This window comes from Lathyrus oleraceus, chromosome 1 (assembly GCF_024323335.1).
Source record: "Lathyrus oleraceus cultivar Zhongwan6 chromosome 1, CAAS_Psat_ZW6_1.0, whole genome shotgun sequence".
In the NCBI taxonomy this organism is placed as follows: domain Eukaryota; kingdom Viridiplantae; phylum Streptophyta; class Magnoliopsida; order Fabales; family Fabaceae; genus Lathyrus; species Lathyrus oleraceus.
In genome coordinates, this window is record NC_066579.1 from 16361385 (window position 1) to 16433473 (window position 72089).

Consider the following 72089-nt stretch of genomic DNA (forward strand, 5'->3'; position numbering starts at 1 on the left):
GGGGATGCAGAACATGAAAGCCTCATATGGGGAAGATGAATTACAAAGGGGACCAATCATCAACTTAAAAGGGGATAATAGGTTGCTTGGGGAGAAACTAATCAACCATGCTGAGGATGAATGACAAACTGTTGGAGAGGAGAAAGTTTATCAAACCAACTGCTTGGGGAAGACAATAATGCTTCACACCTCAAGACTTACCTGTTCTTAGATTGTTGTTGACATTCCTTACTGAAATTGATTATTCTTAGAGTGAATGTTTTATTATTTTAAGAAAAATAATTATTCATTGATTTATTTCAAAATTATCACCATAAAAGTTTAATTTTAAAACAGAAACAAATAATAATAGAAATAATTGGATAAAAGCTTAACTTTATTTAATAGAATGGTAGTCTGCCAATGGCGGGACTCCATGGATCTTTACAAAGTTTGAGAAATGGTAATTTACATGGAAAATGGCTACATTGAATATAATGATCACCACTCTCCCTACCAACTTCAAAATCCACTGTGCTTGTCTTCAGTTGAGAATGATGAATCAAAACCAAATGACTGCTCAAAACTGCTTCAAAGATCAGGACCAACCGGATGCAGTTACTTTCCATAATCCCTAGTTTTTGCCTAGATTGCCCCAAGGTGGGGTACTCAACCTATCGAGATGAATTTCTGTTTTATGTCTCTAATTTTTGCATGGATCTCCCTTTCGGGTTTTCAATCCACCGAGACGCTTATTTTTACCTAAGCCTCCCTTTAGGGTTTTCAACTTAGCGAGTTGTTCTTTTCTTTTTTAGGAAAAGTATTTCTTGACTACATCCGTGTTTATAGGACGAGTGAACTCTTCACCATCCATATTTGTAAGGATCACAACACCGCCTCAAAAGGCTCTCTTCACAACATACGAGCCTTCATAATTAGGAGTCCATTTGCCCCTAGTATCAGGTTTGAAAGATAGAATCTTCTTGAGCATGAGGTCAGCTTCTCTAAACACACGAGGCTTGACTTCTTATCAAATGCTTTCTTCATTCTCTGCTGATACAACTAACCATGACACAAGGCAGTCAATCTTTTCTCTTTAATCAAATTCGAATGATCATATCTGGCCTGACACCATTCAGCTTCAGTTAACTTGGCTTCCATCAAGACACGTAATAATGGGATCTTAACCTCCACGGGGAGCACAACTTCCATTCCATAGACGATAAAGAAAGGGGTTTCCCCTATTGAAGTATGTATGGATGTACGGTACCCATGCAAAGCATATGGGAGTATCTCATGCCAATCTTGGTACGTCACAACCATCTTCTGAATGATCTTCTTAATGTTCTTATTTGCAACTTCAACAACCCCGTTCATTTTAGGTATGTAGGGAGAAGAATTATGATGTGCAATCTTGAAGTCTTTACAAAGAGCTTCCATCATATTTTTGTTCAATTTTGATCCATTATCAATAATGATCTTACTTGGCACACCATAGCGGCATATAATCGGATTCTTGATAAACCTTACAACAACTTGCTTGGTCACATTTGCGTATGATGTCGCTTCTACCCACTTTGTGAAGTAGTCAATAGCCACCAGAATGAAACGATGTCCGTTCGAAACTTTTGGCTCAATCATGCCAAGCATATCAATTCCCCACATGGAGAAGGGCCATGGAGAGGAAAAGACATTCAACAACGTCGGAGGAACATGAATCTTATCTACATAAATTTGACACTTATGGCATTTCTTCACAAACTTGCAACAATCAGATTCCATTGTCAGCCAATAGTAATCTGCTCTTAACATTTTCTTAGCCATAACATTTCCATTGGAATGAGTACCAAAGGAACCTTCATGGACTTCAGTCTCAACAGATCTGCTTCGTGTCTATCCACGCATTTGAGCAAAACCATATCGAAATTTCTCTTATAAAGCACATCACCATTCAGGTAGAAGTTGCCATCTAATCTTCTCAAAGTCTTCTTATCTTTCAAAGATGCCCCAGACGGGTAAATCTGACTTTGGAGGAAACATTTGATATCAAAATACCAAGGCTTTTCATCTTTGACTTTTTCAACAGCAAACACATGAGTTGGCCTATCAAGATGCATCACAGTCAAATTAGGAACTTCATTCCGAAAATTCACTACAATCATCGAGGTCAATGTTGCAAGAGCATCTGCCATCCGATTTTCATCTCGAGGAATATGATGAAACTCAACCTTTGTAAGAAGGTTGAAATCCTCCTTGCATAGTCTCTATATGGGATCAAACCTGGTTGATTCGTCTCCCATTCACCTTTGATCTAATTAATAACCAAGGCTGAATCTCCATAGACGTCAAGATATTTAATTCTGAGATCAATGGCTTCTTCAAGCCCCATAATGCAAGCTTCATACTCAGTCGTATTGTTTGTACATTTGAACGTCAATCTAGTTGTAAACGGAAAATGAGTGTCATGAGGAGTAATAATCACTACCCCAATGCCATTACCATACAAATTAACAGCTCCATTAAATACCATGCCCCAACGGGAATAGGTTTTGGCCCTTCTTCAAGCAATGGTTCATCACAATCCTTCATCTTCAAGTACAAAATCTCTTTGTCAGGAAAATCATACTACACTAACTGGTAATCTTCAATTGGTTGGTGAGACAAATGGTCAACCAAGACACTACCTTTAATAGCTTTCTGAGATCGACATTCAATATCATACTCAGATAACAACATCTTCCAAAGGAAAATCCTCTTAGTTAAAACAAGTTTCTAAAAAATGTACTTGATTGGATCCATTTTAGATATCAACCAAGTAGTATGATTTAACATATATTGGCGCAGACGCTTAGCAGCCCAAGCCAATACGCAACATGTGTTCTCAAGCATAGAATACCGAGTATCACAATCGGTGAACTTCTTACTGAGGTAGTAAATTGCATATTCTTTATTCCCAAATTCATCTTGCTGACCAAGAACACAACCCATACTTTCATCAAGCACAGTCAAATACATGATCAAAGGTCTTCTTTCAACAGGTGGAGGCAAAATTTGAGGCTCAAGCAAATACTCTTTGATAATGTCAAAAGCTTTTTGGAAATCTTTGGTCCAATCACAAGACTGATCTTTCCAAAGAAGCTTGAATATAGGTGCACATGTGGTAGTCATATGCGATATAAATCTTGAGATATAGTTCAAGCGACCGAGAAAACCTCTGACTTACTTCTCAGTTTTGGGTGCAGGCATTTCTTGTATTGCTTTGACCTTGGTAGGATCAACTTCAATACCCTTCTCGCTGACAATAAAGCCCAATAACTTACCAGAATGAACGCCAAAAGTACACTTATTGGGATTCAAGCGGAGTTTATATTTCCTCAAATGCTGGAATAACTTCAACATGCTATTCTTCATCACTTGAGTTAGCAATCATATCATCAACATAAACCTCAATCTCTTTATGCATCATATCATGGAAAAGAGTGGTCATAGTCCTCTGGTATGTTGCACCAGCATTCTTCAAACCGAAAGGTATCACTCAATAACAGAATGTTCCCCAGGGTGTAATGAACATGACCATATCTTCAGTTTCCATCTTGATTTGATAGTAATCGGAAAATCCATCCATAAACGAAAATACTTTGAATTTAGTTGTATTGCCTACCAACATATGAATCTGTGGCAGAGGAAAATCATCTTTCGGACTGGCTTTATTTAAATCTCTATAATCAACACACATACAGACTTTTCCATCTTTCTTAGGAACGGGCACAATGTTGTCCACCTACTGCGGATACTCGGAGGTAACAAGAAAACCAACATCAATCTACTTCTGCACTTCCTTTTTGATCTTCACTATCATATCAGGATGAGTTCTTCTCAATTTCTGCTTGACCGGCGGGCATTCTGGTTTCAATGACAATCTATGCTCCACAATCTTAGAATCCAAACTAGGCATGTCTTGATAGGACCAAGCAAACACATCAGAATATTCTCGAAGAAGATCAATCAACCCTTTCTTAGCTTCTAGATAAAGTTGAGACCCAATCTTGACTTCCCTCACATCATCATCGGAATGCAAGTTGACTAATTCAATCTGCTCTTCAAACGTTTGAATGACTTTTACCTCGTACTCAAGCAAACGAGATAACTCATCAGATATTTCTTGATTATCATTCTCTTCCTCAGCTTCAAACACAGGGAAATCAAAGTTTGGAGAGGGAATATGATCATTATATTCAATGGGTTTGAGAACCAACTTGCATAATGATTTGATATTTTGATTTTAGAGAAGTGCAGGGAAAACAAATATTATACAGATGGAGAGATTATTATTTATTTATGTTTTTTTTTGTGATTACCATTTTCAGAAAAAGCAAAAAAGAAAAAAGAAAACATCATAGATATGGATGAATAAAATTGTACTTTATTGATGATAATAAGAAAATGCCCGACAATGTTCACTTCTCCCTTAGGCATAAGAGAAGGAACATCAACAGCAACAGGAACATCAACAGCAACCCAATTGTTGCAAGTCTGGCCATGTGTTACAAAGTTGGCGCAAGCTTCGTCTTCGTCACTATCTTCAATAATGGTAGTTGAGTGTTGATCATTCTCATGAATCAACCCCCACTGCGGAAAATTGGTTGTATAACCTTGACATTGGCATTGAACGGCCCTGGTTGAAATCCTAGCCCTGCCATGTTCTTGTTCTCAACGACTTCCACAACACGGCCCCACTCATCAATACTTCCAGTCTGAATAGCTTCTTGCGCATCTTTTAAAGAAGACATGGATGCCCCAGTTTTCTTCAATTTATCAACAATGGAAAAAGCTTGGAACGACATTCCAACTTCCTCCTCAGCATCAACGTAAGTAAAAGATGACAAATGGCTTACCAGTAATGTCGGCTCTCCACCAACAACAACAAGCTTTCCGTTCTTCACAAATTTCAGCTTTTGGTGTAGAGTAGACGTCACAACTCCAGCTTCATGAATCCACGGCCTTCCCCACAAACAGCTATAGGCCGGGTGGATATCCATTACCTGGAAAGTAATTTGGAAACTACTCGGACCTATCTTTACTGGAAGGTCCATTTCTCCAATGACAGTTTTACGAGAACCGTCAAACGCTTTAACAACTATGCCACTGAACCTCATCGGGGCACCTTGATAGGAGAGTCTTGATAGAGTTGACTTTGGCAACACATTCAGTGATAATTTTGTATCAACCAAAACATTGGACATAGCGTCCTCCTTTCAATTCATCGAAATATGTAGCGCCAAATTGTGATTCCTGCCTTCCTTTGGAAGTTCTTCATCACAAAAGCTCAGATTGTTACAAGAAGTGAAGTTGGTAACAATGTGGTCAAACTTATCCACAGTTACATCACTTTCAACATAAGCTCGTTCCAACACTCTCTGCAATTCTTCTCTGTGTGCCTCAGAATTCATCAATAATGACAACACATAGAACTTTGACGGTGTTTGGAGAAGCTGTTCCACAATGTTAAATTCACTTCTTTTGATCAAGCGTAAAACCTCATCATCATCGTTAGTCTTCAATTTGCCGGATTCACCAGATTGACACATTGGAGCACTAACTGGATCAACTGTAGGAATCTCTGCCTTCTTACCCATGGACACATCTTCCACAACTTTCGAAAATATTGGACTGAACACACGACCACTATGGGTCACCTTCGCAATATCCGGAATATTTACCACTGAGTCTGCAACTGGAAGAGGAACCTCTTGACCATTTTTTTTAATCAAAATGGCATTATACTGGTATGGCACAACTTTATCGGATGAGTAGGGGACAGGGCCCACTAACTCTATTACCAACGTCGATACCAATCTGTTGACATTATTGTTGTTGCTGCTATCAAATTAAATGACTACTCACTCAGGGGCCTTGAACATTGGCACTATCACACTCACACCATTACCCCAATGGCGAGACTGGAAAATTTGGATAAGATCTTCATCCATCAACCTCTGAATATCCCTATTGACAATTACACATCCACGAGGGTTCACACTGTAGATTACACAACCATAATGGTCATGTTCACAATCACTTACCAAGAAAATATCCTCATGCATTTCCACTAAAGATCTTCTGATATAAAGGACATCATAAATTTTGAATTCACCGGGACAATCGTCCACCATATTCATTGATGCGTTACCATGAGGAGGCAACAGATTTGCTTTCACCTTCGGCGCTCTGCTCTCAAAAGACACCATACCACTCTTCACAAGCTTATGAACTTCATACTTCAGTGGATAACAATTCTTTATATCATGACCAGGAGCTCCCTGGTGAAAAGTGTAGTACCCTACAATTCGCCCTCCCCTTTTCTTCACATCTCCATCTAACCAGTTTTTTTGCATACATTATTAACTCATGCATAAGCATCATTCATTATCATGGATTTTAAGTGCTTAACTTGCAGAGCTTTGGTTTGTTTATACAATAACTGGAAACGCTTGGTTTGGACTTGCCCCGAGGCACCAAGGCTCCAAAACCCTAATCCCAGGTGATCTCATTGTATCAAACTCAGCATCCGGCACTTGTTCCATCCATTTTGTCCTGTGGCCATATTCCAAGTTTTTGGTCTCATAACTCCCATCCACTTTCATTCATTCACTCGACCACCGTCATGCCACTTCCATGAGTCGGTTATAGATCTTGAGTTTGGGTTCATGGTCGTGTTCATGTATTGAGTCAAGTCCTTTTCATTCAATTAGTCAATCCCCTTCATTTTTGTCCCTAAAATATTTATTACGTACAAAAAATGTGCAAAAAAGGTGTAACATTGCAAAAAAAACTCATTTTCGGAGGTTTTTAGCCCTATAAGTCGACTCATGACTCGGCACAAAACCATCGGGTCCGAATAGGTCGACCCATCGGTCGACTCAATTCTGGGCAACTTGAGTGAGTCGAATCACTCACCATTTACATTCACTCATGCTCCTTCTTTCTTTGAACCTGGTCCCCTCGTGTCGAAACAGGTCGACCTACCAGTCGACTCAATGCTGGAAATTCATGATTGAGTCGACTCACCTGTCACTTGCGTCGACTCATTTCCATTTTTTATTTCAATCATTTTGTCACAGGTCTGGATAGGTCGACTCAACTCTGGGAAAATCATTGTTTGAGTCAACTCATTCCCTGTTTGAGTCGACTCATAGGTTGTTTTGCAAGATTTTTGCACTATTAATGTGAGAAGGGAACTTTTGGGGTTGAAACATGACCCTTCATCATTGAAATTATCTATGGCTTGCAATCCAAGGCTGAGTAGAAACCTGCACGAACACTGGGAGAGTCGTGGGCACTCGACGGCACTCCAAGGGTCGGTACTTCATCAAGCTTTAACCACATGCATTGTGAATACAGTGATTCTGCAGCAAACCAAGTGCAGAAAAATCCACAAACACTTCAACTTGCACAATCATAACCAAGACACATATCACATAACACAGCCACTGTTAACCTACAGTTGCAAGTCGTGATAGTTATATCTTGTGCTTAAACATACATCAAAGCTTAATTCCATTCAAATTTCCACCTGCAATAGCCAATCATAAATCACCATTTCCACTAAATTATCCAATTAACTAACTTCCAACTCAATGAGTTAACTACCTAAACTCACTGAGTTCATTCCAACTAACTCCAAACCTCTTTTAACTAACTCCAAGCCTAATTCCAAGCCTCATTGATCCCAAGCCTAATCTCTATAAAAATGCTCATCTTCACCGTCATTTGAAGTCTCTACTATTGACTTCACTATTCACTATGCACCAATTTTTCTGCAAACTTCACCTTCAACTTTTCTCACTTCATCTTCTCCATTTCTTCACCCTACACCAAAGCTCAAACCACCATTGGAGCAAGCTTCGCATTGAAGTTTGTTATCAGTTAAGCTAAACCTCTTGCACTCAATAATCATCCCTACATTCACATGATCAACATCAACAACAACAATGTAATTCTGAATTCTTCAAAGTTGATTCTTGAGGAGGAGGAGTTCGTAGTAGAAGAAGACGATTAAAGATTCAAAGCAGCATAATCTCTGGTTTTCTCTTCTTCATCTTCATCACTTCCAAATTGTAATAAATTCCAAGACAATCCTCCGTCTTGGAGGTTAGTGAATGTTTATCTTTCATCTGTGCTTGTTTGCTGAATTTTTATACCATATAGTAGCTTGTGTAGTGGAGAATCAAAACCCCAAGGTTTGATGATGTGACTTTCCTCCATCTCCATTCAATTTTAGATTTGGTGCTTAGGGTTCTTGACCTTATTGGCTCAGTTTCCAGAATTAATTAATTTGTAGTTAGAATGATTGAGGGATTAGGACTGAAGAGGTTGAGTGGAGTAAGAAATGGTGCTTTTTCTTAATTCCGGTCGGGTCCGCCGCCTCCGGTGCGGTGGTGCCAGAGCTCTGGCGGTGTTTCTGTTTTGATATGAAATTGGAAGATGATGTGTAGAGATGAGGTAGTGAGTGATGATTTTTCCACGTGTCTCTTTGCAATTTCTATTGGCCTTAGCCATTAAGCCCAATACTTTTCTTTCTACACCCCTTTTACTGAATTTTGCATTATTTATTTTGAGCCTGTACCCCTTGGCCCAACCTGTTAATTACCATTTCAATTACCTTTAATTCTAATTTTCTTGTGTGTTGGTAATTTTGTTAAATGTCTTATTAGCATTTTAACTAGGTCTAATTAGGCTTTAGACTTTAATTAAAAAAATTTGTATAGTTTTCTGAATTTGTGTTCATGATTTGATACTTTTGGAAGACCATTTTACCCTTTAGGTGTAAGTTTGGACATTTTACTCATATAATCACATGCTCCCTTAGGAATAGAATTTGACTTAGAATTTTAATTCAAAAGTCTCAACATTAACATATTCCCCAAGGGTTTCTAACATAGAATTTGCAATTAACCATGACATGATCCCTTAGGATTAGCTTGTAATTATTTCTAACCATTAGATTAGGTGCTTACCTAGTTATTCCAAATCACTTCAAACCCATGATTAAATTTGTCAAAATCAATTTTGATTAATTAAATTCTTTGAACTTGTATAATCCTATAGTCTAATTTGAGTGACCAAAAGACCCTCGGTCACTTAATAAGACTTTTCTTCTAAGATGTGGAACCCGAGGCCTCAAGTCAAGATCTTCAATCAAGGCATCCCCAATCATACCGAGTAGCGGATTATACAAATGCTTCAATGGTGGCATCTTCAAAAAATTGTCAAATTAAAGTTGGAATTATGTGGAACGAGCCTTAAGCAATGGAGAAGGAATGAGACTGGAGTATTCCTACCCCCATTCTGAATATCTTTGGGTATGGGATGAATGACCCAGCGCTCATTGTATTCACCTCTATTCATAGACTTTCGCACAATTCTAACCATACGATTGGCAAGTCTCCCTTCACAAAACATCGTGCAACAAGCAAAGGACTACATCAACAACTTGTCAATCATGGATCAAGTTGTACCACACGAGCCTTAAGCAATGGAGAAGGAATGGGACTGGAGAATTCCTACCCCCATTCTGAATATCTTTGGGTATGTGACGAATGACCCATCGCGCATCGTATTCACCTTTATTCATAGACTTTAGCGCAACTCAAATCGAACGATTGGTAAGGTCTTTTATCAACACAAGCGACAATAGAAATTCTTCTCTCTCTGTTCATATCACTTCAATTCCGATCGGTCAGTCCTTATCCATTCCATGCAAGGGTCACATACCCATTTCTCAATCAATAGCTTCAGGCATTGCCTATCAGTTCATATTATGGCTTACTTTCTTGCTCTCCCTCAAGGTGCATACCTTGGCAACCTTCTAGCTCATGGAGTTCAGACTCTGGCTTGATCCTTTGCCTCAAGATGCAGACCTCGCCAAACCCCTTCAGCCCATGGAGTTCAAACTCTGGCTTTATTCCTTGCCCAAAAGATACAGATCTTGGCATTCTTGCCTTATGGAGTTTGGACTCTGGCTATACCTCGTTTGTCCTTGTGGTTGATCACCATTATTTAGTTAGTACCACCTCCTTTCTTGTTAAGCAATCTACCTTGCCTCTAGGCAATCCTATCAAACCACCTTGTTTTCAGCCCTAGTGGGCTGAACTACAAAAGCTCTGATTTCCTCATTGCACAATGAGGGTACGTAGGCAGGAGGATGCAGATTCTTCATGAGCTACCCTATTTATTAATCAATCATTCTCCATTCATGAAATAAATACCATCTCTTTGAGATCAATGATTACTTTTCCTTGGTTTCCATGTTCATCCTTTTAGGACGCCTAATGAACAGTCCGCCTTGTGAACCAAGAGCTGTTTCGCTTGTACCCAAACAGTTGAGTCGCTTTCGTTCTGGTTATGACGGGAGTGGGTATGCCTAGTTTCCTCCACATCCTAGTCAACACCTCTTTCGCTCTTCGGTTCAGAGTTTATTCCTTCATGGATCCAAGATATTATTCCCCTTTGATCTCAAATTGTTTGTACCCCAGCAAATGATACATTCTCCCTTGCACCCAATAATACTTTATTATGGGTCTCATACTCATCCTTTTAGGATGCCTAATAAACAGTCCACCTTGTGAACCAGGAGTTGTTTGTGCTATGCAATCAAACATTTAATTCAATCTTTTTTCAGCCGTTCCGCCAGTGTTGTAGGCCCTCACTTGTTGGTTCATACCAGTCTTATTCTTGGGTTCGAAGCTAATTATCTTGAATTCCCTTGATACCGTTCTATTGGTGCAAGTTATAATTTTCATCACTCTCAATCTCTTTTTATTCTCGTAGTTCCGAAATACGATTGCTCTGATTTTCCCATTGCACAATGCGAATACATAGGCACGAGGATGTGAATCCTTGGCAAGCATACTTCTAATTATTCCTTCTTCTCCTTAGGGCACCGTTCATATCTTCCACTATTCATTATCTACCTTGGATCATAAATCGTTCAGCCAATGACATATTATTCCTTTGACATCGAAATACACTTTCTTTGGAATTCCATATACATCCTTTTAGGATGTCTAATGAATGGTTCGCTTTTGTACCTAGAGTTATTTGGCTTATTGCAAGACATTTAATTCCTTCTTTTTGGCCAATACGCTTGTCTCCCTCTATGGTACAAATCCCACTTCTCTTATGGATTCCAATACACTGTCACCTTTTGGTTTCAAATTATACCTCTTCGGTCACTTGTTACCAAATACTCTATTCTGTGACTACGGTCACTTCACTCCATTCATCTCCATGATACATTCATATTCTACCTTCACTCACTTCATGTGATATACCAGTTACCTTTGAGCCAAATACACTATCCATTTGCACTCCTTCTTGCGTTACCTTGTGAACCAAGAGATGTTTGGGAATGTGCCCAAACACCTATTTCTTCGTCTTTTCGGCTTTACCCTATAGTGGCGGCCTGTTGGTCCACGTATTGGTAATAGCCACCTTACTCTTGGGTTCATCTTTTCTCCCTTGTTGGAGCTCAAAACATTATTCTCTGGTTCAGACCATACTTTGATCACAATTATTTTCATCTCCCGCCTCTAGTTCCTTGAACTACGAAGCTCTGAATTCCTCATTGCACTATGAGGATACGTAGGCATGAGGGCCCCAATCCTCACTGAACTTTATCTATTGCTTTTCCTATTCCCATTATTTTGCAAGTAATCTTAGATATCACACCTATTATAGCAAGAACAATCAAAATGGTTCCCATGGAGTACCATGGATGTTGGGGGTGCTAATACCTTCCCCTTGCATAACCGACTTCCTTACCCAACATATCTCTTTTCCCCGGGTTTTATCGATGTTTTCCCTTCCCTTTGGGGATAAATAAAGTTCGATGGCGACTGTGTTGTATGTTCGAGCGTGCGATACGTTCGAGTATATTTCCGCTAGCTTCAGCTGGAGACTCTATTGGGGATACTTCGCTACTTGGAGTACTTACTAGTCGCTAAAAGGAGTCACGCTTAGCTTTGATTACTTCTCCATTAGCTTAGATGCTTGCTTCTGTAGATTTACTCACTTTATTTATCACATTTACTTTATTGTTCTAGATATTGTTATGGATATTATCTGTTATTTTGTTGATGGGTTGGGATAGACTACATGAGAGGAAAGCTCTAAAACCGAGCTCATATACACATAGGATAGACTTGTGGATAGTCGTGTACGCCTGCGTTTTGTGCGTTGGGTTTTCACGAGAACCACACCCAGACTAGATTCACTTGGAAGTACTTTTGTCTCGTGATATTCACTATGGAAGGGTATTTCCATTTCGAGTCGATGACTCTGGGAGTCCTTCTAGGGACCACCATGGAGCATAGTCCACACCTGTGAGGGGGATATGGGTTTTTCTTGCAGGAAACCACAGACTCTACATACCATTATTCTCATGGACGTCGAACCTTTGATCCCGCGTCAGGCAAAATATGCGGATTATCCGGACTATTGGTGTTGTTAACCTATGGTGTTGCATTGTTGTACATGTGTTGGAGCTTGGAACTTGGGTTGATATCCCACAAATACTTTGAATATATGTGTGCTACATAATTATTTTCATGCACATGTGCATTCATGCATTCGCATCTCATGCCCATCAACCAGAAAAAGCTCACCTTGTCCTTTCTCCAGCCTGAAAGACGGTGACTCTTTGACACCAATACTTCACAAGAGATAACAAGTCGAGAATCATGGAAGATATGGAACAAGAGAATGCTACCTATAGGGAAACTTTGGCTCAAGTCCAAGGCAGAATGGATACCTTCTAAGGTAACATGAACATTATATTGGAGTACCTTCAAGCCCAAAAGGCCACTACCTCCACTTCTGCTGCCAATCCTGCTTCTGTTGTAGTTATTGATGCCATTGTTGTCATGACTTCTGTTGATGCTGTTGTGGATACTGTGGTTCAGCCTGTGGTGAGCCAACCTATCTGTCAGCCAGGTCCTACCAGGCACGCCATTGCCTATCCTTGGGGGGTGCCTCCAAATTTCACTCCCCAAGTTGGTAATGGGAATGCTTTTATGCCATATCAACTGTTTGTTGTACATTCTGCCAATGGGAATGTTGTTGCCCATCCATGGGGCATGACCACTCACTCTCCTCAAATGGTTAATGATGACAACCGTGAGATCAACCCAGAATAGGTTCTTCAGACTTCTGTACTAGTGATTGTTGAGACTCCGAATGACAATCAAGATGAATATAGAGACCCGACCCTCCACTTTCGTCTTCCTCCTCGAGCTACTCAACCTACTACTCAGAATTTGAATCAAGGTGTTCAGATACCTCCTCCTCATCCTAGGGCATCTTCTGTTGTTGCACCTCCATTTATGTATCCTGGAGCACCCTATGCTCCATATCAAAATCCGTATGGTCAGACTGTTGGTCAGATGGTGAATCAGGGTTTGATGTATCCTCAAGGGTATCCTCAGTTTGCTCAGGCAGCTTCTCAAGGTGTTCAACTTCCTAGTCGTCAAGTTAATCCTAAGCATGCGAATCAGATTGTTGTTGGTTCAAATCAGAACAAACAAGCGGACTATCAGTTACTAGATGAGAGGATCAGATCTATTGAAGGTTTCTCTACTTATGGTATGAACGCTAAGGACTTGTGCCTATGTCCCCCATGTGGTGCTTCCTCCTAAGTTCAAAGTGCCAGACCTACCGAAATATAGGGGTTTAAGCTGTCCAGCAAGTCATGTCATCATGTATTGTAGGAAGACGGCATCCTACATTGACAATGATGATCTTCTTATCCATTTCTTCCAAGACAGCTTATCTGGGGCATCCTTAGACTGGTACATAGGCCTGGAACGCAATAAAATCATATCTTGGAAGGACTTGTCTGAAGCCTTTCTCAAGCAATACAAGTATAACCTGGACATGGCTCCCACCAGGTTACAACTGCAAAATCAAGCTTGCAAGCGCAATGAAACATTCAAAGAGTATGCTCAGAGATGGCGTGAGATGGCTTCTAGAGTTAAACCTGCACTGATAGATGCTGAATTGGTTGATATCTTCATGGGCACACTCCAAGGTTTTTACTATGAGAAGATGGTTGGTAGCTTGTCTTCCAACTTCGCCGATATGGTAACCATTGGAGAACGCATTGAAAATGGCCTGAAAACTAGGAAGATTGCTAGTATTGACAGCCAGTCAATGGCTAAGAAATCTCAGGGTTTTGCTAAGAAGAAAGAGGTCGAGCAAATGCCGGAACAACAAATGTCTACCCTCAAGCTCATGCACATATGGCTCATGTGCCATACTACCCTTATCCATACATTATCGCTGCTCAATATCAGCAACATGCATACCAGCCTCAATATCAGCAGCCTCCACTGGCTTCGGCTTCTTAGAATCAGCAAAACAGCAGAAACCGGAATCAAGGTCAACGTAGACGGTTTGATAAGAAGCGTCCTCAGCATGACCAGATCCCTGTATCATACACTCAGTTGCTGCCGTATCTTACCTAGCAAGGGGGAAATTGTGCCAAAGGAGATTCCTCCTGCAATGCCTCTCTACAATAACAAGCATAATCCCAATGTGTCTTGTGCGTTCCATGCCGGATACATAGGACATTCTACAGAGGATTGTTTGGTCCTCAAGGCTAGAGTACAAGATCTTATTGATCAAAAGGTTTTGTCATTCTCTGAGATGGGACCCAATGTCATCTCCAACCCGTCGCCAGACCACTATGGACAAATTGTGAATGCAATTAGTGGAGAGAATTACTCAGATTCAGTTGCTTCTTTAGAGGAGTATCAAGGCTAGAAATATAGTATTGATTCAATCATGCTTCATTTGTAATCTTTTCTTGGTTGCTATGTGATGTTCAGTTGTAAAACTTGTCTGGTTTTCATATGATAATAATAATGAAATGATATGCATGTTTTGCTTAAATCCATTCGTGTTCACTCATATTTTATTTTATCAGTATCAAACTGTTTGTCAAATAAAATCAAAAGAGAATGATGCAATTAAAAATACGCAAGATTGTTGCCTGTATGCTTTTGAATAAGATCGTGTTGATGATGTAAGGCATTGTTCAAACCCCTAAACACAGGAGATATAAGGAAGTTAATCCCTAGTCAACCCCTTTGGGCCTTGAAGTATGAGTTTTGTTCTTTATACATACGAACCCTCATGTTAAACCAGGGGCAGGGTAGTCTTCAGTTAGTTTAGATTCGCACTCAAATTTCAGAAGGAGAGTATCTCATCAAGTGGTCAATCATATCATATCCCTCGCAAGAGGATGAAGTCATGAATTCAAATGGTTACCCCTTACCACAAAAGGAGTGAGATACCTGTGCGACAAACCGAGAAAGCAGTGTCACAAGATTTGCTCAAGTACAAAAAGAAAAGATGAAATGAAATGAAAAAAATCAAAGGCAAGATCGACTTAGGAAAAAATTAGGGCGTCCCGGTGGGCTGCAGACCCAAAGGACCAGCCCAGGCAAAAATAAGGGTAAAAAGAAACAAAAGAATCAGAGGATCAACATCAAAATCCTTAACAAGGGAAAATCTTTGTGACTGCAAACAAAAGCAAAAGGTGAGTGGCTATCGCTCTAAATTCTTATGGATCCCTTAACCATCACCGTTGATACTCCAAACCCTTTTCTGAAAGATGGACGTTCGTTTTAAGCTAACTGAACTTAGGAATGGAGAACATCACGAAGAATGGACGAGTTAGAATAGGTTTTGAGCCTTATATCCTTCCTTTATGAAACTGTGAACCAGGCCACATTATAACCCTCAAAAGACCTAATTGAAGCATGGTCTATTTCGAAAGCATACTAAGGTAAGATCGCGTTAAGCTGAATCCTAAAGATTTTCTTGTCATTTGCATTGATACTGATATGGCATTCTAATCAGTGATTCATTCACTAGATGTCATAATCTTAGTGAACACGCTTGAGTTTTCCAAACTCGCATGAACATGACATTACAATTATCATTCTTAAAAGGTACATTTTACATTTGAGCAACCATTTGACATCAAGGAAGTTCACAATGGGAAAGTTGATCAAATCATGATATCCCATAGCCCATACCTCTTCAAGAGACATTCAATCTGGGGCAACTACGTCGAGATTCTACAAATCTCTCTAAATCATCCAGACAGGGGAAAAATTACTTCAAGGCTCATATTGGGGTAGGCCACCTCGAGAGCACGAGAAGTCAATCCTTCCCAAGATGGTTGATCGAGGGAATACAATTTCAAGACATTGGGGAAAACCAGTTTGATATACTCAGACGTTGAGACCACTCCATGACGTATGACTGGGGAAGTTGGTGCAAATATTCAGTATATTGGGGCAGAGGCAGGCTACGCAGGTACGAACTCTCTCCATGTTTTGGACATAATCCAGAAGTGTTACAACAGCTTTTGAGCTTGAAGTAGGTGTCCTAGAATCACGTCTGGACGATCATATCCTATCCCAAAATTCCCACTGCCCTCTATTTGAGCATCTGGCTTAACCATTGCATAAATCATTATCATGCATACACCATGTCGTGTCATTCATGCATAACATTCATAAAACATAACATGAAACCATGCAAATAAGAAAACCCAAAAATCCATTTTTTATTGACTAACCCAAAGCCTAAACTTTGCTTGGCAAACCACAAAACTCTCATCACGTTACATCCGTTCTTAATGGAATTTTTTTTGGATACGTTAGTATTTAATCCTCTTCTACTTTGAATACCTGAAAAGCTTCCGCAATTCCTGTATTCATGTTCAAGAAGCTCTCATAGGGGGAACTTGCAATCATGCGTTCATAATAAAATGAACTCGGCATCTTCAAGAATATCTTGGTCATCTCTTTTTCTTCCAAAGGCGGACTAATATGAGCAATAAGCTCTCTCCATCTCTGAGCATATTCTTTAAATGTCTCATTGTCTTTCTGATACATCGACCTCAACTGATCTCTATCTGGCGCCATATCAACGTTATACTTGTACTGCTTGACAAAGGCCTCGCCCAAGTCATTAAAAGTACGAATGCTAGCACTATCTAGGCCCATGTACCATCTCAGGGCAGCTCTAGCCAGACTATCCTGGAAGTAGTGAATCAGCAACTAATCATTATCATTTTGAGTAGACATCTTCCTGGCATACATAACATGATGGCTCAACGGACAAGTATTCCCTTTCTATTTTTCAAAGTCTGGGACCTTGAATTTCACCGGAATTTAGACGTTGGGAACTAAGCACAGTTCAACAACACTCTTGTCAAATAAGTCGTTTCCTTTCAGAGTCTTCAATTCCTTGCACAGCTAAAGAAACTGGTCCTTCATTTCATCCATCTTCTCCTAGACATCTGGAGCTTCAGATGACTTAGAGTGGTAGATAGTCTCCTCAACACAAGGAAGAGTATGAATAATAGGAGGAGGAACTGACATGACCGGGCTAGATGCCGACAGAGAAACAAAAGTGGGCACATACCCTTCAGGCATTAAGTTCGGTGGCATTCCCCAAGGGAACCCAGCAGGCATAACAGGAACAGACTGGCTGGAAGCAATAATAGTTGATGAAATAATCTTTGAGATGACAGTCCTTTGAGGAAGAGGAGTTGTAGGAGGCGGAGACGGCTGGTTCTGAGTAGTAATTACAGACTCCATCAGCACCGTAAGTCTGAAGATCTCATCCTTCAGCTCTCTATTCTCTTTCTCTAAATGCTCCATTCTTTGCAAACGATTAGCTCGAGTGTTGTAGTGGTGAGTCAGCTTGGCTGATACATAGAAGAAGAACTGATAAGAGCCCTGGCGGAAGAACCCTGTTATGAAAATGATGCATCAAATGCATTGTTTTTTATTTTTTTAATTTCAAGGAATATATGAAGTCTTAATTGCAAATATAATAATAATCAACAATAATAATTCGATTGACCATAAAATCTATTTTTATTCATAAAATTTTGGAAGGATTACGCTGAGTACAAATTCAGAAACCAAAGTACAAATACAAGAGAAAAAAGTAAACTATCACCCTAAGGATCCTTAGCAACTGCAGTAGAAGATCTAGCCAAAGGAGTATATTTCCTGCGGATGCGTCAGATCTCTGACTCGAAGGACGTTTTCATCTGAGCCTTCTCGAGGACAAGCTGATCAACAATCTTCTTCCAAGCACCGGAAGGCTGAGGCATGCTAGAGGAAAATAAATCCTCTGACTCTCTCTATCTCTTCACTGCATGCTCCTCCAGAATCTCAATAAGTGCATCTTTGGCTTTCGACTCAAGTTGCAACTCTTCATGCTTTTGGCTCAAAGCATGGAACCTCTTTTCCCACATATCTTTCTCTTGCTTCATCTTGGAGAGTGCGTCTTCCAACTCCTCTACATCTTGGTTAAGGAGAGTTGATGGCTCATCCACAACCAAAGACATAGGTCTTTCACAAGTGTACGACATCTTCAGCTCCAAAGCTCACTTCTTCACCCAGATAGTGTAAGCTTCCAAAGCTACATAGTTGCATGGACCAAGCTCGGATCTTCCCTTCCTATGCACACTATGCCAAGCATGCATCATCCTTTTCTTCAAATGTTAGGAATCTTTACCCTCCTGATAGAATAGACCCTCTAACTGAACGTTATTAGGTTTATCTCTCAAGGGGAACCCAAGTTGATGACGGGCCAAAGCAGGGTTGTAGTTGATTCCTCCTTATGTACTAATGAGAGGCACATTCGAGAATCCACCACAATTATCAATAATGTCCAAGCTACCCAATGCAGAATCATACCAAACAATATCATCATTAGTGAGAGATATAAGTCTCTGAGACCACCATATACATTGTTTGTTCTCCAAAAAAGCAGGTGTCTAAGGCAAGTGCGAAATAAACCACTTGTATAGAAGAGGAACCCAACACACAATAGTCCCACCACCTTGGGAATTCCTCAAATGCAAAGAGAAATACATATCACCCAACAGAGTAGGAACAAGATTTCCAATCAAGAAGATTCTAATGGCGTTAACATCAACAAAACTGTCAATGTTAGGGAACAAAGCTAAACCATAGATGAGCAAAACAAAGACAACTTCAAAAGCATCCATGCTATCGGCCTGAGCAAAAACAGTAGCTTTACCAATGAGGAACTCAGAAGTCAACCCAAGAATACCTCATTTCTTCACCAAATGCACATCAATCTCATATTTCTTCAGTTGAAGAGCTTCAGCTATGATATGAGATCTGGGAATCTGCTCTAATCCATTGAAAGATACTTTGTTAGATACAGGCATACCCAAGAGAAGGGCATACTCGTCTAACATGGGCATAAGCTGATAATCAGGAAAAGTGAAGCACCGATAAAGAGGGTCATAGAACTGAACCAAAACACTAAGAAGTTCTTCAACCACATCAATAGACAATACAAACAAGAGTTTCACATGACGTTGCTTGAAGTCCAAGGGATCTAGTACAAAGGATGAAAACTTCCTTAAATCTTTCAAATCAGGACATCTGAAACTGTACTTGTTAGTGTTCCTTCGTCCATAATCCATGGTCTAAAAATATTTGCAAATAAGACCTTAGTTTCCTTGAAATTTATTTCCTGTGATGAATGTTATGATGCGCATGTATGCATGAATGCAACAATCACAAACAAGGGATCACACACAAGACAAACACAAACAAAGGTCAAGGGATGGATTAAGTCATCATCAAGATCAATCATCCATTTTGGTGGATTATGGTTTTCACCTTATCAACACCCAAGTTCCATTGATATTGACAAGACTTGATCGGATCAACCGAGAATCAGAGGATTTGTTGTGAGTCACAAGCATCGAGTCAGGTTAAGAACCATCCCAAAGGAGTGTACTAAGGATAAAAACCTGTAGATCATGTTCTAAAAAGCTCCCAGAGTCTTGATCCCATCTATCGGATATTATAGGTTAGGAGGACTGACTCATCAACCCATAATATTCTCAAGAGAAACTCGTCTGAGTGTAGTATTGCGTAACAAATGTTATCAAGTCTACACTTGAACAGTCTCCGCACTACGTCCTAAATAGGCCATGTTGGGTTAAATTTTCTACGATCCTCAGCTTCTCGGACTCCCAGGTCGGAAAAAGTAATACATATCCACGATTAACTCCTGTGATATCAATAATCCCAAAGGGGTCTCCACTAAGTAGATAGGTCTCAAGCCAACTTGTTAAGGACTACTCCACACAAGTTGAACATGCCTATACCATCCTCCTATATTAATTGCACTCAAGTTCGGGTTAGAACTTATCTCACAACACAAAGATCACCAAGCATAACAGAAAGATTATATCACATAAACAATTTATACAAACAAACACAAAAATAAATAAATATACACATAAAAAGTAGGCCAAACCCACTGATGACTACTCCCTAGAAGAGTTGGCACTTAATTTCTGTAGCGTAAATTCATGACCATCAAACTATGGATAGACTTGACGTCAGTAAAACCAGAGTCACCACCGCACTTTTATTGTTTCCAAAGGAAAAGGGAAAAGTACGAACAAAACCCAAAGATATGAAGTTTTCAAATCAAAACTAATAAAATGCTAGAGATTATAGGTAAGGGGGTTGGTTACACAAAGGGAAGGTGTTAACACCCAAAGTGTCCTAGGTACTCTGAGGGAGCCCTTTTTTTGTGCCTATGTTTTTGGGTATAAATGATGTTTGATAAAAATATAGAATGAGGGGATGAGAAAGTAAATCATTAATTATATTTTTGCGTTTGACAAGACCTTCGGTCTTATGCCTACGTACCAACATAAAAATGAGGGATCAAAACCCCGTAGTTCGTGGTAAAAATTTCAAAGAAGGTTGGTGAATTTATTTTAACAAAAGTTTTTAAAAAAAGGGCACAGAAAAGTCAAACATTTGAATGGGGTTGTTAGTTCTTTTTGTCTTTTTAAGTTTAAGTCAATATGGTTATGTTCATTTACAATTTTGATTTAAGAAAAGAAGTTTAAAATTCAATGGCATAAGCCCAAAGTTTCTAATCATTAAAACATGTCTAAGTTTGAAATCACAAGCAAAGAATTTTTTTTAAAGGAGAGAGAGATTTTGAAATTAAAGAAAGTGGGAGGAGATGAAGAGGCTACCCTAAGAAAAATTTAAAAGTTTAAGATTTGAAAAGATCTGACCAATGAGATGCAATCCAACAGACAAGAATGTCATATAGAAACCCATTTTCCTTTGGACTTTGGCAAGCAACAAGCAATAAGCAATATCCAAGCATCATATAAGATCAAGGCATCAAATAAAGATAGCCATGATATCCAAGCAAGCATTTCAATAGCTAGCAGTCTTCAATATCTTCCAATGTAGCAGATGAAATATTCCTTGATCAATAATAACAAAATAACAATTAAGCATATAGACAATACTAACAAAATAACAAGTAAGCATAAAGACAGAGTTGCAGATGAATCAAGGGCACTCAAGGTCTTGCATCAGATGAAGGCACAATCAAAGATAGCTCAGTCTCAGATGTTGGCATTGTCCAAGTCCTTTAGCATAGGGAGTGTTGCCTAGTTCTAAGTCCAAAAGTTCAGATCAAGTCCCAACAGTCCAATTTTTTTTAGGGTTTTTGTTGTTATTAATCACATGATATGGATCAAATGAGCAAAGTGAAAATGACTTGAAACATAAACAAGTTGCATGAAATGTAAATGGCAATGAATGATAAAGGTACTTAAAATTTAAAGTGGATAAAGTAAATGACTTGAAAGTAAAGCAATATTAATAAGAGTTAGTCAATGGTTAATCAAATGTTAGTGTTGAGTTTTAATTGATTAAGTCATTCTTTGGAGAACACCCAACCATTCATTCACAAGGATGAATCCTTAAACCAAGACATCTTCCATGAGAAGGGCTCCAACTTAGATAATTCAACAAGTATGCCACTATCTCTCATGAAAGGAAAAAAGGTCAAGTTTCCACACAATGCCATGAAGAATGGGAAACTTACAATCTCACTTGCTAGAATTCTATGCTTTGAGGGTCAAATTTAGCTCTAGGTTAAGCAATCGTAATTGGACTTATGTAAAAGTCACAACTATCTAAGGTCGGGAAATACAAATATAGGTGTTAATGAATTTTAGAGATTTGGTACAAGGAACCAAACTCCTAAAACATACCACACACTAAAAGAAAATGGGAAGGACCTATCTCAGTCAGACTTGTATTGATTCATCTGACACAAGGACATTGATGAATCAATTAGCAATTAGACATTAGAGAAATCATTGGTCAAATGAGGGAATGGGGAAGAATAGGGATGAAGATGAAGAGGGAAGGGAAAATAGAAACACAAATTGATCATGAGAGGAATTTCTTTTGATCAATACCATCCATTCATTTTGGGAGATGAAATGTACATTTCATCAATCCTCTAAATCCAATGGTTTTGATCAAACAAAAGTCAAATCAACCATGACCAAGGCTGAAACAGAAAGTCAAACATCACAAGACCATTAAAATGGTTCAACATAATTTTTAAACATTTAATCAATTAAAAATCAAATTAAAAATGAATTAAAATGCATTTTAATATGGACAAAACCTCAAATCCTTTCAAAACACCAAATAAATGGCCAAGGGATTTATCCTAGGTCAAACAAGGTCAAAGGACCTTAAACAAAATATTTCATGATTTTTGGAAAGTCAAAAGTATTTTCAAACAATTAAAAATATGCACAAAAACATTTAATTCATGAAAAATATCAAAACTAATCCCAAATATAATTTTAGTTCAAAATATGGAAGAGGAAAATATTTAAAGATTTTTGTGAAAATCCCTTATTTTTTGGATTAAAAATGAAATTTCTATGAATTAAATAAAACAAGAGGATTAAATGAAAAATCAGAAATTAAAATAAAATTCAAAAAAACAAGGACCATCAGATCTCCCTCATTAATTGAGGTGGTAGATCTGATGGCCAAGCGCGCGCTTCCACCAAACACCTCAGTCAATGCGTGTACACATGTGGTAATCTGAAAGGAGGGTTGAGATTAAAACGTTTGAAACAAATCAGAAGGTTGGGAAGGTGCCAACGCACCACCAGAGCCCTAGCTCGGTCTTCTTCTCCGGTGGACCTCACCGGACTGGTCCACCACCAACCTTCACTAAAATAAAAAGTAAGAACATCAATTTTCAAAGGAAAAATGCTCAAGAGCTCGAATCTGATCTTCATTTCATTAAATTCCAAGTATATTGAAAGATACATGGATTTGAAATTTGAGGTGCATGATCTGAGTTGCTTCGATTTGACCTCAAAGCAACTCAATCTTGTTGCCTATATTGGTAGGACTTCAGACAACCAATAATCAAAGAGAATGGTGAAGAATTGAGAGAGAATCGAAAGCTCAACGTTTCTGAAAATTCACATTCGAGTTGCTAAGATTTGGCTTGATCTAAATCTGAATTCACTTGGTTCTTCCTCCTCTTGCTTGCATTGACCAATTGAGATAAAAAAGGCAATGAATCCTTGGAGTTTTAATCTCAAAACAGAAGGTGAAATTTAAACTTGATTTCAAAGAAATCTTCAAGGAATTCTATGGTGTAGGGTTCTGGGACCACTTGGCAAGGCTTGGGCAATGTGTGTGTGAAGTTCTGAGGAAATGAACTTGTTTATATAGGTTATGGAATTCAGTTTTGCACCCTTTTCCAATTTGTCCAAAAATAGTAACATTGGTGCATGGATGCATGGGCATTGATTTGGGCCCAAATCATGATGCAATCTCACTCTACTTCATGCACAAAGTCAAATGACCAATTCTTCCACCTTGAATAACTTTTTCTATGTGCTTCAAATGAAAATGGTTTCTTCATAAAAGTTGTAGCTCTTTCATCCCTATTCTATTTGGTCATAAATTTGACGTCATTTGGATTTTGCATGAGGGAGTTATGCATTTTAGAAGTTGAGGAAAATTGTTTGTTCAATGATAATGGCCCAAAATGACCTATAATGTTTCCTCTTGGCACATGCCCTTGCGAGTTGAATTTGACATTTCTCAAAGAATAAAAGTTGGAGAATACATCTTGAAATTGATCATAAAACTTGGATGGCCTTAATATCATAAACATTGAGCAAGTTATGGTCCTTGGAAGTTGACCTCCTAACTAGGGCACAGACAAAATGACCTATAATATTTTACCATAAAAAATGACTTTCAAGGAAAACATAGCTCTTGATGTCAACATTAAAGTTGTTTTTAATGTCATAAAGAGTAACTTTCCTCTTGGAATTATTTTCATATGACAAGAATTGTAGGATCATATAGGTCAACCACCATGAACTATCTTGCTAGCTTGACATTCTCTTGATTTTTGGGACTCATGGAGGATCATATAGGTATAAGATGATTTAATATGAAGTATCCCTTGAAATATTTGATCAAATGTTAATGAAACTTATTGAAGAAGTCACATAAGATACCCAGATGAATTAGGGTTTCCAAGGCTAACAAACTTCAAGCTCTTGATGAATTCTTGATCAAAATGATAAATGAAGATCACGGGGATCCATATATGATGCTTATAACCATTGTGAACCTTTCCTTGATTGACCTTTTGTCATGAGGGTCTCAAACCCTAGTTGTGATCTTGATGAGGCACATGTGGATGCACACATTGCCTTCAAAAGAAACAAAGTTATACATCGACATACTTTTGGTATTTTGGTTAGTAAACAAAGGAATACAAATTATGATACAATCAAATATGCTTGGTGATCTCTCCCAATACAAACCCAATGAATGATGGGTAAGAAGGATGCCAAGGTGTGATCCTAAAGATAATGCAAATGATGAGATAACATGAGGGATCTTAGGGCCAAATTGGGCTCTTACACTCTTCATCTTCTTCCCTTTTCTTTCCCAATCCTTTTATGACCAATGACTTCTCACCAGATCAAATTTTAGTTGATTCATCAATAACCCTATGTCAGATGAATCAACATGAGCTAGATTGAGATAGGACCAATGACTTCTCACCAGATCAAATGATAGTTGAGTCATCAATAATGAATGGAGAGGATACCAATTATTTTTGATTCAATGGAAAATAGGAGGAAACACTTGTACATGTAGTGGTCACCTTCTTCTTATTCATCGGGCTTGAAGTGAAGTCCATCATGGGGTAGATCCAAATCATTAGTAAAATCATTCAAATGAAGAGATATCTTATGTAGTTTTTTACTTTGGAGTAGATAATACCACCAGTGAAGTAGAGATTTAAAAAGAACATCTTGACTAGGGATAAATACACTTTCCTTGGAGGGTCACATATGAATCTCGTTAAGTTCAATCCTTTAAAAGTCTTGAATAATTCACATTTGTGAAAGATCTTTGAGTCCAAGGTATGGATTTCTAAGACCGTCTTATTTGAGAAATCTTGAAAGAATCTACCTTATTGTTCTTGAGATGAGAAATCATCAGTGAGAAGAAAAAGAGAGGGAAATATTAACCTCTTAGATTTTGTGATGATGATAGAATCCTAAAGTAGTATTCTAACACACACACACACATGGAGAAATAATAAGAACGATAAGATAGAAAATAATGATGCAAAAGAAGGGAATATGATTACCTATTTATAGCATTCCTTCTGACAGTTTTTGGGCGTGTAGAAACTCCACAAAATCCTTGAATATTTGATAGAGAATATCAGAAACAAAAATTTTCTAAAACATTCCTTCTAATTGATTATATAGTCGATAATGTAATGATGATTTTGAAGATTTTGCGGGTTTTCCATGAATGCCCTGATTTTATTTGCTTGGAGGCAAAGATACAATATAACTTTATTTGAAATTTGAAATGCAAGGAGCATATAATTGATTATTTACCTTAGTTTCATCCTCTTTGGTCTTTTGGGGCCTTGGGTTAATATTTAGCTTTAACATACTACTTTTGATACCCTTTTTGATCCAACTTGCACCCCTTTCTCCAAAAATATTAAAAACCTCAAAATTTCATTAGTAAAAATAATTTTAATTTATGAGCTAATAATAAACCACTTATTTAGAGGTTTAATCATATTTTTCCGATTATTGAACCTTTAAAAGGTGTATTACCTTAAATATCACATAACCTTGATAAAAACTCCCCTGTTTGAGGGACTCACGAAACAATGTCGTAAATCATTCGTCGCGAATCGTTGGATATGAAAGTTGGTAAAAACAAAGAGACTGACAAATCCATTGTAGAATTATATTCTGAACTTACTAAGAGGTTAAATAATCATCACAAATAATAAGAGTTTAGAATCATCCTCCATGAAAAGAGATTTAATCACGTCTGTTGAAATAGACCATCAGCGAACATTCTTGGATCATAAGCATCAAGCGCCATCAGGAACACCTTTTATACCTAAAGGTATATATATTTCTTTTCAACAATTCACTTAATAAATAGTAATGCTTCTTTTAAAGTTGCAAAGCATCCGTGTAAAAAAACAAACTAGGCTTGGTACCCAAACCTTTTGGGTCCTAGTGCGTTAGTAGCTATAAGAGGTCTATGGTTACCTCCTTTATACCTTCTTACTTTATCATAACAAAATGGTTTTAGGTGGCCATTTTTATCACAATAGGAGCATTTGTAAATAGGGCGATTCGATTTCTTCTTTCAAAGTATTACTCGTTGAGACTTTTTTCTCATTTCTTCTTTCGAAGATTCCACTAGATGAAACTTTTTCTTCTTGATGAAGTTTCTCCATTTTACATTTAATATTTTAAGTATGATTCAATCATCGAGATTATTCTTTCTAAGGAGACTATTAGAGTGGATTTTTCTTCTTCTTCTTCAAAAGAGTTATTTGATGATGTTGCTAGATATTCTTCTGGGTTTGAACTCATCTTTTCAGTTTTTAACAAATTAATCAACTCATTCAATTTCTCGATCATTATTCCTTCTTGGATTTTTCCTAAAAAATATAAACATTATCATCTCACGATTTAAGGATTAAACCAAGTTTCTGATTCCAATTCTTAATTCTTAGATATTTGTTAATGAAGAAAGTTCAAACATGGCTTCCTAAATTTCTAAGGGTTGAGCACCATCTGCGAAAGTAATTTTCACATTCATCTGGTGTTTCAACTTCTTAGTCGCGTGTGTTCATTCCCTCTTGTTCAAAAATTGGAGATACTCCATAGATCACTTCAAGAGTGTCCCCGTTTCCTTGGTGGAATTACAATTAAGTACATAAAGAAATTGATTTTCATTTAAAGACATACCTAAAAAGTTTTTTGTTTTAAAATAAATTTCAAACTTTCTCTTTTCCTCTTCGGTCAAAAGAAAATCTGGTTTATCTACCACTTCACCATTAATATAATGAGTAGGGATAAACAAATCGTTGATTATTTTTTCCTATAACTAAAGATCAAAACTTTGAATGAATATTTTATATATAGATTTCCATAATTCAAACATGTCACCACTAAATGGTGGAGGTGTGCATAGGAAAGTGCTTATAAAAAAGTGTTAAAGGTCATCTTTCTTCTGAGACGATTAGTCTTTAAATAAGAGTTAGACTCTGATGTCACTTACTGGACCTATTAATCCATACACAAAAGTAGGGGAGGGGAGGGGGTTGAATTATGGAGGTTTGAATAATGACGACTTAAAACAAAGTCATTTGAGAAATCATTGTTTAAAGTAAGGAAAATAACAGAAAAATAAAAGAGATAATGGAAGAGACATAACACTGCAAAATTATACAAGTTCAGTTAAGAAGACTTAATCATGTCCCCAAGACTTGTTCTTGAGAGTATCCACTATACTTAAGAGCTTTTAGAAGGTTATGCCCATGAACCCTCTTATATAAGAAAATCAAGCTCCATGATAAATTTTAACCAAGCAACAAACAAAGGCGTGAAGCGGTTAGTGTTCACACCAAATAGAGATTTTTCACCGACTAATCTTGAACCTAGACAGATTTTAAATTGGATATTCTCCAAACCAAACCAGGATTTTATACAGGTTGACCACGAACCGAACCAAGACTTCTACTGGGCTGATCTCGAACCTACCGAGAGGCTGAACTTAGAAAATAAGTGAGATATTATAAAGGTTGATCGCGAACCGATAGATCTTTTAACTGGGTTAAGCTCAAGAACCATTATGGAGATTTTCACAGGTTGATATTCACGATCTAAAAGAGAGCTTTTTCTTCAATGGCGGAGCTCACAAACCAAATGAAGACTAAGACAAATCCATAAATATAAACAAGATCTTTTTAAATGGTTTAGCTCCCAACCAAAATAATAACTCCCTAAGGAAGAGTTATTTACTCAAGAGAGATATATATTCTTAGTAAATTTACAATTTTACCCTCACCCATACCAATGCCCCTCACTAGGCTCTAAAACACTCTCAAAGCACTATGCAAAAATATGTGAGAAACTAAAAGAATAATTTAGAGAGGTCATGAGAGAAAAAAAAGTGAGATTTTTCACATTTTTTGGATACGAAAAAGTGATAAATAAGATCTTTATTTATAAGGCAAAGTATGGTGTAAATTTGGAAACAATACATGGGGCTTTTAACTCACCTAATTGATAAGTCTAATTGTCCCAGGGGTATAGAGTTTTGCAAACAGAGTGAGCTTTTGTGTGCCGACTCGGTTTGGTCAGAACGAGCCTGGGTTTTTGCTTTGTTAAATTTATTTTTTGACTTTTTATTAGTTTAAATTATGCCAATGTGTATGTGGCACAGGTCACGATGTGCAGAACTCACTACTTCCTACTTTGTCCAAGTTCCATTGTATGTTCCCATAATTTTCTCATCTAGTCATTCATTTCAGAACAGTTAAATAATATCAATCTTTTATGCATGGTTCCATACTACATTTTTCACTATGAATAGCAAGCATTTCTCAACATTCTCTCTCTCTCTCTCTCTCTCTCTCTCTCTCTCTCTCTCACACACACACACACACACACACACACACTTATGAAGTTATGCTCATCGAGTTTTTCGAGATTTTCAATTGTCTTTGGAAATTTCTCTTCTAAAAAAAGTTGCCTTTGAAAAAATTCTTTCATAAAAAGTCGCTTTTGAAAAATCTCTTAAAAGAAATTATTTTCTTCAAAGATTCGAGTAACCTTCATATCATATTTCAATGATATTTGTATCATATTTGAGAAGATAAGTTTAAAACGGTCCTTGTAATACAATAAGGTACTAATACAGTGTAATTGAGTTGTTTAATCTCAAATATTTTATGATTGGTAATTTGTTTGTATAATTTTGATTAGTACGACCAAACGTTCTAAAGAAATTTAGTGGTGTAGCTTGTGACTTAATCTTGTAATTTTTTGTGTGATAACTTTTAAAATAAAAATAATAATACAAAAGCAACATTAATATATGGAGTTTTGCAAAGCAAACAAATATTCTCTTGAGTATATAATAAGTATCTGATTCAAGAATGCTCGATGATGTTGAATATTAACAACAATGATTAAAGTAAAAGTTTTCGAATATATCTTAATATTTATGATTTTTAGTGATCAATTAATCTTATAAAATGTTAAGTAGATATATATTTAATGGACATATTTATCTCAGGATTTACACCAACTCATTCGTCTCACATATATAGAAAACTCTCTGGTCTCACATATATAGAAATAAAATAGAAGTATGTAAATAGGAGAACAAATATGAACCTACTTGTACCTTCTTGCTTTTTGACCTCGATGGGATACGGAAGATGTCGCCTTGGTGGTATCATTCATGTAACTCTTCCCATATATTTTTAGTTGAATCCATCCATAATACACTTTATGAGATCTCTTGCTCAATAGAATTCGTAAGCCAAGCCATGACCATATTATTATAGCAATCCCAAGCAAGATATTTTGAACCTGTGGAGTTGGGGTGAATAAGGGTTCCGTCAATGAACCCTAATTTGTTTTTTGATCGAAGGGAAAGTTTGATAGCGTGAGACCATGAGTTAAAATTGGTGTTGCTGAGGGATGGAGTAACGATAGAGAGGCACGTGTTATCACTGGGATGCATATAAAAGGGATCGAGCATGTCAGTTTGGTAGTTTTGATTGGAGTTTCCATGGTTGTTTTTGAAGTCATTGCGAGGAGAGTTTTGGGGGTGGTTTCATCCTTGTCGGAAGCCATGGAAGAACAAAGAAATAGAGGAAGAGAGGAACAAGACGAATAAAAAAGAAGATAAAACGAGGATCTTTGATGGAACGAATGTAAGAAAAAACGTAGAAAGGTTCGGTGAGGAAGAAACAAGAAGAGGGAAGAAAAAAGAATGAAGAAACCGATGGAGAAGAGAAGAAAATGGATAAAAAAGTTATCCAAACGAGAGAAAAAAAGTGGAGCCACGTAGCAGAAAAAAATCAGTGAGAAAGAAACACGTGATTGAAGATAAGAGTGGAGAAGATCAGAGTAATCTCAATTTCCTGATACCATGTTGACATTTGTCAGCGAATGCATAAAATTAACTGAATGAAAAAGAATAAAACTGAATAAAATTTGCACTAGAGTCAAAGAGAATCCAATGTATAATATAAAGGCCAGTACAAAGCATAATGGGACAATGGGCCTAATATCCTATTAGGCTTAGAAAATAAAATACATTAAATTTTAACACCCCCCCTAAAATTGGAATGGATGTTGAGCATTCCAAGTTTTGAAACCAGTTTATGAAAAAATCCTGAGTGAAGCGGTTTAGTAAATAAATCAGAAATTTGGTTGTCGAAACTGATAGGCATGAGATGAATAGTTTTTTATTGAATCTTGTCACGAACCAGGTGGCAGCTATTACGGTAAATTTTTTGAGATTAATTTATCGATTAACTTAACTCGCAAAACAAGAGTCTCCATCGCACTTTTATTGTTTCCAAAGAAAAAGGGAAAAAGTGCGAACAAAACCCAAAGAAGTTTTAGAACAAAACTAATAAAAAAGAGAACAAGGGTTCGGGGGTTAGTTATCCAAAGGAATGGTATTAGCACCCTAAACATCCATGGTACTCCATGGGAACCTCTTTGAAAATGTGTATATTTTGGTTTGAAAAGCTATTGTTTGTAAAAGATTGGAGAGATGGGAAAAAGAAATATTTTTTCTTATTTTTGTGTTTACCAAGACTTTTGAAGTCTCGTGCCTACGTACCAACAAAGTGCAATGGAGGATCAAAACCTCGTAGTTCGTAGTAAAATAATAAAGGGAGTTTATTTTGATTCATTTTTATGAGAAAATACATTTTGTCATTTTAAGGAGAATACTCAACTAGTCACCCACAAGTATGAATACTTTGCATCATCATGAGAAGGGCTCCAACTTGGAAAGGATCAACAAGTATGCCACTAACTCTATTAGATGGAAAATAATTATCATCAATACTATGGAGATAGGAGAATTATATCTCAACTATGGAAATGACTCATGTCTAATACCTTGAGAAATGTTTTAAAAGGAAAAGTGCACAAGGGCACAAAAATGATTTGAATGAGTTATGCATTTTTTAGTCTTTTGAAATTGGTCTAAACATGCTTAATATGGATTAACATTTATTAGGAAAAGGTTTTAAAATTCACTTGACAAAAAGTCAAGGTTTATTGAGAAAGTGGTTCAAGTTAGAAAACAAGAAGGTTTAAAAGAAAGAGAAGATTTTGAAAATTAAAGAGAGGGAGGAGAAGAAGAGACTATCCTAGAGCATAAAGTAAAAGCTAGGGAATAAATATCTAACCAAGAGATAGCAATCTTTATAACATAAGTCATGAAAGAATTCATTCCTTTGGATTAAGCCTCAAGCAAGCCAGAATAATCAAATAATAATCCATGTATCAGATGAAACCAAAGTAGCTCAACCAAGTCTCCAAAAGAAAGTCCAAATTCAAAGGTACTAGGTGGATTCAAAGGTCTCCAATCACAAGCCCCAAAGCATAGGTCAAGATCCTAATTCTAAGTCCATAACTCCACAATGATGCCAAGGATAGTAACCACAAGTCCATGAATCAGGATAACCAAGTATCTTCTTAGGTTTTTGTTCTTATTAGTGTTTTCTTTACAAAGATATAAAAGAAAGGTCCAAATGGACAAAGAACAAAATGACATAATCACAAACAATATGATATGAAATGATAAACATAAAGTATAAAGTAAATGGCATAAAATAAAGGCATAAATTAAATGACATTAAAATAGAAGTTAATACAAGTGAAGAGTTGGTAAAGGATGTTAGTAAAGATGAAAAGATGTTTTAGTCACTTTTTGGAGAACACTTAACTATCCACTCACAATCATGAAAATATGAACCTATATATCATTTATGAGAAGGGCTCCACCTTGGATAAAATTAACAAGTATGCCACTAGCTCTCACAAAATGGAAAAGGATCAAAATTTTCATACAATACCGTGAGGAATAGGAGACTTACAATCTCACTTATAAAAATGTCTTTTGCTTTTGGGACAAATTTAGCGCTATGTGAAGCAATCGTAATTGGACTTATGTAGAAGTCACAACTATATGAGGTCGGTCAATAATAATGTTTGTTTTAATACATGTTAGAGAAATAATATGTAAATCATTCTCCTAAAGCCATGTCACACAAAAAGAAAGAAAGGGGATGATCAAGCACAAAGGCTAGGAGGATGGTCCATTACTTCAATCCACACTTCATTACACTTATGATAAATTTATGCATAAATCCAAAGTACCTTAAATAATCTATGATCAATTTGGAGGTAGATTTGAAATGATGGAAGTTCATCAAGTACCCATACATCATGAACAAGATGAACACAAGCTAACCAATTGAGCAAAGCGAAAAGAAAGAGATGGAGAAGAGAGGCACAAGAGAAGTCACACCCAAATTGGATCAAAAGTTTGATCAAGTTATCATCAAAATCAATCATCCATTTTAGTGGATTAGGATTTTCACCCCATCAACACCGAAGATTCATTGAGTTTGATGAGACTTGAAGTCCAAACCATCAGGATCCTAGGCTAACATAAGTTCACAAAGGTCACTCAAATAAAAATGCAATTAAATGAAATAAAAATGCTTCAAAGGTATTTTTAAATGAATTTTAAAATAGAAATAAAATGGAAAATCCATAAAGTCCTTCAAAACACCAAATAAATGGCCAAGAAAATTATGGGAGGTTGGAAATAAAATAAGAAGCATATGATAAATTTTTCAGAATTTAAAAATGCCGAAATGTATTTTTTAACCATCTAAAACAAAGGATAAGAAAGTAAATTCATGAAAAATAGAAAACCAGTGAAATGGAAAAATAAAAATCAAATGAAGAAAAATAAAATAGAATTTTAGAAATTATTTTGGGATTTTTTGGATAAAAAATGAAATTACTAGGAATTTTTAAAGAAAAAAAAAATTAAAAATAATAAAAGAAAAATAACTAAAATCAGGAAAAAAAACAAGGAGTGTTGGATCACGCCTCATTAATTGACGTGGCAGATCCAACTCTCCAAATGTTAGAGATCACAATGGAACACGCTGCAAGCCAAACAGAGGATCCAATTTAAATCCAACCAATCAAAACATTTCATTTTGCCAACGTGTTTGATCAAACTCAGACAACCTGAGAAAGTTCCAGTCCTCTTCTCCGGTGAGCTCTCAGTTACAAGTTACCATGTTCAACCCAATGGGGCACCCTACTCAGGAGGCTTTTTGATCCCATTATTTTTTCAATTTGTTAACATCATGGCCAAGATTACAATGTGCCAAGAAAGGTTGCATTTGTATGCTTGAGCACAAAGTTATGTCATATTTAAGTTGGCATGAAAAACTGATCATATAACTTAGAAAAATTTGAGTGCTTCATGGCTGAAAATGACCTGTAATATTTCAATATATTACATGGTCTTTCAAGCATATTCTGACCTTGATCCTTGAAGAAAACTTGTAGATTGTATCACAAATGACATTGTGCCAAAAGAATCAGCCTGGTATGTTAAAAATTGAAGATGTTGTGATCTTTTAAAGTTCGGAAAAAGTCACTTGAAAATAGGTCAAATTTCACTAAGTCCACAAATGACCTATAATGTCTCCAAACGTTTGATGATCCTCCAATCATAATCGGCTCTTGACATGTAAAGAAAAGTTGTATAGGAGGTTGAGAAGATTCATATTCAAAAAGAAGCATACAAAAATGTTGAGAATTTAAGTAGTTGTGATCCTTGGAACCTTGACTTCAAATGTTGACTTTTAGGTCAAACCCCTTGGAACAAGCTTGTGTATTGGGACTTTCCTTGAATTTTAAAGCACATGGGTGATCATATGAACTCAAAATAAGGTGTTCTTGATTGTTTCTTGATTAAATTGCTCAAAGCTTGAAGTTTCTTGTTGAAGAAGGCATGGAAATAAACACATGAACCTTTGACTTTCCTTGAGAAGTAAGCATAAAACTTTGAGATGTCTTTAGTTAAAAAGCCCTTACCTTGCGTAATAAACTTAAGGGAAACAAGACATAATTTTTGATATTTTGATTAGTGGTTAGATAAGCAATTAATCATATAAACATAAAGGTAATACAAATCAACAAACAGGTGCTTGGTATTCCCTCCAAGAAGCAAACCCAAAGATGGATAGAGGAAGGACCAAGAGGTGATCCTGTTTGTATGCAAAGATGCAAAAGACATGTGGGATATTAGGGTTAAAAATTAGAGTATGACAGATGCCCCTATTTAAGTTTCTTCAATTTGGAGATATGAAGGTTGAAATCTTTGTCTCGACAAGATTGAAGAGACTTAAACATTGAAGACCCAATTTTTTGCCCTAAGATACCGCAAAATGCTTATGATGTGATATGAATGTAAACCAGGATCTATGTGGGGAATAATTGTTTCCACAGGGGGGCCCGGTTGGGGGAAAATAAAGTTTTGCGGGGGAAAAGAAAATGACTCGAGAATAACCAATGCATAGTTAGAAAACAAACGAACTAAATATCCAACAGGGAAAGACTTATCAGAACAAGACCTCATCGGGGAAAAGAAACCATCAACAGGGGAAAGCCCCAACTTCAATAGGAGAGGAATATTACCTAACTATCATCCAAGTGATAGCTTAACAAAGGTAAAAGAGATATTACCTACTATCAGCCAAGTGATAACTTAACAAAGGTTGTAAGCTCAAAAGGAATGATTACCAACTATCAACCAAGTGGTAACTTAACAAAAGTAACCAACCAAAGGTAAGAGAAGTATTACCTACTATCAGCCAAGTGATAGCTTAACCAAGGTAATAAGCAAAAAAATAGAATGATTACCAACTACCAGCCAAATGATAACTTAACAAAGTTAACCAACCCAAGGTAAGAGAAGTATTACCTACTATCGGTCGAGTGATAGCTTAACAAAGTTAATAAGCTCAAAAAGAATGATTACCTACTACCAGCCAAGTGATAGCTTAAGAAAGGTAACCGACCATAGAATAGAGGAACTATTACCTACTATCAGTCGAGTGATAACTTAACAAAGGTAATAAGCTCAAAAAGAATGATTACCAACTACCAGCCAAGTCGTAACTTAACAAAGATAACCAATCAAAGGGGACCAAAGTTCAACCCAGGAATGAACTGGAGAGAAGCGGTCAAAGAGGACTTCACCCAATGAGGAAATAAACTCAATTGGGGATTAATCCCATCCAGATAATGAATTGGAAAGGGAAACTGAAGCAAAATCTTCCATGAGGATCAGACTCAGTGGGGAATTATAAAGGGTAAGTATTTTCTGCTTAAGGTCGACACTCTATTGGAGAGAGGACGCACACATTCTGTGAGGAGAAAAGTTCCAGAGTGCGAGGGGAGCATCAAGAAATGCAAAATGCCCAAATAAACATCATGATGCTATGCACATGCGTATGACTATGCTAACAAAACAAGCACAAAGGTGTGAGACTGATAACACAGTATAACCAGTTACTCGGCTAATCTTAACATGATGGAGATGCTGGCATAGATTCGTTAGGGATTCTACCATTCTTGCAATCTGATGTTGGGGAGACTGTTATACATAAGAAAAGAAAATTCGGCCTAGGGAAGTCATTGAATTCCACTCTTCAGGATCTCACCATCCTTGGGAGTGCCATTAATATTCCTCTTTTATATTCACAAGTCGAGGAAAATACATATCTTTTTTTTTGTAAATTTCCAAAAATATGATAGTTTATATATTTTTTTGTTTCAAAAATTATCATAAAAAAGTAAATGCAATTTCGTAAACTGAAACAAAATAAGAATAGCGAACAAATGGGCAAAAGGCTCAAATTTTATTGATAGAATGGTAGTCCGCAAATGGCGTGACTCCGTGCATATTACAAAGTTGTAAAATGGTAAATACATGGAAATAGCTACATTGAGATACAATGACCATTATTCTCTCTAACAATTTTGAATTCCACTATACTCTGGATTTTGGTCGAGGATGAGTGAATAGGAACCTGTGATTGGCATTGTTTCTTCAAACGATCAAGTCTGGCCTGATGCAATTACTTGCCATAATCCCTAATTTTGGCCTAGATTTCCTTTTCGGGTTCAATCTACCAGGATGATTACTTTCTGTTTATGTCTCTAATTTTTGTCTGGACTTCCCTTTCGGGTTTTCAATCCACCGAGATGCCCATTTTTGCCTAAGCCGCCCTTTCGGGTTTTCAACTTATCGAGTTGTTCTTTTTATTTTTTAGGAGAAGTATTTATTGACTGCATCGACATTCATAGGACGAGGGAGCTCTTCACCATCCATAGTTGTAATAATCAATGCACCACCTGAGAAAGCTCTCTTAACAACATATGGGCCTTCATAATTAGGAGTTTACTTGCCCCTAGAATCAGTGTTGAAAGACAAGATCTTCTTAAGCACAAGGTCACCTTTTCTGAATACGCGGGGTTAAACCTTCTTGTCAAATGCTTTCTTAATTCTCTTTTGATATAAATGGCCATGACACAAAGTCGTCATTTTTTTCACTTCAATCAAATTCAACTGATCATATTTTCTCTGACACCATCCAGCCTTAGACAAATAGGCTTCCATCAGGACTCACATTTATGGGATCTCAACCTCTACGGGGAGTACTTCTTCCATGCCATACACAAGAGAGAAAGGGGTTGCCCCTATTGAAGTGCGGATAGATGTACGGTATCCATGCAAAGAAAAAGGGAGCATCTCATGTCAATCTTTATTCATCACAACCATTTTCTGAATGATCTTCTTAATGTTCTTATTTACAGCTTCAACAGCCCCATTCATCTTGGGTTTGTAAGGAGAAGAATTAAGATGTTCAATATTGAAGTCATCACAAAGATCTTTCATCATCTTGTTATTCAAGTTCGACCCATTGTTAGTAATGATCTTACTTGGAATACCATATCGGCAAATAATTTGATTCTTGATATATCGAACCACAACCTGTTTGGTCACATTAGCATAAGATGTTGCTTCAACCCACTTGGTGAAGTAATCAATAGCTACCAGGATGAAACGATGTTCATTCGAAGCTTTGGGTCCAATCATATCAATTCCCCAAATATAGAAAGGCCATAGAGATGAAATAACATTGAGAATATTCTGAGGCACATGAATCTTATCAGCATAAATCTGACATTTATGGCACTTCTTCATATATTTACCGCAATCAGATTCCATTGTCAGCCAATAGTAACTTGCCATTAACATCTTTTTAGCCATTGCATGTCCATTGGCATGAGTACCAAAGGATCCTTCATGAACTTCTTGCATTAACATGTATGCTTGGTGTCTATACACACATCTGAGCAAAACCGTGTCAAAATTTCTCTTGTACAACATATCTTCATTCATAAAGAAATTGACAGCCAGTATCCTCAAAGTTGTCTTATCTCTGCTGGATGCCCCAAGCGGGTACTCCTGACTTTGGAGGAAACATTTAATCTCACAATACCAAGGCTTATCATCTGTAACTTCTTCTGCCACAAACACATGAGCAGCTCTATCAAGGCGCATAATCGTGATATTAGGTGCGTCATTCCAACGATTTACTTTGTACATAGAAGACAAAGTAGCCAGAGCATCCTCCATCTGACTCTCTTCATGAGTTATATGATGAAACTCAATTTTATTGAAGAAGGTTGACAACCTTCTTGCATAATCTTTGTAAGGAATCAGGCCAGGATGACGAGTCTCTCATTCTCCTTTAATCTGATTAACCACCAAGGCTGAATCCCCATACACTGTAAGAACAAAAATAGTTCTACAACAGATTCCAGGATTTTGATGATAACAAAGGATGAAACCAAAAATGGCACTCTAACGAAAAGGTTCTAAGTGTGCAGGACTCTGAACAAGAACAAAGGAATCTGATCGCTTTATCAGATACAGAATCAAATCAGATACAAAGTACCAGAAGATCAGAAGCATCTGAAGAGGAAACGCTCTCTAGAAGTTCTAACTCTGAGCATCATATCCGGATACCAGAAGCTCTCAACTTCCTCTGAAGTCAACGCTGATGATCTTAAAGACCAGGACTATCAGAAACTCTGATGTTACATCTCGACAATCTCAGAGTAATAGGGTTAACACAAAATTCTGATGAAGAATATCCTTATCCAGTAAGAGTAACGGAAACTACAACTTCAAATGGAAAGAAAGTATATTTGGAAAGAAGTTATTCAAGGAGACAAACTTGCTATGGCAAGAAACACAGAAGTAATGGCATTAAACTCTAATCAAAGTCAAATATTCTGCCATCACTACAACGGTCTTTTCACCTCTATATAAAGGACGGCAAACATCATTGAGAGACACACCTGAACGCATAGAAATCTTCCACACTCTCTCTTAGTCTTTCACGAGCTTTTGCTCATAACGTGAAACCTCCTACTTGCTTAAATTGCTGTAATATTTGCTTTATCCTAGAAGCACTCTAGATTACAAACTTTGTTTTGCCTAAATTGTTTTTGATTGTTCCTCAAGTGACTCTGCGCAGTCTGTATACTTGGGAGGACTAAGAGATCTTTCTCTTAGACGTTGGTTGTAATAATCTTTCAAGATTAGTGGATTAAGTCCTTTTTGAAGGCGAAATCACCTTGGCCGGGTGGACTGGAGTAGCTTTGTGTTATAAGCGAACCAGTATAAAATCCTGTGTGTTCTTATTCTGAAAAAGCGCTTATTTTTCAAAACAATTCAAACCCCCCTTTCTTGTTTTTCTCACCTTCAATTGGTATCTGAGCTTCGGCTCTGTTATTGATTTTCTAATCAAACACTTAACAGTGTAGAGAGATCCAGAACGAGAAAAACTATGGCCCACACAAATGAAATAGACAGTTACAATGCTAAGCCTCTTGTCTTTGATGGAGAGAAATTCGATTACTGGAAAGATAGAATTGAAAGCTTCTTTCTAGGCTATGACGCTGATCTCTGGGACATTGTCACAGATGGATACAAACCTCCTGTAACAGATGCTGGAGTTGAAGTTCCCAGAAGTCAGATGTCAAACGATCAGAATCGAGAATTCAAGAATCATCACAAAGCCAGAATGATACTCCTCAATGCCATATCTTACAACGAGTATGAAAAAATTACCAACAGGGGAACAGCTAAAGACATACTCGACTCCCTGAGGATGACTCATGAAGGAAACTCTCAGGTCAAAGAAACAAAGGCTCTGGCTCTAATCCAGAAATATGAAGCCTTCAAAATGGAGGATGACGAAGCCATAGAGGTAATGTTCTCTAGATTCCAAACTCTTATTGCAGGTCTCAAAGTTCTAGACAAAGGATACACAACTGCATACCATGTCAAAAAGATAGTCATAAGTTTGCCAAAGAAGTGGAGACCCATGGTCACTGCCTTAAAGCTTTCAAAGGATCTGAACATCATCAGTCTTGAAGAGCTTGGCAGTTCACTCAGAACTCATGAGATAGAACTAGATGAAGATGAGCCTCAGAAGAAGAACAAGTCTGTAGCATTAAAAGGTAAAACTAATAAAGATGTTACTTGTTATGAATGTAAAGAAACAGGTCACTACAGGAATGAATGTCCCAAGTTAAAGAAAGACAGTTCCAGAAAAGAGAGCTTCAAGAAGAATTCCCTTAGAACCAAGAAGGGATTGATGGCTACCTGGGATGATAGTGAATCTGACTCATCAGAATCTGACTCTGATGAACAGGCAAATGTGGCGTTCATGGCGACCACATCCAGGAACACTTCAGATGAAGAATCTGACTCAGAAGAGGTATTTTCTGAACTCTCTCGATCTGATCTAGAATCATGCTTGTCTGAAACTCTTAGCTCATATCAAAAACTAAAACAAAAATTTAAAGCAATAAAAGGCTGCCTTGAAGAAAAATTTGAAGAATGTGGCAAGCTTGAGATAACAATTCTAGAACTAAAAGATGAAAACAAAGTTTTGACATCACTAAGAGATGCAGCAAAGAAAAATTGTTTAAAACTGGAAGAAGCGCTATCTCAAGCTCCACAAACGTCAAACACGATAATTTATAAATACGAAAAAGCCTTTCAAAAGTTTCTGAAAAATGGGATAGGAAGGAGTGTAATGGCATCCATGATTTATGGAGTCAATCAGAACAATAGAAAAGGAATTGGGTATGATCCTAAGGAAGATAAAACTTCTACTAGTGATCAACCTAAATCTCCATTTTCATATCACTATACACACACACAAGAGCAAAAATTTGATAATGCTAGAAAACCCAAAGTGATAAGAAACTCTGGGAAAACTAATCATAAAGGACCCAAGAGACTCTGGGTACCAAAAGATAAGATTGTTTATGTTGCAGATATCTTATGCAGCAAAGTTCAAACACCAGTCATGGTACCTGGACTCTGGATGCTCGCGACACATGACGGGAAGAAAGTCTATGTTCCAAAGCCTGGAACTTAAAGACGCTGGATTCGTAGGCTTTGGAGGAGATCAGAAAGGAAGGATCAGAGGCTCCGGAACTATTGGTAATGGTACTCTTCCCTCTATATCTGGTGTCCTTTACGTAGAAGGATTAATGCATAATCTGTTATCCATAAGTCAATTAAGTGATAACGGTTATGATGTAATCTTTAATCAAAAAACATGTAAAGCCATAAATCAAAACAATGGTTCTATCCTATTCACAGGCAAGAGGAAAAACAATATTTATAAAATAAATCTTTCTGATTTAAAAGAACAAAATGTGAAGTGTCTGATGTCTGTTCACGAAGAGCAATGGGTATGGCATAGACGCTTGGGCCACATTAGCATGAGGAAATTATCCCAGCTAAATAAACTCGAGTTAGTCAGAGGCCTACCTAAGTTGAAGTTCTCTTCAGATGCTCTATGTGAAGCATGTCAGAAAGGAAAATTTTCAAAAACATCTTTCAAAAAGAAAACTATTGTTACTACCTCTAAGCCTCTGGAACTTCTTCACATTGATCTATTTGGTCCTGTGAAAACAACATCAGTCAATGGAAAGAAGTATGGACTAGTCATTGTTGATGATTTCAGTCGCTGGACATGGGTGAAATTCCTAAGGCACAAGAGTGAGTCTCACTCTGTATTCACTAGCTTCTGTTCCAAAGTGCAAAAAGAATTTGACTCTAAAATCATAAGAGTCAGAAGTGATCATGGTGGGGAATTTGAAAACAAATTTTTTGAGGAATTATTTGACTCTAATGGAATATCCCATGATTTCTCCTGCCCTAGAACTCCACAACAAAATGGAGTTGTAGAGAGGAAGAATAGGACACTCCAAGAGATGGCCAGAACCATGATCAATGAAACCAATGTGGCTAAGCACTTTTGGGCCGAAGCTGTAAATACAGCGTGTTATATTCAGAATAGAATCTCCATAAGACCTATTCTGGAAAAGACTCCCTATGAACTGTGTAAAGGAAGAAAACCAAACATTTCATATTTTCATCCTTTTGGATGTTCCTGCTTTATTTTAAACACGAAAGAACATCTAAACAAGTTTGATTCCAAAGCACAGAAAGGTATTATGTTAGGATACTCAGAACGCTCTAAAGGCTACAGAGTATACAATACAGAAACCAAAATTGTGGAAGAATCAATTCATGTCAGATTTGACGATAAGCTTGACCCTGAAAAGTCAAAGCTAGTTGAGAATTTTGCAGATTTGGAAATCACTCTTGCAGGATCTGACAAAGCTCCAGAAGCAACTACCATTCAAAATCCTGAAGAAATTAACCTTCCATTAATCCCAAAGAAAGCTAAAAGTCGCCTCAACCTATCTGAAGAGTTGATTCTGGGTAACAAGGACGAACCTGTCAGAACCAGATCTACCTTCAAGACCTCTGAAGAAACTCCTCTAGGACTAGTATCTCTGATCGAGCCTACGTCCTGTGATGAGGCACTTCAAGATAACGACTGGGTTCTAGCCATGCAAGAAGAGCTAGATCAATTCACAAAGAACGATGTCTGGGATCTTGTTCCTAAGCCCAAAGGCACTCACGTCATCGGAACCAGATGGGTATTCAGAAACAAGCTGAATGAGAAAGGAGAAGTCGTCAGAAACAAAGCTCGACTGGTGGCTCAAGGTTACAATCAACAAGAAGGTATTGACTACAATGAAACCTTTGCTCCAGTCGCCAGGTTAGAATCTATTCGTCTTCTTGTATCATTCGCTATAAATCATTCTATAAAATTATATCAAATGGATGTCAAGAGCGCATTCCTTAATGGTTATATATCAGAAGAAGTGTATGTCAACCAACCTCCAGGTTTTGAAAATCCAAATTATCCAGAACATGTTTTTAAACTTAAAAAATCCTTATATGGACTTAAACAAGCTCCCACAGCTTGGTATGAACGCTTAAGTAACTTTCTTCTGGAACATAATTTTATCAGAGGGAAAGTTGACTCCACACTCTTCTGTAAAAACCTTAACAATGATCTCATGATATGCCAGATATATGTTGACGATATCATTTTTCGTTCAGCTAACGCCTTTGTTTGTCAAGAATTCTCTGAGTTAATGCAGGCAGAATTTGAAATGAGCTTAATGCAAGAACTAAAGTTCTTTCTGGGAATTCAAATTAACCAAACTTCAGAAGTCACGTAGGTTCATCAAAGCAAATACATAAAAGATGTTCTGAAGAAATTTGACATGGCTGAATGTAACTCTGCAAAGACTCCCATGCATCCAACATGCATTCTGGAAAAGGAAGAAGTCAGTAAAAAGGTTTGTCAGAAGCTCTATCGTGGTATGATAGGCTCCCTTCTCTATCTGACTGCTACTCGACCTGATATTCTCTTTAGTGTTTATCTCTGTGCTAGTTTCCAATCAGATCCTAGAGAAACTCACTTAACTGCAGTTAAGAGAATTTTCAAATATCTGAAAGGAACTCCTAACCTGGGCCTGATGTATGAGAAAACATCAGAGTATAGACTTTCTGGTTATTGTGATGCAGATTACGCAGGAGATAGACTGGAACGAAAAAGCACATCTGGAAATTGTCAGCTCTTGGGAAACAATCTGATATTCTGGGCAAGCAAAAGGCAATCAACTATCGCCCTGTCCACGACAGAAGCAGAATACATCTCAGCATCACTGTGCACTACTCAGATGCTCTGGATGAAGAATCAGTTAGAAGATCTGCAAATCTTCGAGAGTAACATTCCTATCTTTTGTAATAATACTGCTGCCATTTGCTTAAGTAAGAATCCCATTTTGCACTCCAGAGTTAAGCACATTGAAATAAAACATCATTTTATCAGAGACTATGTTCAGAAAGGGATAGTAACATTGAAGTTCATTGATACAGATCATCAATGGGCAGATATCTTCACTAAACCCTTAGCTGAAGATAGATTCCTCTTTATCTTAGAAAATCTGAACATTCAAAACTGCCCTGAATAAAATGTGCCTCTGAGGTGGTTAAATGAGACTCTGACATAAAACAAATGGATTCTGCCTCTGACTCTGATACTTCTACCCAGTTCGAAGTTATTTGAGTTGGAAATCTCCAGGAACCAATCGTTTGGTATTCCTGAAGATCAGATAAATTAACACGTGGAGCGACTTGCGTCTAACTTTGGAACTTCTAGACAGCTGTCCAGCAGTTATCAAAGAGCAAACTCTTGAGATCTCCTTGAGCAGTGTGCAAACTGTTGGGATTAGACACCATTTATGAGCTATAATCATTTCTCCCTCTAAACGTGCTAACTTGGTTTTTATGCTAAAACTCTTATTTTTGTGTCGTTTTGCATGCGCCCAAATTGGGTATTTAAACACTCTTTTCTCACTTTGCACACATTTCACTCTCACTCACTCTTTAAACCCCAGTTCTCTCAAGGCATTTCTGCAAGCAGTTCATCTTCATCTCAGTTTTTTTTTATCAACACCATGGATACTCAACAATAATCTGTGTTCAACTACTCTCAGCAAATGGATTCTAGCAACCCAGCCCACAACACAAGCAACCCTACTCCAACGGTTACAGGCGTAGTTACAACACCAGTCTACAAGGAGCCTCACATTCTTGATCGTGAGCCCCATATTCATCTTGCAACGCCTTTTGACAAACTGGAAGTGCTATGTGAATCCCTGGTGGATTTTGATAACATGAGAAGAAATGGCGTAGACCTCACTGAAGAACTTCGCAAACAAGGTTGGGGAAACTATTTTCAACGCCTCTACGGTCTAGTTTACCCAAATCTCATTAAAGAATTCTGGAGATTTGCTTATGCTGACGATCACTTCATCGTCTCCTATGTTCTAGGAGTAAAGATGGTGATAACTGAGAAGTCCATCGCTGCTCTTCTAAACACGGAGAAAGATGGAGGCAGAAGAATTTACAACATCAATCCCAGGGCAAAATACATATCTCAAGAAATCAACCCAACTATCTTCAAACAAAATGCAGAAGGCAACCCCTCAAAGAACAAGGAATTACTTCAGAACCTCCGGGTTTGGATGAAAATCATTATGGGTACAATCCATCATCGCCCAGCGTCAAATTCATCAGATTACATCAATACAGATCAGAAATGTATTATGTACTGCATTCATAAAGGTCTGAAGCTATGCCTCCCAGCACTTCTCTTCAAATAACTCAGAGATTCTGTACGAGAAACCAGAAATCACATGAAACCCAGAACTTACATTCCTTTGGGGAGACTCATCTCAGATGTACTGATAGAAAGTGGTCTCGTGGACCATCTGGTAAAGCTCAGGCTAATGGACGACATGGCAATAGACACTGGTAAGCCTCTATACTCCAGGAATCTGAAGAGCATGGGAATTCTGGAGAAGGTCAACGTTAGACCTACTCTGGACACCTCTTGGGAAGCCTTAAAAGATCAGAGGAAAATTCCCCATGGTCTCTATCTGTTCTCCAAGGAAGAACCCAAAGAGGCAATCCTACACTATCTCCAACGTCTGAAGGATGAAGGAGTGGATATCTCAGAATTCAGGTTGAGCGAACTACCAGATAAAGCTCCCAACTTCGTAAGAAATAAAAGAGGTCCCTCTGAGAAGACATCACAGGCGAAGAAAGCCAAGCTAGGAGAAACCTCTGGATCAAGACCTCCAGCACCTCTGCTTGAGTCCTCTGGTAAGTCTGCCTCTCCTGCTCCTTCTGTACAGCAACTTGCTTCTTCTATTCCTCTACCAACACCTATTTACACCCTATCTGAAACCCCTCCTTCAACGACCAGAACATCTCAACCACTCCCAAAATTTAACCTCGACAATACCTCCCTACCCCTATCTGAAGCTGAACAAATGAATGAAACCACCTCCTCATCTTCAGCCCCAGAATCACCTCCTTACTGTATCATCTCATCTGACACAGAATTCTCTGACCCCGCTTCTCCCACTCTATCCCAACTTCAGACTCAAAACCTTGCCTCACAACAACCACAACAACCTCCACCGGAACCTGAAGTAACCTCACCACCACCCACAGAACAACCAACCATCACTCCATCTGACGTTCAACCCTCTGACCCCAACACCTCTGACCTTACCCCTCCAAACACTTCCGCTGAACCTCAAACTCTCAACCTAAGCCCTCCCACTTCCTCACCTCTACCATCTGAACCTGAACACTCCCTACCAACCCTAGAAGAGGCAATTATGCTGTTTGCAGGAGCATCAGTGGAAAAGGTTAAGTCTCTGACCATCAACTCTGGCATCAGTGATGATCCTGCCTCTGTTAGGACACACTGGAACAGAGTCATTGGCTGGATGACATCTGAGGCCTTTAAGCTAAAGAACCTCTCTGAGCAAGTCAGAAACGACTTTATAAGAGACGCTGAGGTAAGACAACAGGAGCGCTTAGCCAGAGAAGCTGAGGAAGAAGCCAGAAGGGAAGCAGAAGAAAGAGCAAGACAAGAAGAACTTCAAAGGGTAAGGGAAACTGAAGCCAAAGCTCTAGCCGATGCTGCTGCTGCTGCTGAAGCTAAAGCCGCTGCTGAAGCTGAAGCTCTCCGTACTGCAGAACAGAATGCTCTGAATCAGGGGGAGTCCTCTACTTTTGCCACTCTGGTTCTCAAGACCCTTGAGGAGCTTCAGAAAGAGCAGAAGGAAGTCCGAGCCAGATTGGATCAACAAGACACAGTCAATGCCAACATCCAGAATCTGTTGACCCAACTGCTTCAGAGGATGCCTCCTCCTCCCAACCCTTAGGCACCTAGGATTTTTTTCTTGCTTGTTGCCCTTCTTTTTCTGTTTTGTCTCTGATGTTTTTGCTCTTATCTGGAATTATATATATATTTTTTTCTTCCTGCTTATTATTTTCACTAAGTCTTTTTGATTCTGACAAAAAGGGGGAGAAATCAAACAGCTCTGATGAAAAATTGCCTAAATCCTTAAGTACTCTGCAAACATACTATTCATTAAAAATCTATCTAACACTCTTTGACTTAGAAAGTTGCAGAAAGGTATCTAGAAACTTCATTGCTTGGAAGCTCTGGTAAGAACTTCTGAACTCCCTAGCCTATCTCAGGGGGAGCTCACTTCTATCTGATCTGATAAAACTCTTATATCTGAATGTTTTATCTGTCATTTAAGTTTGTTTTGTCATCATCAAAAAGGGGGAGATTGTAAGAACAAAAATAGTTCTACAACAGATTCCAGGATTTTGATGATAACAAAGGATGAAACCAAAAATGGCACTCTAACGAAAAGGTTCTAAGTGTGCAGGACTCTGAACAAGAACAAAGGAATCTGATCGCTTTATCAGATACAGAATCAAATCAGATACAAAGTACCAGAAGATCATAAGCATCTGAAGAGGAAACGCTCTCTAGAAGTTCTAACTCTGAGCAGCATATCCGGATACCAGAAGCTCTCAACTTCCTCTGAAGTCAACGCTAATGATCTAAAAGACCAGGACTATCAGAAGCTCTGATGTTACATCTCAACAATCTCAGAGTAACAAGGTTAACACAAAATTCTGATGAAGAATATCCTTATCCAGTAAGAGTAACGGAAACTACAACTTCAAATGGAAAGAAAGTATATTTGGAAAGAAGTTATTCAAGGAGACAAACTTGCTATGGCAAGAAACACAGAAGTAATGGCATTAAACTCTAATCAAAGTCAAATATTATGTCATCACTACAACGGTCTTTTCACCTCTATATAAAGGACGGCAAACATCATTGAGAGACACACCTGAATGCACAGAAATCTTCCACTCTCTCTCTTAGTCTTTCACGAGCTTTTGCTCATAACGTGAAACCTCCTACTTGCTCAAATTGCTGTAATATTTGCTTTATCCTAGAAGCACTCTAGATTACAAACTTTGTTTTGCCTAAATTGTTTTTGATTGTTCCTCAAGTGACTCTGCGCAGTCTGTATACTTGGGAGGACTAAGAGATCTTTCTCTTAGATGCTGGTTGTAATAATCTTTCAAGATTAGTGGATTAAGTCCTTTTTGAAGGCGAAATCACCTTGGCCGGGTGGACTGGAGTAGCTTTGTGTTATAAGCGAACCAGTATAAAATCTTGTGTGTTCTTATTCTGAAAAAGCGCTTATTTTTCAAAACAATTCAAACCCCCCTTTCTTGTTTTTCTCACCTTCATACACATCAAGGATTTTAATTCTCAAATAAATGGCCTCTTCAATACCCATGATACAAGCTTCATATTCTTTCATATTATTCGTACAATCGAACATAAATATCGCAGTAAAATGGATATGAGAACCCTTATGAGTAATAATGATTGCCCAAATTCCATTACCATAAGCGTTAACAGCTTCATCAAACACTAAACCCCAACGGGATCCAGGCTATGGCCCTTCTTCAGGCAACAATTCATCATAATCTTTAGCTTTCAAATACATGACATCTTCATCAGGGAAGTCAAACTTGATGGGTTGATAATCATCAATCGGCTGGTGAGCCAAATGATCTGCAAGAATACTTCCTTTAATTGCTTTTTGAGTATGGCACTCAATATCATAGCATCTGCCAATGAGTTATCCTTCCAGTCAAAGCAGGCTTCTCAAAAATATACTTAATTGGATCCATTTTATATATCAACCAAGTGATATGATTGATCATATACTGGCGTAAATGTTTGGAAGCCCAGGTTAAAGCACAAGAAGTCTTCTCAAGCATAGAATACCGAGACTCACAGTCTGTAAACTTCTTACTCAGATAGTAGATGGCATGCTCCTTTCTACCAGTTTCATCTTGTTGTCCAAGCACATAGCCCATGGACTCTTCTAACACAGTCAAATACATAATCAAAGGTCTTCCTTCCACTGTGGGGAGACAAGATAGGAGGTTCAAGAAGATACTCCTTGATGCTCTCAAAAGCTTTCTGACAGTCCTCTGTCTAAACATAACCTTGATCTTTATGAAGAAGTTTGAATATTGGCCCACATGTGGCAGTCATGTGAGATATGAATCTGGATATATAGTTTAGACGCCCGAGGAACCTTCTTACTTGCTTTTATGTCTTTGGTATAAGCATCTCTTAAATATCTTTGACTTTATCAGGATCTACTTCAATACCTTTCTGGATGACAATGAAACCCAATAGTTTTCCCTAAAGGACACCAAAAGTATACTTATTAGGATTCAACCAGAGTTTAAACTTTCTCAACCGCTGAAACAACTTCAACAAGTACTCAACATGATCTTCTTCAGTCCTCGACAGGGCAATCATATCATGAACATAGACTTTTGTCTCTTTGTGCATCATGTCATGGAAAAGAGTAGTCATGGCTCTTTGGTACGTTGCACCAGCATTCTTTAAACCGAAAGGAATCACTCTATAGCAGAATGTTCCCCAATGTATAATAAATTATGTCTTTTCCATGTCCTCGGGTGCCATCTTGATCTAATTATAACTGGAGAACCCATCCATAAAGGAGAAAACATTGAACTTAGCTGTTGTCACAACTGGAAAAATGACAGAGTCACCATCATCCTTTATTTGTTCCTAAGGAATAGGGAAATAATGATAAAACCTACAAACTAAGGGTGAAACGCTAAGTTCGTGAGTCGGTTAAGTAAGGGGAATGTGTTAGGCATCCCTTACCTCCATTGTATCCAATGAGATCCTCCTTTAGTTCTAGGGTTAGTGTGTTACTAAGGAATATCTGCTTTATTAATTATTATTGGTTAATTATTTATCTATTAATTGAAAATTATTTTATTATTTAAAAGAAAATTGATTAATTGAGAAAGAAAAAAAAATATTTTTGATTATTGTATTCGCTAGAGTCTTAAAACTCTATGTCTACGTACCCTCAAATTTATTGAAGGATCAGAGTCTTGTAGTTCATCTTAAAAAATGTTGGTTGGTTGGTTGTTTTTATCCCTTGAAAGTTCTCACGCATCGGGGGCGGAAAAGTAATTGATTTTGAAAAATGCCTCAATGCACTAGGGCAGTGGACTTATAGTTTGAGGTGACTTTAGATTGATTTAATCCCAATTTTTTATTTGCATAAATATAATTATTAATTTATTTAAGAAAAATGAGATTATATTTTTATTTAATGAAAATATTAAAAGGTTAATTATATAAATCCAAATATTATATCTGTTATCCCTAATTTTTTTTATCCCTTAAACCCTAAAATTTTCTTAGAGATTTATCTCATGATTATCCTCATTATTGATTAAAAAATAAATAAATATATACAATACTTAGTTTATTTATGAAAATCTTACTATTTTGATTAAAGAAAGTAAACCCATAGTGATATATATATATATATATATATATATATATATATATATATATATATATATATATATATATATATATATATATATATATATATATATATATTAACAAACATATTAAAAATTTAATTATATAATTTTCCCTTATTTTTATCCCTAAAATTTTGTATAAAATTTTATCTCATTTAATTATTTGCAAGAATATAATTATTAATTTATTTAAGAAAATAAATTTAAATGGTAATTATATAAATCCAAATATTATATTCTTTATCCCTAACTTTGTATCCCTATAACCCTAAAAATTTATCCCTATTTATTGTCCCAAAAATTATACCAAAGTTTTCTCTAAATTATCCCGTAGTTATTCCATAAGTTTTCATCCCTTAAAACCCTAGGATTTTATCTCATAACTTTATCTCATATTATCCCTAAAATTACCCCAATTAATTATTTGCAAAAATAAATTATTAGTTTATTTAAGAAAATAGATTAAAAGGGTAATTATATAAACCCAAGGGTTATATTCTTTGTCCATAATTTTTTATCCCTAAAATCCTAAAAGTTTATCCCTATTTATTGTCCCTAAAATTATCCAAAAGTTATCCCTAAATTATCCCTTAGTTATCCCATAAATTTTTATCCCTTAAAATCCTAGGGTTTATTCCATAACTTTATCCCTAAAATTATCCCAATTAATTATTTACAAAAATATAATTATTAGTTTATTTAAGAAAATAAATTAAAAGGGTAATTATATAAACCCAAGATTTATATCTCTTATTTCTAATTTTTTTATCCCAAAAATTATCCCATAAATTAACCATGATTGATTATTATCCCTAAATTAATCATATTATTATTTTATTTATTTTGGACAAAAATGTTTTTTAGAGAAAGTGTGTAGAAATAGTTTATATTAAAATAATTATAATTATTAAAACACAATCAATATCAACATTATCCACAACAACAAAAATAACTTATACTCCTTTTAAAACAAACTAAATCATTCTATTTAATTAAAATAAAATAGCATTAGTGAATATATAATACTAATCTTAATAATAATACTGATAACCACATTATGACCCTAATTTTATTATATATCAATTAATGATAATTTGGTCAATAAAAAAGTAATTTAATCCTAATTAATCTCAATATTAATTTATTCAAAAATTACAATAATATAACTTAATATTAATATAAAGAAAAAAATATAAATAATATTAATATTAATATATTCTCATTTAACTAATAATGTTAATATGATATATTTTAACCCTGCTATTAAAACAAATAATCTCCATAATTGTTATTTTTTACTAATGTGTTTTAATAAGACAAAATGTCCCAGTTACCAATTGTAATATCCCTCTAGCATAAATCCCCAAATTATTACGTTCCAAGCAACATCCCTGAATTAAAATAAATCCGTAAGAGAGACTAAAAAGTCAAAATGGTTCCCTTTTGACTTTTTAGGTAATTGGGTTGACCATATACCTTATAAAGGGTACTGAGCATGTCAATGACCTAGATTGTTAGTCAATAACAAGAAAGAAATAATGGTCCAAATTTTAGATACGGCAGTTGCCCCTATTTAATCAGCTTCAAACTAAGATGATGATGATGACAAGTCTCCATCTTCTCCGAGAGGAGATGATTAAATATAAAGAGGAACCCTAATTTTGATCGCGAGGTTAATAGACTCTGGAGCCGAGCAAGGATTGACCAATCCTTGGTGCTCTGTTGGCACCCCACTTTGATGTATCCCTGATAATACCTTCTTGCATATGATTCTCATAATCACAGAAATCGGGCAGGACTCAGACGATCCTTCGGTCGCTGTTTGATAACCCTGGTAGAACCCCTGATGAAACTCTTATTAAAATCAATGGGAAAACTCTTGATGAAATCCCTGATACAACTTCTGATGGAACCCTTGATGAAACCCTTTTAACAAATCCATGATGGAACCCCTTGACTAATTCCCTAATGATTAGTTTCAAGCTCTCTGGGTGACACTTGCCTATAATTCCTATGATCATCCAATCATGTCATTGGAGTCGGGTAGGACTTTAGTGATATCACAATCACTCTGGCTGAGACCCCTCTTGTGATACTCTGGTGAAACCCCTTGATATAGTTCTGGTAAACACCCTTGATGGAACCCTTTGATGGAACCCTTTATGAAACTTCGGTAGAATCCCTAGATGAAATCCTTGATAAAACCCTTTTGATGAAATCATTTGATGAAACCCCTTGATAGAAGTCTAGTGAAACCCCTTGGTGGAATCCCTTGATGAAACTCCTGATATAAAACCCCTTTTGATAGGATCCTTTGATGAAACCTCTGATAAAATCCTTGGTGAAACCCACGGTGAAACCCTGGTTGAACCCTTTGATAAAACCCCGATGAAACCCCTCTGATAAAAATCTAATGAAATCCCTAATGAAACCCTTAGTGGAACTATTGATGAAACCTCTTGATGAAACCCTTTTTGATCAATTTTAACACTTCTGGGTAAAACTTGCATATGATTCCCATGATTATCCAATCATTTTACGGGAATCGGGTAGTACTCTACTGATACCCTGATCACTCTAGATGAAACTCCTTGGTAAAATTCTTGCAGAATCCTTTAATGTAATCTTTTGATGACATTCCTGATAAACCATTTTGATAAAATCCCTTGCCAAGACCCTTTTAATAAAATTCCTTGATAAAATCATGATGGGACCCTTTGATAGAAAATTACAGTGGAACCCTTTGATAAATCCATGACGAAACCCCTTGATAATAAAACTTTGTTGAAACCTATTGGTAAAACCCCGGTGAACCCTTAGTGGATAATGCTCTGATGAAAACCCCTTGATTGAACCCCTTTGATTAAACTCCTTTGATAAAATCCCTTGACAAACCTGGTATATGGAACGTGTTCCATGTGTGGGATAGGTTATTAAGCTTGAGATGTGAGAGGTGAAGACCTGCCCAATAGTTGACAATGATCATTCAGGATGACCGGCTACTAGATGGATTCCTTTGACGACTCACCGTGAGTGAGTTTGCTGGGGAAGTCCTTTATTGAAAAGGCTTTGTGGAGATGTTACTTACTGGGGAAGACTAATAAGCATTCCTGCTTAGGGAATTATACTGGTATAGCTGGGGATTGGACTTCGATTGTCATCAATATAAGAACCGGTAACTCATTATTGGCAATAAAATTGATGTAAGACCCGAAAGATCTGAAGGAAATAACAGTGGTAGAAAAACCATAAACTGAAATGACAACTTGTATAAGAGACCGTACAAATGAATTGATAAAAGGTGTAAGAATAGAAGTGACTAGATGACAACGGCGTAAAAACCAAAGTGAGTGGCCACAGTGTAAGAACCATAAATAGGATCTTATCATGGATAATACTAGAGCAAGAAATTCTATTGAGGAGTTCTCTGAGAAAATTAGAGTAAAAAGGAGATTGATAGAATAACTCGATGTCTCTACTGGGGAAGACTTGTGTCACATAAGACGATTGTCTATCGGGGAATAGGCTTCCAAGCGAGATTTGGTGAAGAAATTGTATATCATTAGGGAATACTGGGGACAATGTTGCTAAGTATTTTCTGCTTGGAGAATGAGTTCCAAGGATACTTGCTAGGGGATTATCCTTAATACCGACTCACTGGGGTGTATAATGAGAAAAGAGCTAGGGAGAAGCTTGGACAAAGATCTATTATCGACTTAGCTAGGGATCGACCCAGACTCTTATGATGAGTCCTAAGTCTTAACTTATGTTGTGTATGTTATGATATGTTATGCATGCATATTATGCTATGTTATGTATGCATGTTTAGAGTTTGTATGGCGTAATGCTCCATATGTATGGATATGTTGCGCCTGATATGATGCATGAGATGTCGTGGATGATTTTCCCATAGATGATATATTCTTTCGAAGAATAAGGCTTATTTTCTTTTGGTGAAGAGTTAAGCGGGACATTCGAAAAGTGACTTTTGAAGCCTGGGTTCTGGAATTATTAATGAAGATGGGTTTGGTCTTTTTGAGAATGTTAGGTGCCAAACAAGATTCGGATTTTTGGGTAAATGCCAAGAGGGTTTGGGCTTTTGTGAGGCACCAAGTAGGATTGGGCTTTTGTGAGGAGGCCAAATTCATGTTTTGGGAATATGCCAGATGAATAAGATGAAATGCATGATTAGATACTAGTGTGGAGCGATATGATTGATGCATGACTATGATTCATGTGATTATTTGAATGCTTTTAACTGGTACCCCTATGGTGAGCAATGGAATGGTTAAGACTTAGAAAGCTTACTTGTGTAACAAGGCTGTTTGTCAAAAAGTGGTAGGGTATTCTGTCGACATGACTTCCCGATACTCGTTTCGAACTTGACGATTGTTGGTGTATGGCAGATCTTGTATGAGTATCTTGAAAGTATTGAGAGAGATTATCCCTGTAGTATCCTATAGCCCCCAGCCTGTTAGGTCTTTGAAGAAATTTTCCTCAATATGAATTTGAAGTAGCTTAGACATGCACTTAAGACGTCATGTCGTAGTATTAGCCTTGGAGAGATTCATCCTTGACTAATCCAACCTTGGAATGATATGCCCCTGATAAACTATTCTTTTGAAACGGTCTCTTTTATTCAAGCCTTGTGACGGTCTGCCCCAGATTGATAGAGCCTTTGAGGGTATTTCCCTTATTTGTAGGTCTTCTTGGAAGAGTCGTCTGAAAAGAAACTTGGATCCCACCATGATATGGTATGACTTTGATATAGATTGCCCCAGTGTATGAATCTTGAGAAGTATGCCTCTGATTAGATTACTTTCGGAGTGATTGGCCTAATTATGCCCTTGAGTTGGTATGCCTTAATATGAGAGTCTTAAAAGAGCATGCCCTTGATCATTAAGGTCATGGAGGTGTTTTGATATATGTGTGTCAAATATTGGAATGCTTGAGAATGAACTTGGATCCCGCAATGATGTGACCTTTATATGACTTTCCCTAGTATTTGAAACTTGAAAGGCATGCCCTTGACAATTAGGATCTAAAGGTGTTGCCTAAAAAGGAACCTGGATCTTGCCATGTTATGATATGAATTGGATATGGGTTTCCCCAATATTTGAGTTTCCCAAGGTTTACCCCTGATTATTAGGGTCTAGAGGAGTGTCCTAAGAAGGAACTTGGATCATGCCATGCTGTGATATGACCCTGATAAGGATTGCACCTAATATCTGAATCTTACAAGGTATGCCCCTGATTAACTGGTGTTTGATCAATTCTTAGAATGATCTACCCCATGTCACTGGTATCTGGAAGATTTGCATGAAAGAAAGACTTGGGTCCCACAATAATATGATGTGACCTTCATATGAATTGCCCTAGTATTTGAACTTTTGAAAAGTATGCCCCTGACTAACTGAATCTCTGAATGGTTGGCTTCACTATGCTCCTGAGGTGGCATGCCCCAGTATGAGCTCTTGAAAGGTTCGCCCTTTATCATTAGGGTCATAGAGGTGATTCAATGTTAGTGGATCAAATATTGGAATGCTTTTCCCGTAGTTGATAGGATCTTCAGATGATTTATCCGTGATTATAAGGATTTTCCCCTAACTGGAAGGATCCTTAGGTGACTTGCCCCTAGTCAGTAATGTCTCAAATTTGTATGCCCTTGATCATACCATTGTTGACATTTCTTTGATGCTAAGTATTGATTTGTGAGATAAATATTCTTTTTGATAAGTAATTCTAACGTCATGCTCATGCAAGTTTTTGAAATCGAAATTTGTTATGGAAAACGGATATAGTGTATATAGATGGTATCTGGCCATGAGGTTGGCACAAATGAAGATGTGAAAATGTGGTTAGTGATGATTTAACAAACATTCAGAGTCAGTTTAATGCAAATTTTGTTGAGTATGCTTTCATAGTGAACCTAACTTCAATTAGGACTTTTAAATGTTATAACGCGGTTTGGTTCATGGTTTATGAAACAAAAGATATAAGGCTCTAATTTTAATTTTACCCCACCCCTTCTCATTGATGTTATTCATTCCTAAATCCAGTTAATTCAACAAATGCTTTCAGTCTGCAAGAGAGTTTTGATAGATAATGATGGATGTAGATGTAATGATTCAAGCACTAATAAGATTCTTGAGGTGGTAGTCACATATTTTCACTTACAAGCTTGTTTCTTTTTTTTTTGTTTTTTTTACTTTTTAATCCCTATTTTTGCATGGACCAATTATTTTGAATTTGTGGTCCATCAGGATGCCATAACTTTTGCCTAAGTCAACTCCTTTTTAGTTTTTGACTTAATGGCTCTTTTTGAAACATGATGCCCTAACTTTTGCCAAAGTCAAAATTTCAGTTTTTTTTCCTTTTTGACTTAGCGAGATTTTTTTTAAACAACTCTTGTGATTTTTGCTTTTGATTTCGAAAGTTATGTCTGTCATGTTAGCTATCGTGAGCTTTGTACTTTCTCAACTTCCTCGATGTTGAATGGTGTGAGGAATAAGATGTTTGTTGTACCTCTTACTGGCGTGATTATGGAATGGTTCTCTTGAGACTAGAATGCATCATTGACTTAATTGGAACTACCCTTCCCTGGTTAAGATTAAGGGTTTTATATAAATAGAAAAAACACCAACTTCAGGCTCGAGGGGGTTGACTACGAATTAACTCCTTATTTCTTCAGTGTTTGGGGGAAGCGAAACAATACCTTACATCGTCAGCCATGTCTTACTATTAAAAGCATACGTCAGCAAATTCAGGTTATTTTGTTTACATCATTCTCCTCATAAGTTTGTTAATGGGGAATAGATGAAAAAGCTTTGATTTTTTTATGATGGCATATGAAGGAGTGAAAACGAATGGATTGATTCAAAAAATGTGCAGGCTCGTTTTATTACTTTCCAAAAAGTACAAATTTTAAATACAAACAACCCTTAGAAAAAAAGAAATTACAACTGAAAATGATAAAGTCTATTAATCCTAGGGACGAGCTTCATTGTTAATCCAACGGGCTTTAGGAAACACTTCTTCAATTTCTTGCACTTGTAAAGATAAGGGGTGACCGTTCACCAATGGGACTCCTTTTTCGAAAGTCAAATGCATGTGTTGTATTTTGTGCTCAAATTGGGAATTCTCATCATAACTTGTAGAATATTGACGAGGAGGAAGATCGTTCAGTTGTAGTTCCACTAGGGCACTTCTGAGAGACATTGGTAAAAGATTCAATTTCCTTCAAAGCTCCCGTTGTTGTGATTGATGATGTGCATGGGGTTGCTGCTGGAGAAGATACTATTGCAGACCTTGTTCTGGCAGCAGCATCCAGGTTCGTTGTATTTAAAGCATTGGGTAGGTCAGTGGTTTACAAAGCAAAGGGTTACCTTCTCTATTAAATGGTACTTGCCCCTCTTGAGTCCCTTCATAGCTTCTTGAGACATGTTTCGAGTTTGTTTATGAGTATCAAGAAGTCTATTAGCTGGATGAGAGTTGGATAAGGGTGAAAGCGGAAATAATATACAAATGTATGCAAATGCATGAAAATGCAAGGGTATGTAAAAATATTTTTTCATTTTTTATTTTGAAGGTATGCTAAAAGTTTTTTTAGATGCAATTCAAGTGTCACATTAGGATAGCGACAAATAAGAGAACCCGTACGGGTTTATGGATTGTAATGGATATAAAACACACATATGGGTTTAAAGATAATACCAAATATAAGAATGCCTTGTTTAAGAAGGCTCCTTATAGATAGGGATAATAATTGGCATGGGAAACCCAAACTAGTTTAAGGATAGGTAAGGTAATGTAAGCATGACCTAGTTAAGGTGATCTTCTTATGACATGTCAGTTCTAAGGTTAGACTACCCAATCCCCTCACTTGTAGGATATAAAGTTTTTGTATGATGATATCCCTAGAGTCATGGATTATACCCTTGTTTTACCATGAGAAGGAGAAATTCTTCTTATGGCAATCCTTCAGGATAAGTCTCATCTAGGCGGGATCTTAGTAACGGCCCTTGCGGATTGATAACATAAAGTTACCCTGATTTGAACGGGTTTAGAAGAGGTCCCTAGAGTCATGGATCAAATTCAAGGTTTTATCATGAAGAAGTGTTAGCCTTCTCATGACAAACTCTTTGAATTGGTCTACTCTAGGCGGAATCGTCATTAAAGACCCCACAAGATGAGAACCCCAGTGGCCAAGACAGGACGACCCCTTACTTAAACTTATTACTTTTTCCTCAAGCCTGGGTTTTGACTTCACACATGTAACAATCCCATCCATATGACATGTGAATAATAATATAATGTTGAAATATACAATAAAATATAAAAAATAAAAAGAGTAAATAAATAAATAAACAGAAAATAAACAAGCAAATAAAGAACACGCAACCCTAAAACCAAAGGTTAGGACGACTCTCTTTAGGGAAAGTATAAGAATTCCCTAACAAAGTCGCTAGATGTCGCGGCTGGAAAATGACAGAGTCGCCATCATCATTTATTTGTTCCTAAGGAATAGGTAAATAATGATAAAACCTACAAACTAAGGGTGAGATGCTAAGTTCTGGAGTCGGTTAAGTAAGGGGAAAGTGTTAGACACCCCTTACCTCCTTTGTATCCAATGGGATCCTCCTTTAGTTCTAGGATTAGTGTGTTTCTAGGGAATATATGTTTTATTAATTATTACTGGTTAATTATTTATCTATTTATTAAAATTTATTTTATTATTTAAAAGAAAATTGATTAATAGAGAAAGAAAAAAAATGTTTTTGATTATTGTACTCACTAGAGTCTTACAACTCTACGCCTACGTACCCTCAAATTTATTGATGAATCAGAGCCTCGTACTTCGTCTTAAAAAATGTTGATTTGTTGATTGTTTTTATCCCTTGAAAGTTCTCACGCATCGGGGGTGGAAAAGTAATTGATTTTAAAAAATGCCTCAATGTACTAGGGTAATGGACTTATAGTTTGAGATGAATTTAGATTGATTTTATCCCAATTGATTATTTGCAAAAATATAATTATTAATTTATTTAAGAAAAGTGAGATTATATATTTATATAATGAAAATCTTAAAAGATTAGTTATATAAACCCAAATATTATATCTCTTATCCATAATTTTTTTATCCCTTAAACCCTAAAACTTTCTTAGAGATTTATCTCATGATTATCCTCATTATTGATTAAAAAATAAATAAGTAAAATATAATACTTAATTTATTTATGAAAATAAATATTATATATTTATATTACGTACCCCTTTTGATTGATTGAAAAAAAATCTAACTATTTTGATTAAAGAAAGTAAACACACACGCGCACACACACACACGCATATATATATATATATATATATATATATATATATATATATATATATATATATATATATATATATATATATATATATATATATATATATATATATATATATATATATATATATATTGTTAGTTAGTTAGTTAGTTAGTTAGTTAGTTATTTTAATAAATATATTAAAAGTTTAATTATATAATCTCCCCTTGTTTTTATCCCTGAAAATTGTTATAGAGTTTTATCCCATTTAATCATTTATAAAAATATAATTATTAATTTATTTAAGAAAATAAATTAAAATAGTAATTATATAAACTCAAATATTATATCCCTTATCCTTAATTTTTTATCCCTAAAACCCTAAAAGTTTATCTCTATTTATTGTCCCAAAAACTATTCCAAAGTTATTCCATAGTTATCCCATAAATTTTTATCCCTTAAAATCCTATGGTTTTATCCCATAACTTTATCTCATATTATCCCTAAAATTATTCTAATTGATCATTTACAAAAATATAATTATTAGTATATTTACCAAAATAAATTAAAAGGGAAACTATATAAACCCAAAAGTTATATCTCTTATCCCTAATTTTTTTATCTCAAAATTTTTCCCATAAACTAACCCTAATTGATTACTATCCCATAATTAATCATATTATTATTTTCTTTGGGGTATAAGTCTTTTTTAGAGAAAGTTTGTAGAAATAGTTTATGTTAAAATAGTTATAATTATTAAAACACGATCAATATCAACATTATCCACAACAATAAAAATAAACCAATACCATAAGCAAGTATTAGACATCAAACAAGAAACATCATATCAAATAGTTATATAAGTGAGGGAATAAGGGAAACCGACATACGGGGAGGAGATTGTCCCCGGTTAAATAGTAAGATTCAATCTTTTTTAATATTTTTGATCCTAACATTCTCTTAATTCCTCTTCTTCGTTCGCGCCTTTTGAAAAGATTGATGATAATGAAGACTTTAGGATTTTGGTGTTGTTATTTCTCAGTGTGAAGAACAATAGCTTTAGAATACTTAATTTAGTAAATTATGGATGATTGAAAAGTGTGAAAAATTGGTTCTATTTATAGGTAAAATTAGGTTAAAAAATTAAATGAGATTGTCTATTTTTAGAATGTTTTAATTTAACCTGATTTTCCCTATTTCTTAAAGTCCAAGTCAATAAATCTGGATGGATTCATGCTTCGGTGAATTTAGATAAAAAAAATTATTTTAAATAAATGAAAATAAGCTAACTACCTAATAATAATAAAAGATTTTGATTTTTTGATTTATTTTGATTTATTTGAGATTTTAATGAAAAAATAATATTTTAAAATATGCTTTAAATAAAAATACGAAAATTAATAATTAAATGATAAAAATGACTATTTTTGTGATTTTTTATGATTTAAAAATAAAATAGAAAAGTTAGAGGTAAGGAAAAAACAAATAAAAGGGAAAAGACACTAAAAGTGAGAAACATGGGATTTAAACTCATGACCTTCCCCTTTGTAACTCCTTGTACTCCTTTTGAAATCAACTAACATTAGCGAGTATATAATAATAATCTTAATAATAATACTAATAATCCCATTATGACCCTAATTTGATTAAATATCAATTAATGATAATTTGATTAATAAAAAAAACATTAATTTAATCATAATTAATCCCAATATTAATTTATTCAAAAATTACAAAAATATAACTTAATATTAATATGAAAAAATATAAATAATACTAATGTTATTATGATATATTATATCCCTGCTATTAAAACAAATAATCCCCATAATTATTATTTTTACTAATGTGTTTTAATAAGACAAAATGTCCTAGTTACCAACGGTAATATTCCTCTAGCATAAATCCTCAAATTATTACGTTCCAAGCAACATCCCTGAATTAAAATAAATCTCTAAGAGGGACTAAAAAGTCAAAATGGTCCCCTTTTGACTTTTTAGGTCATTGGGGTTTACCAAATGCCTTATAAAGGGCCCTGAGCATGTTAATGACCTAGATTCTAAGTCAATAACAAGAAAATAATAGTGGTCAAAATTTGGGGTACGACAACTGTATTATCCACCAACATGTCAATGTGTGGCAGGGGAAAATCATCTTTTAGACTAGCTTTGTTCAAGTCTCTAAAATCAACACACATCTGAATTTTACCATCTTTTTTTGGAACGGGTACGATGTTAGCCACCCACAGAGGATACTCATGAGTAACAAGGAACCCAACATCAATATGCTTTTGCACCTCTTCTTTAATCTTGATAGCCATATCAGGGTGAGTTCTTCTAAACTTCTGTTTTACCGGCGGATATTCTGGCTTCACTGATAATCTATGCTCCATAATACCAGTATCAAGACCTAGAATATCTTGATAAGACCAAGAAAACATGTCCACATATTCTCTAAGAAGCTCTACCATCCTCTTATTAACATCTGAACAAAGTAGTACCCCAATCTTGACTTCTTTCTTGTTATCTTCGAAACCCAGATTAATCACTTCCAACGACTCTTTATGAGGTTGAATGATCTTCTCTTCATGCTCAAGCAACCGAGAAATCTCATAAGGAATCTCTTCATCATCCTCTTCTTTCTTTTCGAACATAGGGGACTCAAAGTTGGGAGAGGGCATATGGTCATTGTTTTCAATGGGTTTAACAAATAATTTGCACAATGGTTTTATGCTTGATTTTAGAATATGAACAAATAAATGTACATTGTGATGCAGATATAAAAGTGATTATTATTTTGTTTTTTATGTTACCATTTTTCTAGAAAAAGGAAAAAGGAAAAACATAATATGGATAAACGAAATAACATTTTATTAATGATAATGAAATCTGAAACAAAGCCCACATAGATTCACTTTCATCTTGGGCATAGTGAAAGGATTTTGAAAATAACAAAAACAAACATATTACTTCGACAAGTGAATAACATAAGGAACATCAACAACAATCCACTTTTGGCACATCGATCCAGTGTCACAAAGTTTGGTGATCCTTCCTCTTCATTGTCTTCTAAAATTGTGGCAATAGATTGATATTTGGAATGAATAAAACTAGCACTGTGAAACACTTCCTGAATTCGCTTCAAATCTCTTAGGGTTGCACCAGGTGAAAAACCCAAGCCATCTCGGTTCTTGCTTTCTGCAAGCTCAACAATTTATCCCCATCTAGCAGATTGACCATTCTCCAACACAAACTGGGCATCCTTCAAGGATGACATGAATTCCTCTTTCTTCTTAACAACAATATTATCAACAGAAAGAGCCTGAAACAACGTTCCCTCAGCTTCATCGGCATCAATGTAGGAAAATGAAGAGAGATGACTCACCAACATGGCATGTTCGCCACCCATGATCACTAACTTCCCATTCTTCACAAACTTTAACTTCTGGTGTAGAGTTGATGTGACTGCCCCAATCTCATTAATTCATGGACATCCTAAGAGATAATTGTAGAAGGGATGAATGTCCATCACTTGTAAAGTGATCTGAAATATGCATGGACCTATCTTTATTGGGAGATCAACCTCCCCGATTACAGTCTTCCTTGAGCCATCGAAGGCCTTCACAACAACTCCATTGAATCTCATCAGAGCACCTTGGTAAGAAAGTTTAGACAGCATATACTTAGGCAGAACATTCAGAGAGGACCCAATATCCACCAACATATTGGACAGGGAATCTTCCTAACACTTCATAGAGATATGCATGGCCAAATTGTGGTTCCTACCCTACTCGAGAAGCTCTTCGTCATTGAAGCTCAAATTGTTACATGCGGTAATATTAGCCACAATGCCATCAATCTGATTGACCGTCACATCATGTTCCACATAGGCCTGCTCTAGGACTTTCTGCAAAGCTTCTCGATGTACTTCGGAACTCATCAGTAGGGATACTACGGATATCTTGGATGGAGTGTGCAACAACTCGTCTACCACATTGAAATCACTCTTCTTAATCAATTTCAATACCTCATCTTGATCAACATTCTGATTTGTAATGCTGGATTGGTCGGCTTGTATAATAGAAGTTTTCTCTAAAGTCGATTTCTCTATCAAATTAACAGAATCAACAAAATCGTGCCCAAAGGCCTGTACAATTTGACCCAATTCCAATGACAGATATCTTGGATGGAGCTGCAACAACAAATATTTGACCACTTCAGGTCACACCACTTACATCGACAATGTTCACAATAGATGAAAAAACAGGAATAGACACTTCTTTTCCGTCTTCTACCATAGTAGTATTATACTTGTAAGACACAACTTTATCAGACTCGTAAGGTATAGGGCCCTCCAAACGAATAACCAACGGAGAAACAGAAGTCTTCTGACCATCATATGAAGTCACAACCGGTTTAGAGAGATTAAAATGGGGAACTATGACGTTCACCTCATGCTCATCTTCGGTTCTATCTCTTGTAACCTGAATAAGATTTTGATCCAACATTTCTTGTAAGTATCTTTTCAAAACAACACATCCTCGGGGATTTCTGGAACAAACTTGACAAGAAGCATGGTCATGCTCGTAATAGCTCAATTCGCATAAAGGAGTATGCATTTCAACCAAGGATCTTCTGATTAGATTGATGTCAAAAACTCGGTATTTTCCTGGACATCCTTCGACCATATTCACAGTTGTATTTCCATGTTTAGGTAACAAATTAGCTTGTACATTGGGATTAAAATCTTCAATTGACAAGATACCACTTTGCATTAACCTTCTCACCTCAGCTTTCAAAGCGAAACAATTCTCAATATCATTGCCAGGTGCTCCTTGGTGGAATGCACAATGTTGGTCAAGTTTATACCACCACGAAATCTTTTTCGAAATAGTTGGTGGAGTTCTTGTTTGCACCAAATTCTTCTGAATTAAAGCAGGAAACAACTTTGTATAAGTCATTGGAATTGGGTCAAATTGTACAGGCCTCTGGGCACGATTTTAATGATTCTGTTGATTTGTGCGTTGCTGGAAACACGGGTGATAACTCGGTGTTACTTGAACAACCGGAGCAGAATTAATCATTGGAGTTACATATGTCACATGTTGATTACGTTGAGTGTTCCTAGGAAGCCTTCTATGTTTCTCTTACGAGATAGCGTTAGCATCATGTTCCTTCTTCTTGGGTAGTCCATTCCTATACTTTTTGGAACTCTCAGCCGAACCATTTCCTTTCAATCGCCCTTCACGGACTCCTTCTTCCAATCTTAAACCCATGTTTACCATTTCACTAAAGTCACTAGGCGCACTTACAACCATCTTATCGTAATAGAACAGACTCAACATCTTCAAAAACAGCTTTGTCATTTCCTTTTCTTCCAACGGAGGACTAACCCGTGAAACAATCTCGCACCATCTCTGTGCGCATTCCTCGAAAGTTTCATTATCTTTTTAGGACATAGCACAAAGTTGATCCCTGTCCGGTACCATGTCGACATTATATTTGTACTGGCGAACAAAAGCCTCACCTAGGTCATTGAATGTTCGGATCTGAGTACTGTCAAGCACCATATATCATTTCAGAGTAGCACCAGTCAGACCTTCTTGAAAGTAGTGAATCAACAATTGATGGTTGTCAGTATGAGTCGACATCTTACGAGCGTCATTCACCAGATGGCTTAGAGGACAGGAGTTGCCTTTATATTTTTTAAAATCCAGAACTTTGAACTTATGCAGAATATTCACATTAGGAACTAGACACAAAGCATGATCATTCTTCCTAAACAGGTATTTCCCCCTCAAAGCTTGAATTTCTTTCTGCATAGCCTAAAATTGATCTTGAAACTTGTCCATTCTTTCATAAACACCAACAGTCTCACTCTGGTCAGCATGAAAGATAAGTTCTTCAACAGAAGGAACAACATGAACCACGGGAGGTGGTACTGACATCACTGGTTGAGCCATAGGAACTTCAACAGCAGGCTGATAGCCCTCAGGCACAAAGTTAAAAGGCATGCCCCAAGGAAAACCAGGAGGCATGTGGTACTGCAGAGCACTGACAGGAGCCACAAAGATGGGCGTCGAGACAATCTCGGAAATCATGGTCCTCTAAAGCGAAGTCTAAGAAGGAGGAGGAGATGGCTGATTCTAAGAAGCCAACAAAGTTTCCATCATGTCAGTAAGCCTCTCATAGCTATCCCTCAAGGTTGTCACCTCTTCACGGAGTTCACGATTCTCTTTTGTAGCTGCTTTTCATAGTATCCTTCTCTATCGCGAGTTGATCTACAATGCATTTCCAAACGTTGGAACTAGGAAGATGAGTAGATGATGAACTGTTAGAGGAAAATAAATCCTCTTGGTCCCTTGATCTCTTCACCGCATGTTGCTCGAGCAATTCTATCAATTCGTCCTTCTCCTTTAGCTTCTTCTGCAATTCTACTTTCTCAAGGTGTGAGGTGTGAAATTTGTCTTCCCAATCACCCCTCTCTTGCTTCATCCTATCCAAAGCCTCTTGCAACTCCTCTATGCCTTTAATAGTGGGCGGTTTGACCATTACTAAGGATATAGGTCTTTCATAAGCGTATGACTGTTGAAATTAGTATATTTCGTGTCGGGTTTTTGTTATCGTATCCACAGAGATTGTAAGATATCACTGTCGTTCAATGGTTGAATTAATCTTAACTTAATGTAACAATAGGGTTTTGGTTTTAATCAAGTTATCTTGCATACAAAGTAATTAATTGCGGAAAAAGTTATGTTTTGATTAATATGAGAAATATTGTCAAAGTTAGGTTTCAATGATCACTTTGCATGTATTTGCTCGGTCAACAATATTATAAACTCCTTTAGATGATAAATAATTTCACAAGGTCCTCTCAATGCGTTTCTCTCGAACACCCATTGTGAGTTTTGCCATTTTGATCCATTGTTTCTCTCGAACACAATCTATCAAAATGACAACTTTTTGGTTCAACCTTATGGTGAACAAAATCATTCGTTACTATCTCTAGCTAACAAACAAGTTTGGATGAAAACCTAGGTCAAGAATCGGTAAACATCTCTCGATCAAATACCAACACAAATAGTTTTAAATAGAAACAAAGTTTTCATCATATATTTACCGTTAAAGAGTTTACATATGAGGATCCTTACATTTACACACAAAGCTAGAAATCACCTACATCTAACCTTGACAAATGGATGACTTAGCTACTCATTTTCATGGTAGCTTGGTCGGCAAGTAAGGAAAGAAGGTTGATCAACATCCAAGTCGGATAATCGAAGTTGGATGGGAATCCACCTTCTTTTTGTGGAAGATGGTTGCTAGATGAAGAGAAATGGAAAACTAGGGCATAAAAGCTCCCAAAACAAAGCTGTAAAATATCTAGCAGAAAGTACAGAAAATGGAAAAAGTGGTAAAAATGAGGTCTGGTGCCCAAAAGTGGCACCTGCTACTTATAGACAAGTGCAGAACTGTCATGTTCGCTAGGCGAGCAGAATGGCTCGCCTAGCGAAGGTCAAATATGAGCACAAAAAGCCCCTGCGCCCAGAGCAAACAGGGCCTGCTGAACTGTCATGTTCGCCTAGCGAAGGGCACGCTTCAACCTTCGCCCCAGCGAGGTTGAGAGGTTTTGCTACTGGAATGCTCGCTGGGGACTCGCTAGAGCTTCGCCTAGCGAGTGAGTGCTAGCTGCGTTTTTCCCCAAAACAGAATGAACTCGCTACCACATTCGCCTTGAGCTCGCCTAGCGAATTAATTTGCTAATTTACTGGAGCTTTTCGCCTTGAGCTCGCCTAGCGAACCAAAGCTTCGCCACAGACTCGCCTAGCGAGCAGGCAGATGAAATGCTTGCTTTCTTTGGTTCCTTTGCCAATTCTTTTGTGTCTTTATTATCAATTAATTCATGCCTTTCCTGCACAATAACACACACATCAAAGGCACCAAGCTTGTTTATCAATGTAATGTATTCCATGTAAAACAAATGTGGTTTTGACCATTTTTAGCAAGGAAAAAGAGTGAAAGATGCCCACATATGATAGCTCAAATAAGCACTTTTGGGCATCTAACAACTCTCCCCAACTAGATTCTTGCTTGTCCTCAAGCAAAGTATGCCTCTTGAAGGACAAGAGGATTTGCTTTAAGAAACGGTTTCTCCGAAGTTGGATAAACGGCTCAAACACAAGCGAAATCAGCAAATACAAGTTCCCAACGGTTCGAATAAAATAATACCTAGGAACTAAAACTTAAATAGCAATGCAAAATATTTATCTATCTACAACAATACTATTCTGAATGAATCATCCTATCTCTCCTCTTCGAATAAGGAATGAAGATTTTGCGCGTTTGCAACCGCGGGACTAATCTCACTCACTAACAAATGATGAAGATATCAAATAGATTCATACAATGTCTAACAATTAAAAATGGTACTGTGGAAGCAAAAAGATCACTAAGGGCTTTTCGGTTGAAGCTTGGTTAGGTTAACAAACAAGGGTCATTTCTAAGGCCATTGAAACGAAAGTGCCGATGCAAAAGAGACATTCACAGTAATATTCACACTACTCGACTTTGTTTCATTTGTTTCTTATCTGAAACCTTCACAACACATATTCCACAACTCAATTTTTATTTTTTTTCTTCCAAGCAAGCATTCATTTTTATTCTTTTATTTTTGTTCTTTTCTTTCACATCATATATACAAACAGATGTTTCTTTTCTATATTTTCTATACATATATTTTTCTATGCTTGCTCGGTTTTTTCTTTTCTTTTTCAAGAGTTGTGGTATTTACCAATTCTTTTTCGTTCTCCCCAACTTATTTCTTCCACACCCTAAGTGAATGCTCTTAACTTTTTACGGCAAAAGAACAATAATCAAGATTTTTCGGGTTGTAAAAAAAAGATTTTTGAGATCTCGCTTTATTTCAAGCCGAGATTCAACTGTTTAGGCTCAAAGGGGTTAACAAATACTCTCTCTGCTCACAGGTAAGTTGTTTTTGGATGTAGTTGTGCTCGAAAGAAAACAAGTGCCTTGATCATTTCTAATTGCTTCCACAATTTCACAATAATAAAAGACAAAGCATGAATCACATGAATCAACAAAACTTATTAGAATCCAGCATTTAAGTGAACAATGGAGGTTTCCTCACAATTTGTGGTTTTAAGTTCTAGATGAAGCATTCATTCAATTATGTTGCAAAAAGACAATATTCAATTTACCAAAAAGAGTAAAGTTCCTAATGCATTCTAAAATTCTAGCCGACGGTAACCATGTACCTTAGCTTCATTCACTTGTTTATTCTTATCATTGCCATCCAAGCTCGGATGCACCTTCATTGGGTACTTCTTGAGGAGCAACCAATCTAGAAGGGTTTGCACTCAATCAACCAAAAATTTATTAAACACACAAAATTAAAAATAAAAATAAATAACATTACTGAAAATATAAATTTGTTCGTGGGGGACAAAACACCCCAATAGTACACACCATAGTCAAAATACAAAATCCGAAAATACAAAAAGAAATAACATAAAAACTGAAAACACACAAAAACTTAACCCACAAAGGGCTCAGGACTCCTCTTCGCAACCGGCCTCAGAACCGGTAGCCTCATCATCAACATCATCATCATCAGCAGCCTCAGCGTCCACCCCCTCACCATAGACTGGCCTGTCCACAGGCCAATTAGCGTTAAGCATAAACTGCTCACGCGCTAACAATGCTCGAGCACCGGAGGGGTCATTACCTTGCAGCTCCAACCTCTGCATACTGCTGTGCATATCAATCATAGCTCGTTGGGATGCTGCCATCCACTCAAAACTGTAGTCACAAACGGCCCGCAGGTACGGATCAAGTCCGGGAGAAGAAGCACTAGGACCATCAGCAGCCCGAGTACTTCCTGAGGCTGCACTGCCACCTGTAGTCTTAGCTCTACAGTACTTAGCCACATACCTATCATCTATAGGTGCCGGGATTCGAACCTGCCCACGAGACGGAAGTCTCACCCTAGCCTGAACACATAAGCTCATAATCAAACACGGGAAGGCCAAGGGGCAATTAACACGAGCCCCTGACTTAAGCCCGCTCTCAACCACGGTCTTCAGCTCATTGGCGATTATCCTCGCGACATCTATCTCGACATTTGTGAGGATGGAATGGACTAAATGTGCCACTGGGATCGGCACAGTAGAGGTGTGTGATTTGGGCTGGATGTTGGTCAAAACCAAGAGTAGTATCAGCTGAGCCATGGGAGTCATGTCCTCCCGGTGATATCTCACAGGAACCCCAGATGGGTTCGGCTCAACCGATTTCCCAGGTAAAAGCAGGTCGGCGGTAATGGCAGGGACATCTCTGTGAAGCCTGAGGTCGGTGTGGTACTGGTCTCTCTGATCAGCTCCCAGCTGGAGCGGTTCCCCTAGGATTTGGTTGATAGCATCCCGGTCAAATGGAATTGCACGCCCGGCAACTCTAGAAACCCAAGTGAAGGGTTCGTCGTCGTCGGGCAGTGCGTTAGCATAAAACTCCCGCACCGTAGCAATGTCGTAATGCTCTAAGGGACTTATCAACCTATCCCACTTCTTGGCGTCTATCAACCCGGCGAAAGTTCTGTAAGTGCCCTGTGGGTTGATCAGAAAACGCTTCTCAGGAAGTATTTTTCGCTTCTCCAGAGCGATGTATCTGGCGGCCTGTTTAGGGCCGACAAACTTGTCTTGGTCGAATTGAATAGGAACCGTTCGAGATATAGTTGATGCTCCCTTCCTTTTCTTACCAGCTCCAGATCTAGACTCCATCTGCAAAAGATACAAAGAAACAACACACACCAACACACAGATTAGCCATTAAAACATAATTCAAAATACTGTCATGTTCGCTGCTGCTTCGCCTAGCGAAGTTGCAGCGAACTTTCGCCCCAGGTCGCCTAGCGAGCTGCTAGCGAACCTTACGGGTTTTGGGATTTTCTGCATTTTCAAAGATGTTTTCCCCAATACCCGTACTCTAATGGTTCCCACACAGAACCTAATGATCTATCATGACAATGAATCGTTCTATGCTATTGGGGATTGCCTAATTGCATGCAAAACCTAAAGTAAAATTAAATCCCCAATATGAAAACCTAAATGTACAAACATTGCAAACTCCCAAAATAATACATGCAACCTCAAGGTCCCATACTACACTTATCCTATTTGCAATTCACATTTGGAAATTAAGAGTGCAAACAAAAAGAAACATGTAATAGGGCAAACCTTAGGTATACGGATTTGGAAAAGAGAAGTGGGGAGAGTTTGCAATCTACCGAAAGAAGCACGTGTTGTTGATAAAGATGCAAATGAGAGAGAGTTTGAAGCCAAGCACAAAATCCTCAGCAGAGCCGTTCAGACAAATTTTTGAAGGTAAGGGCAAAATGGCTCTGCTGAGATTTAAATAGTAAACAGTACTGCAGCGCTCGCTGCTGCCTCGCCTAGCGAGCAGGTAGCGAGCGTGCTCGCTACTGCCTCGCCTAGCGAGCTATAAGCGAGCATGACAGCAAGTGCAAAGGCAAATGCAGCACTTGCAAGTCATCCAGCAAGGGTTCAGCACAGTGTACTCAATACAACAGAAAACATAAAACAGGAAATACTTACAATGTTGGGGTGCCTCCCAACTAGCGCTTGTTTAACGTCGGCTAAGCTCGACGGTGCGATGCTCACAGAGGAGCATCGAGCGGCTGAGCACAACTCTCGCGATCCACATGACCGCCGAGATACACTTTCAATCGTTGGCCATTCACGGTCCAACTATCTTTCTCGTCCATGTCTTCAATGATAATGGCCCCGTACTCTTTTACTTCTTTCACCCGAAATGGCCCGGACCATTTCGATTTCAACTTTCCGGGAAACAACTTCAACCGGGAGTTGAACAATAGGACCAATTGTCCGGGCACAAATTCTTTGTTACGGATCTTCTTGTCGTGATACTTCTTTGCTTTTTCCTTGTACAACCAACTTGAGTGGTATGCGGCATTGCGCATCTCCTCCAACTCAAGAAGTTGTACTTTCCTTTTTTCACCGGCCGCCTCATTTTCAAAATTTAAAAACTTTAGGGCCCACAAGGCCTTGTGCTCCAATTCAACCGGCAAATGGCAAGTTTTACCAAATACCAATTGAAACGGAGTTAGGCCAATTGGAGCTTTAAAGGCCGTACGGTAGGCCCATAATGCTTCGTCCAATTTTTGGGACCACTCTTTTTTAGAATTGGACACGGTTTTTTCTAGGATTCTCTTAATCTCTCGATTAGAGACCTCCGCTTGCCCGTTAGCTTGAGGGTGGTACGGAGTTGTCACCCTATGCGACACACCATAATGTTTTAGAATTGTTTCCAAAGGTGCATTGCAAAAGTGTGACCCTCCGTCACTTATCAACACTCGGGGGGTTCCAAAACGGGAAAAGATGTTTTTCTTTAAAAAATTTATCACCGTTTTGGCATCCGCCCGAGGTGAGGCAATCGCCTCAACCCACTTAGAGACATAATCAACAGCAACAAGCATGTACTCATTCCCATAAGAGGGTGGGAAAGGTCCTACAAAATCTATGCCCCAACAATCGAACACTTCCACTTCTTGGATATTTTGGAGA